Below are 72,089 nucleotides of genomic sequence, written 5' to 3'. Positions count from 1 at the left end.
AACAATTATGAAGCTTTGAATTCTTAAGTTATGCATCGCTAATTTTAAATAGAAGGGACAAGTTTCAGCCTAGATTAGTTTCGTGCATATTCATTGGTTATCCTTTTTCGTCAAAAGGAATACAGACTTTTAAGTCTACTTACCAAAAACATTATCATTTCAAGAGATGTTCAACATTTTAAACACATATTTCCGTTACATAACATTCAATCTAAAACCTCAACATCTACTATGCCGTTCGTCATTCAGTTTCTGCACATAATGAAGATTCTACCCTTTTGCTGGAAAACTTAGCTTCACCAACAACCAATTCTCATTCACATTCAAACAACAAAGCTCTTTCAATTCCAACAAGAAATAATCGTACTAGACAACCTCCTAGTTATTTTCAATATTATGTATGTCAAACTATTACATCTCATCATGACGCTGGTCATCATACTTTGACAAACTTATGTATTACTCATGATGATTCATCCAAATTATTGCAATAACCTTAATCATCCAGTAATTTTGTTTGTCATACTCAAACATTCAATTGAAAAGTTGCCTCTTATCATGAGAAAAAAAGGAATTATTGTTTCGGAGGACGCCATGGCTAAAAAACTTGAAGCTTTGGATGACAATCATACTAGAAATTTGGTCAAACTTCCAAATTGAAAGAAACCCATTACTTTTTGTTGGGTATACAAAGTGAAATACAAGTCAGATGGTTCACTTGAAAAATGCAAGGCTAGACTTGTAGCCAAAGGATTTAATCCAAAGGAAGGTGTTGATTATCATGAGACTTTTTTCCTTGTGCTAAAGTACAACTCAACACGATGTCTGGTCTCTCTTGTTGTTTAAAAGAAATGGAATATCCATTAACTTTCTGACAATAACGCCTTCTTACATGGTGACCTTCACAAAGAGGTGTATATGCATCTACTTCCTGGATATTCAAACTTTTAACCTTCTTCTAATTGCAGACATCAAAAGTCACTTTATGGCGTTAAGCAGGCAATCTTCACGCCATTGTTATGGAAATCCATCTCAAGCTCTCACAAACAAAGGATATCAACGGTTATCCGATGATTATTTTTTCTTTCTCAATAAATCCAACAACTAAATTGTTATAATTACTGTTTATATTAATGATATATTAGTAACAAGTGATGATCCTGATGAAGATGAACAAATTAAATAATTCTTACATGACTAACTTTAGATCAAGGACTTGGGTCATATACATTATTTTCTTGGGCATGAATTTGTGTCACGACCGAAAAATTCCAACCAATTTAAACTTTTCAAAAACACCCCGATTTCATTAAATTATTACATAAAGGTTTTCAATACAGTTAAATTAAAGTATTCCCTGAATCTCATCACGACATAACTATGAGGAGCGGTACGATCACGCCTTCGCCTTGCCACGGTCTCCTGAAGAACCTGAAAAACATTAAACCACAACTGTAAGCCCGAAAGCTTAGTGAGATATCCCCAAAATACCAACCACATATATCATACACGCATAACATGCCATAACATATCCGATCACAGAACAGCCATGCACTTCGGGTCTACTGTGTGACTGGCCCGCCGCACCGGCCAACAGTCCACCTGGTCCACCCTCCGAGTCTAGCCATATACATCGAGTCTGCAGTGTGATTGGTCCGCCCGCACCGGGCCTTCAATCCACCTGGTCCACTCTCTGAGTCTACAGTATGACTGGTCCGCCCGCACCGGGCCTTCAGTCGGCCTATTCCACTCTCCAAGCCTCGGCACGTCTGGTCTGCCCTCTTGGAGCCTACAGCCTACACGGACCGCTCGCTAGGCCTTCGGGACAACCGGTCCGCCCTGGGTATCTTGGCCTACAGCACAAAGCAGGACCCGCCTCAACCCAACTCCAGTCCAAACAACCATGTGCACATAAACATACAATCATATAACAATTCACATAACATATCATCATACTAACCAGGATACCGACCTAACCGGTTACTAGCATAGCATCACCCTACATCTCAGGATACCAATCTCAACCAGGTCTCTAACATATACCATCCTAGCTACCAGGATGCAACATATCAAAGCAATAACATACAACAAATACCCAGATCTCAATCCGATAAAGGGCCGACCTTGGTGCCTTAGACCCTGTTGATATAGTGAGGATACCTCACCTCGAAACTGCCGACTGAACAGATAACCCAAGCTGCTCCGATCACTGATACGATCTCCACCACCGGACAACCACCAAGGCACTACACTCAAAACAATATCCAACAATTACCAAAATGCCCCTGGAAATCACTGGTCAACCCTTGGTCAAAGTGAAAGTCAATCCCCTGACTGACTCTACTCATCGAGTCAACCCGATGACTCGCCGAGTCCCCATGCTCAGAATTTCCCCAATCCGCCACTTAACTCGCCGAGTCACCCCAAGACTCGCCGAGTCCAACAAGTCTGAGTCCACTCACACACAACTCACCGAGTCATCCCTTGACTCACTGATTCTCGGCTCAACCAGAAAAGATTGGGACTCTTCGACAAGACTCGCCGAGTCCAAGAACAGACTCGCCGAGTCTATGGCTATCTTCAACCTACTCGCTGAGTTGTTCTTACAACTCGCCGAGTTCCAGGCCATCTTCATCCAACTCGCCGAGTTGTTCTTCCAACTCGCCGAGTTTCAGCTTATCTTCAAGCAACTCGCCGAGTCAACCCATGTGACTCGCCGAGTACCACCGGGTCTGAATCCATACCGAGGCTTTCCAAGCCATGCAGATGATCAAAACCATAGATCTACCCTTCCTAAGGCCATCCATCACGTAAAGTGGCAAACTTTACATGAATCCAAGGAGATCTAGCCATTTTCACTCTAGGGTTTGGGTTTGGGACAAGATAGCTCCTTCAATCACTCACAAACAGGGACTTATATGCATTCTAACCCTTCTCCATTCCAGATCTGAGGTAGCAACCTCGGATCTACCCTCTAAACTCCAATACACCAAAGGATATGATCTCTAACACCTCCAAAAATGATGAATCTAGATAATAGCAGCTCAAACAATGAAATAATACCTCAAAAGGAAGCCCCAAGAGAAGATTAATCTGGATCCTTGCAAAGCCCTTTGATCCAAGTCTCTTCTCCTTTAAGATTCCTTCAACAACCACTTCTCCAAGCTCCAATTGCACTCTAATCCCTCACAATCACGTCTTAGGACTATTTGGACTTCAACAGAGGTTAAAGAGGCTGGGGAGAGGGTATAATGTTCTTTATATAGGGCTCATCCGCTGACTCGCCGAGTCGGCCACTTAAGACGCGACCAAAGTCGCGACCAAAGTCGCGACCCTACTCGCCGAGTCCACCCATGGACTCGCCGAGTTCCCCTTCCCAATTTACTCTTTTAGCCCTTCAACTTTACTCTTGATATTCCGGGATGTTACAATTCTCCCCCACTTAAATTAGGCTTCGCCCTCGACGCCTGCGACAACTCAACTCTAGAAATACTCCCGCAACGCGCCACCTGGCATTAACCAGACCAGGTTCCTCAAGGCACAACCATCGAAACTCGAACTCACTTTCTCCTTTCTTACGGTGTCCTGACCACCGTCTTAAGCCGGCCACCAGCTTTACCCTCTGATAACCCCACTTAACAACTGAGTACTACCCATGATGCATCACTGCTTCAAATTACAACAATTGCTCGACCAATATTAGCTAGAAATAACCACGAACCACCGGATTCCCGATCCGAGTCCGACTCTATTCATACCATGCCGACAAAATGACACATTCTTCAGAGCAACTCCCATGAGTTCTCCTCTTGCAATCACATACATATGCTGAACTAGCTCTAGCACACTTGGGTTGGGAAAACCCATCACACTGATGACACCTCCAAACATCCCCCAGGATGAATTACTACTACATACTCTATTCCTTGATCAAAATCAAACTGGGAATCCAAGACTCCATCCCTGCATCCTTTCCGAGCCTCTTGGCTCTACACCCTCAGAATTCCTTCCGTGACCTCAGCAGACATCCAATCCAGATGTGATTCCATTCCACTGTCACAAACACGCTGCTCAATGACCATACTTGGATTACTCCAATCATAACTCTGCACTGCTGCTTTCACTTCCATGAACTTACACTCCCTCTCGGAACTACATTCTTCCCTCTCCTTACCAAGGAAGACCACTTGGCTGTCTTGACACTACCACAAGTGCCACGACGCTCGCCCAATGCTACACCACTCCTTCATAGCGTAACCGCTATCCATCGAACACACATGCTCTGACTCTGTTCGCAGGGACTCTAAAGCTTATGCACTATCTCCACTAATCAAGATCAATACCCGGGGCCAGACCTTCTAATGCTAACACATCGCAACAAACAAAATCCCTTTCCTCGAACCGGTCTAACGATACCTGCAGAGTCTTCAGCATGACCGGACCGCCTTACCAGGCCTTCAGTCAATCTGGACCACTCTCAGAACCTTCAGCCAATCTGGACCGCCCTCCAGGGCCTTCAGCCTGGCTGGACCGTTCTCCGAGCCTTCAGCCTGACTGGTACGCCTACCGGTCTTCAGTTTATCCGGACCGCTCAACTAGCATTCATCATCCGACCTATCTGTCCGGGAAATCCTCTCATGCATACTGTTCTAGCCCTCTAGGGGTTCCGAACTCTATCTCCATCACACATAATCGATCCCGACCTGATCTTGGGCCCTCCACAATCAAATGCCCTAGGTATGTATCCCGCCCCGCATGCCCGACACTTACTCATACCAGTCTACACTCTGGGCTGACAGATCACTGCTGAATCCCAAACGGCTAAGCAACCTCACATGCTCATCGATCTTCTAGAGAATTTTCCAATTCTCCCCTACTTATAGCACTGATTATCAACCACCGGTCGCTATCACCGACCACCCAAAACAACCCTGCACAAAACCAACACTTACACGCGGACTGATTTCCACTAGCACTAACAACCTTCACAAAAATCACATTTTCACACAGATCATCCCGCTCGAAAGAAACTCAATTTGCAGCTAACCACTCCTCAAAAAGCAGATGCTACCCGGCCTTCAGACCAATGCCAGGTTTCCACTAACAACCCCTCATGAAAGATAACCAACGAAATTCCCATCACTAACCCATAACCATACCATAATTCTCAAAGAACAACAAATACCACACCGAAAACCACACAATGAGACTAGCAGATAAACAATACCCACAATAATCACAAGATAATCAAGACATCAAGAAAGATACATACCCGCAACTGTATCCGGCACTGCTCTGACCTCCTCTGCTGTAAGCTGATAAGCACGACCCTGAGCCCTTGGGGGCTCCGCTCCACCCTGACCTCCACCCGTGATCCTCAAAGTGGCCGGTGCTGGAGCCTGCACCGGTCCTGCAGCAAGCTGTGGACAGTTGACCCTCAAATTTCCAACCTGATGACAATGATAACAAATCCTCAAATCCCGAACCGACGCTGACTGCCGACAATCCGTCGCATAGTGCCCCTCCTTTCTACACTTACAGCATGCACCACCGGACCTATAAACTCTGGTGTGACTCCTCCCACACTTCCCATAAGTGTGGCTACTCAGATCCCCCACTCTAGAATCAACGGTCTTGGACCGTTTTGGCGCCGGATGCGACTGCACCGGAGCTTGCCTCAGCTTACGCAACTGCAACTCAATCTCTAACTCACGCCGCCTGGCGGCCTCCTGCAACTCCAACAAAGTCTCGCACCTCTACGTAGACACAAACTGTCTGATATCCCTCTTAATCATGCTCATATATCGGGACATCTGAGCCTGCTCCGAAGCGAACTCAGGGCAAAACATCGCCCTCTCAGTGAACATCCTGGTGATCTCAGTCACCGACTCCGAATCCCGCTTCAGCTCAAGGAACTCCTGAGCCAATCTCTCCCTCTCAACTCGTGGAACATAACAAGTGCTGAACATCTCTCTGAACTGATCCCATGAAATCGCGGCCCTCTGCGCATCCGAATATGACCCCGTGGTCAATCTCCACCAATCCTTCGCCCCGAGCCTCAACAGGTTCAGAGCATACCTCGCCCACTTATCAGCAGGGCATGAACACATGAAGAAACACCCCTCCACGTCCGACAACCATCTTATAGCAACAATCGGGTCTTGAACTCCATCGAAGGTGGGAGGCTTCGTATTATCGAAGTCCCGATACTAAAAACCCCGACCAGCTCCTCCCCCTGCCGCTGCTACAGCCGTTGTAGCCGCTGCGGCATCCGTCTCACTGAGAGCTGCATAGCGCTCATCAAAATAGTCAACCATGGTGGTCTTGATCGACACAAACAGTTCCGGCAACTCAGCCCGGAACAACGCAGCAATCTCATCACGCAGGATCTCACGAATCCTCGCATCCAACTCGCATGTGCTCATCTGACGAATAACATCGATGTAACATCCCGAAATAGCAAGGGTAAAGTTGAAGGGCTAAAAGAGTAAAATGGGAAGGAGCGACTCGGCAAGTCCACGAGTGAACTTGGCGAGTAGGGTCGCGACTCTAGTCGCGTGTTAAATGACCAACTCGACGAGTTGGTGCTGAGTGGAGAAAACCCTAAATCCGGAGGTTGAGCCCTATATAAAGAACATTATGTCTCCTCCCCAGCCTCCTTATCACCCCTTGAGTTCCAGAAGCCCTAATTTCGTGAGAAAACACCATTGTTGAGTGAATTAGAGCTTGGAGAAGGGTATTTGGTGCTTTAAGCTTGAAGATTGGAGGCTTGTATCAGGAAGCTTGGCGGAAACATCAATCTACAGCTGGTTGGGCTCATTCCAAGGGTAAGGAACCATTTCCTTAAGCTATTTCATTCATGGGTTCATGTGTGGTGGTTGGTATGGCATCTAAAGTGAGATAGAAGTTTGGATCTGAGGATGCTACTTCAGATCTGAGCTTGTGATGGTCCTATATGTCATAAAGTCCCAGTTGATGAGTGTTTGAAGGAGCTATTTTGTCCCAAACCCTAGCCCTAGAGTGCAAAGTGCCTAGATCTCCTTAAATTCGCGTAAAGTTTGCCACTCTACGTGATGGATGGCCTTAGGAAGGGTAGATCTATGGTTTGGATCATCTGGATGGCTTGGAAAGCCTCTGTATGGATTCAGACCCGGTGGTACTCGGCGAGTCACATGGGTGGAATCGGCGAGTTGCTTGAAGATAGGCTGGGACTCGACGAGTTGGAAGAACAACTCGACGAGTTGGATGAAGATGGCCTGGAACTCGACGAGTTGGAAGAACAACTCGGCGAGTAGGTTGAAGATAGCCTTAGACTCGACGAATCTATTCTTGGACTCGGCGAGTCTTGTCGAAGAGTCCCAATCTTTTCTGGTTGAACCGTGAATCGGTGATTCAAGGGGATGACTCGGTGAGTTGTGTGAGTGGACTCATAGTTGTTGAACTCGGCGAGTCTTGGTGTGGCTCGGCGAGTCTTGGGGTGGCTCGGCGAGTTGAGTCGCGGTTTCGGGAATTTCTGAGCATGGGGACTCGGCGATTCATCGGGTTGACTCGGCGAGTAGAGTCAGTCAGGGGTTGACTTTGACCAAGGGTTGACCAGTGGTTTCCAGGGGCATTTTGGTAATTGTTGGATATTGTTTTGAGTTCAGTGCTTTGGTGGTTGTCCACTAGTGGAGATCGTATCAATGATCGGAGCAGCTTGGGTTATCTGTTTAGTCGGCAGTTTCGAGGTGAGTTATCCTCACTATATCAACAGGGTCTAAGGCACCAAGGCCGGCCCTTATCGGATTGAGATCCGTGTATTTGTTGTTATGTTATTGCTTTGATATATTTGCATCCTGGTAGCTAGGATGGTATATGTTAGAGACCTGGTTGAGACAGGTATCCCGAGATGTAGGGTGATGCAATGCTAGTGACCGGTTAGGTCGGTATCCTGGTTAGGATGATGATATGTTATGTGATTTGTTTGATCGGCTTGTTGACTGTGAATTGCTATATGATTGTATGTTTATGTGCACATGGTTGTTTGGACTGGAGTTGGGTTGAGGCGGGTCCTGCTTTGTGCTGTAGGCCAAGATACCCAGGGCTGACCGCTTGTCCCGAAGGCCTAGCGAATGGTCCGGATAGGCTGTAGGCCCCAAGAGGGCGGACCAGACGTGCCGAGGCTCGGAGAGTGGACCAGGCCGACTGAAGGCCCGGTGCGGGCGGACCAGTCATACTGTAGACTCAGAGAGTGGACCAGGTGGATTGAAGGCCCGGTGCAGGCGGACCAATCACACTATAGACTCGAGGTATATGGCTAGACTCAGAGGGTGGACCAGGTGGACTGTTGGCCGGTGCGGCGGACCAGTCCCATAGTAGACCCGAAGTGCATGGCTGTTCTGTGATCGGATATGTTATGGCATGTTATGCGTGTATGGTATATGTGGTTGGTATTTTGGGGATATCTCACTAAGCTTTCGGGCTTACAGTTGTGCGTTAATGTTTTTTAGATTCTTCAGGAGACCGTGGCAAGGCGAAGGCGTGATCGTACCGCTCCTCGTGTTTATATTGTGATGAGATTCTGGGAATACTTAAAACAAATTGTATTGAAAACCTTTTTGTAATAACTTTAATGGAATCGGGTTGTTTTCGAAAATTTTGAATTGGTTGAAATTTTTGGTCCGCCCGCACCGGGCCTTCAGTCGGCCTGGTCCACTCTCCGAGCCTCGGCACGTCTGGTCCGCCCTCTTGGGGCCTATAGCCTATCCGGACCGCTCGTTGGGCCATCGGGACAACCGGTCCGCCCTGGGTATCTTGGCCTACAGTACAAAGCAGGACCCGCCTCAAGCTAACTCCAGTCCAACCAACCATGTGCACATAAACATACAATCATATAACAATTCCCATAACATATCATCATCCTAACCAGGATACCGACCTAACCGGTCACTAGCATAGCATCACCCTACATCTCAGGACACCGATCTCAACCAGGTCTCTAACATATACCATCCTAGCTACCAGGATGCAACATATCAAAGCAATAACATACAACAAATACCCGAATCTCAATCCGATAAAGGGCCGGCCTTGGTGCCTTAGACCCTGCTGATATAGTGAGGATAACTCACCTCGAAACTGCCGACTGAACAGATAACCCATGCTGCTCTGATCACTGATACGATCTCCACCACTGGACAACCACCAAGGCACTGCACTCAAAACAATATCCAACAATTACCAAAATGCCCCTGGAAATCACTGGTCAACCCTTGGTCAAAGTCAAAGTCAATCCCCTTACTGACTCTACTCACCGAGTGAACCCGATGACTCGCCAAGTCCCCATGCTCAGAATTTCCCCAATCCGCGACTCAACTCGCCGAGTCACCCCGAGACTCGCCGAGTCCAACAACTCTGAGTCCACTCACACACAATTCACCGAGTCATCCCTTGACTCACCGATTCTCGGCTCAACCAGAAAAGATTAGAACTCTTTGACAAGATTCGCCGAGTCCAAGAACAGACTCACCGAGTCTAAGGCTATCTTCAACCTACTCGCCGATTTGTTCTTACAACTCGCCGATTCCTTGCAAAGCCCATTGATCCAAGTCTCTTCTCCTGCAAGATTCCTTCAACAACCACTTCTCCAAGCTCCAATTGCACTCTAATCCCTCACAATCACGTCTTAGGGCTATTTGGACTTCAACAGAGGTTAAAGAGGCTGCGGAAAGGGTATGATGTTCTTTATATAGGGCTCATCCTCCGGATTTAGGGTTTTCTCCACTCAACGCCTACTCGCCGAGTCCATCCGCTGACTCGCCGAGTCAGCCACTTAGCAGCGACCAAAGTCGCGACCCTACTCGCCGAGTTCACCCATGGACTCGCCGAGTTCCCCTTCCCAATTTACTCTTTTAGCCCTTCAACTTTACTCTTGATATTCCAGGATGTTACAATTTGATACAGTTAACTCAAGGATGATTGTTCATCAATAGAAGTGTTGGCTTAGGTGTCTAAACTAATAACTAAATTGATACGTATTTGAATTAAAAGCAATGTCCTTTTGGGTTTCCCTCAAACCTAGCAATTGGCATAATTAATTTTTGGAGAGAGAAAGAGAGAGGTTGATTTGTTTGTTTATTATAAGATTAATAAATGGAAATGAATAATTTATTAATATATTATGAAGTAAATATATTAATTAGAAATAGTATTATTTAATTAATAATTAGTCAGAAATTAATTTGAATTTATGGATTAATTGGATTTATTAAAAGTATAGGGAATAAAGGTGACAATGTTCAAAAGTTCATCATTGAAGGATTCTAGAACCTTCCCACATAAGGGGGGACAATTTTGGAGGTTCCTAGGGCTTCTTAGAAGCCTTATGAAGCCATAAGGGGCAAGAAAAGGGGTGTGGGTTATCAAGGAAACCTAGCTTATCCTAGACTCCTTACTCACCTATATAAATTCCATATGGGTTCATTATTTTAATCTATCCCATCTCTAAGAGGCTTAGAGATAAAAATTACAAGTCTTCTCCTCTCTCCTTTCATGTCTTCTGTTGCAAAGTTTTTTGTAAAAACCATTAGAGGCACAAGATTTCTGGTTCTTGCTTTTCGAAGCTTGTTCATCAACGAAGTGTTTGATTATTTAATACAATAATCAAGAGGTATGTAAAATCTATAAATGGGTTGTTTCATTTAAAAATAGATCATTTAGTCAAGTGATAGGTCTTGTTTGTTTTTCTTCAAAAGTATTTTTTTAGCACTTTTCCCTTCTGAGGGGTAGATGTTTCGCAAGTGCACGTCTTCTTCTGCAAACTTGGAAAAGGACAAAAGACATTTAACCACTTCCAAAACAAACAACACCTAAGTAACAAAGGAAGAACAAAGTTGCCAGAGAGATCCCAAATCGTACACATCATAGTGTTCAAATTGGTTAAAAAAGTCCCAAGAAGTTTAAATATCCACATTCTCTTGTTAGAAAGACTAGATAAATGTATCCTTAGGTTTGCTTTCGAATAATATACCATTTTAAAATTTTCCTATTTGACATCACCATTTGGAAATTCTCTTTAAATGCGTAAAAGTTGTTGCAAAACATACTTATTCTTCAAAACTAAAATGTCAATTAGGTCCAAAAAAAATTAGGCAAAAAGGAGCAAATCATAACGGGTTTTAGTTTTTACCCCATATTACTCGAAAGCACCTTAAACATGTCTAATTTGGTATAGGGTAACCACCAAAGAAAAATAGTGGAGAAATAAACCAAAGCTACAGGAGCAAAGTAGAGCCAGGGGAAAAATCGTCCAACTAAGAAAAAAGCAATAAACATGGGATAAATCGACCCAAATGAAGAGTCGTAGCTAGATAAGCATAGCCAACACAAGAGCAAGACAGCCGAGAGAAACCCCAAACCAAACTGGATCAAAATGAAGTGGGGGCAGAACTATCAAAAAGGGGCAATTATGCCGAAATCTATATCAATACATGCTTACACATGTTGTAGCCATGTAGGCATAAGGAAAAAGGAGCTACTAAGTCATATTAGAGAAAGAGATACCTTGCATCAGAACCAAGGATAACCAAGTCCTTCCTTAAACATTTTTGTTTCAACCGGTTGGCCACCATATACCTTTACAGGAACACTTCTAAAGATTAATCCCTGAAGTTCTTCACATGATAATATAAAATTTTCAAATCTCACATAATGTAAAAATAAGAAAAATACATCATAACTACCAATATTTAAAATGCGCTCAGTTTACTTGTTTCCATCAATTTTAAAGAACATTGATAGCTTTAATCTCAAAAAATTGTCCAAATCTGAGACCCTGCTCAAATCCTTATTTTCAATAGCTTCTTTATGTAATAAAATTGAAAACATTTAAATACTTCAGATATAAAATAAAAGCAACAGTCGTATTACCTTGAAAGTGAAACTTATAATGAGAAAATAAATCAAACCCATATCTTGTAACTCACTGATTCTTAATAGAGATTCTTAATAGACTTGAAAGGAGAGAATGAGACAACCAAAGAACAATGCTACTGACAGTTTCACCAATAAATAACTAACTGAGGGTAAAGATGTAACATTATTTTGATCAATTTATTATGATTTTTTACCCTGGAGACGAGTTCAAGATGACTTTCTTTGACGTTTTGTTACAATAGCAATAAAAATCAAAACCCATATGAACCAAATCTAACATAGCAAAAGATAACGTCTTAATGTATTGTAGACAAAAACATATGGTTACGAAAAATAAATACTTAGATGCATTTGTACCACCATTGATGAAACTGAACTATATATAAAGAAGAACTATTATTGAAACCGGATAAGATCAAACAATATAAGTTTTGTGAAAAACATGTGTTTTTGAGGAAGTTTAACAAACCAATCAATGAAGAATTCGACGGGATGAACCATCCTTCCAAGCACCTGGTTAATACTTTGGAAATCCCATAAAATCAAGTGTCACCCTAAAAAATCAGAAGCATATTAGTGTTTCTTCATGTCAGTAAGTGCTAAATGGTGGTGGTGATGGTAGTGCATAGGGTTTTAGAGAGAGAGAGAGAGAGAGAGAGAGAGAGAGAGAGAGAGGAATCATGCATGATGTATACTACCAGAGTTCCGACAGTGGCTGATTTATGAGATTGATTCTAGGGTTCTGGTGGTGGCTGATAGCGGTGAAGAAGGTGGTGGCATTGACAAAACCGAAATCTATCCGTATTAACCAATTTCAGGAAACTTTTGTGAGTAAGGATTCGATTCAATTAGAAATGTCTTCCCTTGCATTGACAGAACCACAAAAAAAATCGCAGAGTATATCAAAATGATATTTTTATGTGATAACTAATATCATAGGTTGTTTTTGTTGAGATTGCAAATGGGAAAGAAGGAGGGGGTGGAATTTAATGTTGGTCGTTCGATTTTAGAGAGAGATGACCGGTACGATGATGGTGCGATGGGTGTAATTTTAATCCGGTGTGCTGATGATTGGTCTGGCGGTGGAGGGTGGTGACCATTCAATAGGGCCGCTGATGGATGAGATGGTGAGGACGGTGAGAAATGTTCGTGATAGTCAAATTTTGATTTTGGTTGGTGGTTTCAAGAGGTGATACAGATGAAGGGTTTATAGAGATAAGTGATGTTTCCAAAGCATATTGAAATTTCAATTTTTGTTACGAAATATCGGGAATAAATGATATATGCGGAAGAGATATGGTTGGTTACAGAATATCGGGAGTGGACGATTATTTTATTCATTTTATATTTGAAGGTTTAGTTTAAAAATGTGACTATTTGATTTATATGGTTGTACGACTTAACATTTAATATTATTATATTAATGGGTTGTTGTACCTTAAGCTTAAACATTTGAACGTCTTAAAAAATAATATTATTATATTCAATATATTTTTAGAAATAATTAGACTTCTTTTATAAGATAGTAAAGATATATATATATATATATATATATATATATATATATATATATATATATATATATTAAGCAAATGAAAGTTAGGAAGAGTAACGTTCCTAACCTTTTAAGAGAAATGGTCTCCTAATTATGGGTGATGTTGGATTTGTATCAATTTTCTTTTACCTTCCAATTTTGCCACAATACTTTGTGGCTTTGGTAGATTTCGTCCCTCTGTGTTTGGTCTTTTTTGAAAATTAAAAGTGGGAGGACTTAGGAATAGTAAAGTTTTGTCCTTCAAACTTTGGCCAGAAGTGTTTGTGATGTTAACACTTTTGGTCCCTTATTCTTTTATGTTACACCATTTGGTTACAATACTTTCTAGGACTTGGCAATTTTTGGCCATTATTTAATATTAATTACAGTAAGCAACAATATTTTTCTACAACTTGACAGTTTCGGTCCCTTCTTTAATATTAATTTTCGTTTTTCAACATCTAACCACCATAGTTTATATATTTTCTCAACTTTGGTGCCTTATGTATATTCTAAAAAAATTGTCCCATAAATAAACACGAACTATAAAATCTGAAACAAACAAGAAAACAATAAAGAAATTCCCGACCCGTAGAAATGCAAGGGCACACCCTCTAGTTTGAATATAATATAGATGAGAGAGAAGGTAGAGTTCAATGGCCATTCAACCGTTTAATAGAATTATAATGTAATTTTTTTGAGTTTTTTAAAAATTAAAGAATTCTCTCTCCTACTTGGCATTTCATACAACTTTCCATGGGTTTAATCCATTGGAGATGACCTTAGGGTGCATGAAAATGGATAAGGGTTACCCAAGGAAACCTGCCTTATCCTGGACTCCTTACTCACCTATATAAACCGTTTATGGGTTCATTATTTTCATCCATCCCTTCTCTAAGAGCCATAGAGTTGAAAATTACAACCTCTCTCCTCTCTCCTCTCAAGTCTTTTATTACTAGGGTTTTGGTTCAAACTATTTGAGACATAAGATTTTGTGGTGCTTGCTTTCTAATGGTTGTTCAATAAGGAAGTGTTTGATTATTTACTACAATAATGAAGGGGTATGTAAACTCTAAAACCATTTATGAATTTCGAAATTACTAGGGCAATCATAGGGTTCTTGATGTCAAATTTTTTGTTGCAATCAATATAGAAAACTTAGATCCAACAGGTTGCACGTGAACTTGGTTAAGTTTTTCCGCCACATGATTTTTTTAACCAATAAAATCCATCAAGAAGTTCATAAAAAAATTACTTAATGCATATTCCATGATGGATTGTAATTATTTTAATATGCCTCTTCCTTCCAGAATTCATTTAACTCCCACTACGGATAATATATTGCTTGATTCAATTGTTTATCGACAATTGATAGGAAAGTTGAACTTCTTGCTTTATACCCCACCCGATATTTCCTTTTTAGTCCAATATCTTGGTCACGTCAATTAAACACCTTCATAAGCCTACTATGATGATGCTTTCATTTTCTTCGATATCTTAAAGGGTCATTGACTAAAGGATTGCTTTTTAATAATAAATCATATTACAAGCTTGATGCTTTTTGTGATTTCAATTAGGTACCTGCCCATTAAAAAGACGATCAATCAGTGGATTTTTTATACGTTTTGGAGGGAATCCGATCTCATGGAAATAAAAAAAAAACAAGTAACCATGCCAATATCTTCTACTGAAGTCGAATCAGCCGAATACAAGTTAATGCGACGTCTTTGTGCTGAATTGACATGATTAAGTTGGTTAAGTTATTTATTCAGAGAACTTCAAGTAGATGATATTACTCCAATCCGGGTAAAGTGTGATAACATGGCTGCTATGTACATCGCAGTTAACCCGGTGTTTCAAGAAATGACAGAAGTATATTATAGAAATTGATGAAAACCGATAGATCTTTTGTTGACTTAATAAATACCTTTAAAGCTAATAAAACGTAAAGATAAGAATCTTAGCAAGAAAAATTAAAGATAAAGATAACTAAAGATAGAGATATGAATTCAAATAACATTTGAATTCCTTTACTCCCCCTCAAGCTGGAGCATGTAAGTTTCTAATGCCCAGCTTGCCCATTAACAATCATAGTCTTTCTCCTCCCAAAGCTTTAGTGAACAAATCTTCCACTTGAATTTGAGTGTCTACTCGAACCGGTAAAATTTCATTAGTTTCAACACGTTCAAGAACGAAATAACAGTCCATTTCGACGTGTTTCGTGCGTTCATGGAAAACGTGGTTATTAGCTATTTTTCAAGCCGCTTGATTGTCACAAAGGAGTGGAGTGACGTTCAATTGAGGCGCTTGTAAAACATCTAATAACCATCGAACCAACAACAACTCACTAACGGTGATTGCCATGGCTCGATACTCCACTTCAGCTGACGAGCGTGAGACCACCATCTGTTTCTTTGTTTTCAAAGAGATTGGTGCTCCACCCAAGACAAGTAAATATCCAGTTTTGGATCGCCGCATGTAGGCACAACCAAGCTAGTCAGAGTCACAATACGACTCAAGTTTTAGCCCCCTTCTCTAGGCAGAAGTATGCCTTGGCCAGGAGGAGTTTTGAGGTAGCGAAGAAGCCAGAGTGCACAATTCATGTGAGTATGTCTTGGGTCGGCCACAAACAGACTAAGCATATTAACAACATATGCGATGTCAGGTCGAGTTGCTTGAAGATAGAGGAGGCGCCCAATCAATCGACGATATTGAGCTACTTCTGCTTGTGGACTTTCTGTAGTTTGATCAAGTTGGAGTTTTTGCTCCATGGGAAAAGAATTGGGTCTACAGCCTTCCATCCCACAATCCTTTAGGATGTCCATGGTATACTTTCGTTGACTAAGCACAAGACCTTCGACTGTATTGGCTACTTTAATGCCCAAAAAATATTTGAGAGAACCCAGATCTTTGATACTGAAACGTTGATGAAGTTCAAATTTTGTGGCTTGTATTTTGGCGCAACTGTTATCGGCTATGATAACGTCATCGACATAGATTAAGACTGCAACAAAGACACTATCCTTCTTATAGGTAAGAAGCGAGGCATCGACATAAAACTGTTTAAAGTGCATTTGAGTTAAGGCCAAAGTGAATTTTTGGTACCAGTTACGTGATGCTTGGCGAAGTCTATATAGGGACTTTCATAACCTGCATACCCTATTATCACCTTCCTTTGCAAAACCTTCAGGGACCTTCATGTAAAATTCTTTTTGCAAGTCGCCATGCAAGAAAGAATTGTTCACATCTAGTTGGTTGAGAATCCAATTTTTCTTGGTTGCTCTGGCTAATAATGTTCTGACGGTAACGAGCTTGGCAACAGGGGCGAAAGTGTCATGAAAATCAATGCCCTCTGTTTGAGTATACCCTTTTTGCCACTAATTTGGCTTTGTAGCGTTCCACTTCTCTATTTGGTTTATATTTAACCTTGTATACCCATTTAGATCCAACAGCTTTCCAGGAGGTAGTTGTTCAAGAGTCCAAGTATCATTAGTTTCTAAAGCTTCAGTCTCTTTCTTCATTTCTTCTCTCCATTTGACATCTTTTGCTACTTGTTTGAAGCACAGCTAATGGAAGACATGAATGCTTTGTGGCTGTCAGAAAACCTATCATAAGAAACATAGTTAGCTAATGAATGTTCCGTTGATGAGGCTTGATCAGGTGTAGGAAGCATATTGTTGATTGAAGGTGGTAGATCAACTTGAAATCCCTCGTATCTTTTTGGTAGTGTCTTCGGTCTGGTTCCTCGCTGATGGAATGGAAGTTGTTGTTCATCACTATCATGGTGATTGTCAGCGGTGTCGTGGTTATCCATGCTTGCCGATGTCGGTGCTTGATCAACTTCTTGATGTTCGGTTGCACCAGTAATAGGAACATCAATTGCATGATGTCACTGAGGTGCAATATTCAGTTGTGGGTCATCGTATGTGGTGGCATCAAGTTCAAAAGATCTTGATCATTGGTTGTATCAGACTCGTGCTTTTCGTTGGCATAAGTGTAGTTTTCTTAAAAAAACTTGATATCTCTTGAGACGATAATTTTCTTGGTCTCTAACTCATAAACACCATATCCCTTTTGACCTCGAGGATATCCCACGAAAACCCCAGACCTCCCCCTAAGTTCAAATTTATCTCCTCACGTCTTTGTATTCCTAGTGTACACCAAGCAACCTAAAATTTTCATGTGGGTGTAATCGAGTTTTCTGCCAAATAAAATTTCAAAAGGTGTTTTGTGATCAATTACTTTGGATGGCAACCTATTGATGATGTAGGCTGCTGTCAAAACGCATTCCCCCTAGAATTTGGTGGGTAAGTTAGCTTCAAACTTCAAACATCTAGCAATTTCAAGCAGATGCCTGTGTTCTCTTTCTACTATTCCATTTTGTTGGGGGGGTTTGATGGGTTTTGAGTATTCTAACACTTCCTAAGTGTACATGCAACCCTAATAAACCTTGGATCTATGTTTGTCTAAGAATGGCAACCGGTGCTTCATAACTAAAGTTTACTTTGCTTTCAAGTAAATTTTGATCATCAACCATATGTTCGGTTGCACCTGTATCAAGAATCCAAGATTCACTTTCTATTGTCTTACCAGCCAAGTTTGCACTTGCACTTGCTTCATCACTGCTTTCTACCTTCTTTTCTATGGAGAGATACTTAATCAGTGTTTGATACTGTTCATTCAAGAGTCCAACAACAGGACTCAAATTAGTACTGGCCCAATAGGCTTTTGGATTTTCCTTTTCTTTCTTCACTTTTCCCTGCCACTACTCTGGATATCCGATCACCTTGAAACATCCAGTTTTATTGTGCCCATTTTTCCCACATACTATGCAGTGTTCACCCTCTCGTTTTCTTGTACTGAAGTTTGAAATGCCGCTGCATCATGGTATATCTTTCTCGTGGCTGAGATGGCATATTGTTGTTCATCTTCAGCAACGAGATGGTAAGCTTCTCCAAGTGTTGGTGTAGGCTTCGATATGAGGATTTGAGTCCTGACAGTCGAAAAAACATCATCCAGTCCCAAAAGAAATTCATACAATCTTTCTTTTTCATTAGACTCAGTCAATTTCTTTCCAATATTACATGTGCATTTTCCACATGTTCACAATGGCAGAGGGCACACTGATTGAATCTCGTCCCATACACTTCTCATCTTAGTGTAGTAAGCAGAAATAGAAGCTCCATCTTGGTGTGTGATGGTAAGTGTTCTCTTCGGTACATAAGCACGAGGGGCACTCTCGTTTCCAAAACGTTCCTTGAGATCTGATGCCATTCTCCATTGTTGTGGTGAGCCATCCTTTGATCATGGCATCACACCTCATCCACATCAAGTATTTAGCTGCGTTTTCTTCTAGTTTCTCGATGGTTTGATTCAAAAATTCCATCTTCTTCTTTGCATATAAGAAATTTGTCATCTCCTATGACCAATCGCTATAATTGCTATCGGTTAGTATGTCATTCACTTGCATTTGTCTGGGATAATCAGACGTATGCATGTTATAGGGTGAATTGGAGTCAATATTTGTGGATTCATTGTCTTTATTGCTGGAGCTTTCTGCACAACCGGTACCCATGGTAGGGTTTTTCATTTCGGTTGGGTCGATCGGCTCTATTACCATATAGAAATTGATGAAAAACGATAGATCTTTTATTGACTTATCAAAAGCCTTTAAATAAAATACAATTTTTGGTGAAGCTAATAAAACGTAAAGATAAGAATCTTAGCAACAGAAATTAAAGATAAAGATAACTAAAGATAGAGATATGAATTCAAATAACATTTGAATTCCTTTACATATAGAGATCCATTATAACTTTGTGCTTGAAATACTACAAGAAGGTCTCATTTCATTAAGTCATGTTTGAACACAAGATCAACTTGCAGACATTTTCATAAAAGTTCTTAATGGCCCTGGTCATCAAAATGCTATATCCAAACTTGGTTTATAGCCATTCGAAGTAATCACTACAAAAAAAACTAACCTTTAGCAGCGACAAAAATCGTCGCAATTGATCACGTCTGTCGTCGCTAATAGTATTAGCGACGACATGTCGTCACTAAAGCGACGCCGCCATTGGCTCGTAGCTAATAGCCCCTTGTTGTCTCTAATAATGTCGTCTCTAATATACGTCGTCCATAATACACCACTGTCGTCTCTAATAGTGTCGTCTCTATTAATATTCCGGCCACCGGCAGGAGTTTTTCCGGCAATACTCACCGGAGGTCCTCGTCGTCGCAATTGATCGTAGTCGTCTCTAAAGGCGTCGCTGCTAACGTTTTTTTTTTAAATTTTTTTGAGAAAAAACTTATTTTGTATAATATTAATTTATATATATATATATATATATATATATATATATATATATATATATTATAAAATGCAGTTTTGATAAAAATACATAAATAAATACATACCACATTATATAAAAACATCAATCATACCATATTCCATAAACTATTTTCCAAACAAACATCAAACATACCATATCTAATAAATCTCAAACAAACATCTAATATGTATCATATATAAACTATTTTCCAAATCCAAAATAACATCATCCATATCATAAAACAAGAAATACTAGTTGTCTTCGTCTTCCCCACTGTCCTCCCTATTGTTGTTTTCCTCGTTAACTTGGTTTTTAAACGAGCGAATAATGTCTCCAATGGCCATCACAAATTCCGGGTTTTGAAGAAAAGCATTCACATCAACATCCTACAATTAAGTCACAAACAAATTAAGTCATGAACAATTCAACAAACTATCAAACCATCAATGCACCAAATCAATTAAGTCTTTAACAATTTAACAAACTACCGAGCTACCAAAAATTACTACAAATACATTAAGTTCTTAACAATATAACAAAGCAACCAAATTCTTTAAGAATTTAACAAGTACTTGTGTTGGTTGCGATGCTTTTCACTGTGAATGCCATTGGGGTGGAGCACTTGTACCCGCAGCTGAAGATACTTTAGGCCCAATGCCTCTCACATGCCCCCTTCGAGTACTGTGACATCCCCATTTTCACGGCCAGAAAAGACCGATTGTGTTTATGCTTTATGAAAATCAGAGTACCTCTTTTAATAAAAAATATTGCGGAATTTGTTCCCAGAAAAACACGATAAATACGTTATCTAAGCATTTCCGAAGAAACGTATTTTATTCATTTTGAAACATTTGGGATTTCATCGTCAATACAGAAACATAAGCATAAACAGAACTTACATTGATTTACACTAGTGATCTATATCTCCTTAATCTCTTAGTGTAATGTAACTTCATATCGACACCTGTGATATAAATAAACTGAGTGGGTCAGGTTGGGAAACCTGGTGAGTACATAGGGTTTTCAACCCACAATAATATAATTATTATGTTTAAACAATCAAACAATCAACCCAATTACCCACCCACATTATCTTCTTTAGTCTTAAGGATCTACCCTAAGAATCAGCTATTCCTTGTTCATTCATTGCTAAAGATCATCCTAAGGAAGAGGCACAAAGTCCATCGTTGCCATGGTTTACACAACGGGCACTAAGTCTGCATAGTCGTAAGGTTTAGGCATCAAGTCTGCATGATCACCAAGGTTTAGATATCAAGTCTGCATGATCACCAGGGTTTAGGCATCAAGTATGCATGATCACCAGGGTTTAGGTATCAAGTCTGCATGATCACCAGGGTTTAGGTATCAAGTCTGCATGATCACCAGGGTTTAGGTATCAAGTCTGCATGATCACCAGGGTTTAGGCAGCAAGTCTGCATGATCACAACACCTACAGGTTGCGAGCCTGCTAGTGTTCCACTGGACTGTCTAGAATAGTCCGTGGTTGTCATCCATACTCTGCTGAATGACGGGGCCATCGTTTGGGAAAAGGCTTCTCACATCATCCACCTCTCACCCTCACCTCCTAGTATATAACACCTCTCAACTCATCATCCACTCATATTCCATCTATTACATCTACCCATGTTTTACGCCAACATTATCGTAGATATAAAATACATATACAGTTTAAATCATTTTAAACATGTATAAAATCGTTCATCCAGCATAGACATCAAATATTCATATAATATGCACACATAGCATGTAATTTATTTAAAATACTTCATATCTATGTGTAAGATGAAAGTAACTACACACTCACTTGATACGATGGTGACTCGGTACACGGACAGCACTTCGTTACTCTTAAAACAATTTTCCTCGACAAAACCTAGTATCAATACCACTAGGGTTTAGTTTTTAACGTTAACCGCGACTAATTAATAGTCTAACTATTATTAATATTATATAAGCGTTAAATAACACTCAATATAACTCATAATAATAGCCCAAATAATTATTTTTAGGTCCTACTAATGTTACTATAATTAAATAAAAGCTATATTGAATATAGTATAGGCGTAGCTCACTTACAGCGGGTATTTATTAAAAACTGGGCTTCGCTAGAGCCGCGTTTTGAAGCCGAAAGCTTTTCTTCTCGGAGCCGTCGGGCACTCCGGGGCTTTCTTCTCGTGCTAGGGAGGTTCCCTAGATTTGGGAAGGGGTTTAGGGAGGCTAAAGAGAAGTTAGAGAGAGAAAGAAAGGCTTATGGTGTTAAGAAAATATGAGGAGTTCACCCTTGTATTTATAGGAGTTTTATAGTAAAGTAGTCTCCAAGTTTCGTCCGTAACTTTGCATTTTTGTCTGTCTTTTTACCGTTGAGTTACTATTAATGAGATCTTCAACTCTCATTTAGACCTCGTTGGCTAATTCTCATTCTATCTCGGATTTACAAAACTGTATCGAATTCGTCGCGCTCGAAAAGTAGGGACTAAGCTTCGTCCATAACTTTCGCATACGAGCTCTATTATTGACGTTCTTTATATCCACGCGTTGGTATTTACAAGTACTACAACTTTCATTTAGATCCTGTCGGCTAATTCTCACTCTATCTCAGATTTACAAAACTGTATCGAATTCGCAACGCTTTAAGAGTAGGGACTAAGCTTCGTCCATATCTTTGGCATACGAGCTCCGTTTTTTACTGTCATTTTATCGTTTAACTCCTATTAACGATATCTTTATTTATCGTTTAGATTATTTTGTCTGAAAATCGACCGATCTAAAATTCGAATTTCGGGCTGTACACAGCTAATCTGAAACTTCGAAAAGTCATAACTTCTTCATACGTAGTCAGATTTGGGCATTCTTTATATCGATGTTCAGAGTTTAACATACTCTACGATTTTCATTTATATCACTAAGGCTAAAACTCGCTCTATCGTAAATTCACTATTTACGCTTCCCGGTGTCATGCCGGTTCCGTCGCGAAACTTCGACAGGTCATAACTTCTTCGTTATAACTCGGATTTCGGCGTTCTTTATATGTATGGAAACCTTGTGACATATACTACAACTTGGTTACAATTATCTCCCGCTTAGGATGATTACGTCCCGGAATCATCAACGAAACAGGGATCACATGATGACTCCATACGTTATCTCTTCATCCTAAGTTATAACCGTAACTTTGATGTTTCTTCGAACGAGTATCTAACTCTAAGACTTCCTGACTACAGGCGGTGCTCGATCTTGCACTTGTTCCCTATCTCACGTTAGACTCCAAACTATGACCTTTAAGTCACAATCTCGATCCTCACTGGATACGAACTTAAGATAAGTTCTTTTATTACTATCATGGATCGATGTGTCTTAGAGTCAAATTCCAGAATGGAATATACCTTCCTTCATGCTCTAATGTGATAGAATTACATTTTAACATGTAGCATTTCTAGCTACTAACTTCTTTAACAACGAGCGTGATACTTCTATTAATCGCTTTGATTATCTCACACTTCAATGTTCTGGCTTAAGTCAGATGCTACATCGAACTTGGTTCTCTGAACGACGTAACATACTCATCGTAGTCGGACTCAATTTGATATGACCACTAGGGTCTGAATAACAACAATCTTCTTAGTCATTACCGAAACAATGGTAACGACATGCTTGAATAAAAAGGACTTAATTATTGGCTTCTTGGTAACCTTGTGACTTTCCCTGATCCAAGCGTGAGTCTTGTGCTTCCGGTAGTATATGCATCTACTACCTTTCACACCTACTCATACTCGTCCCAAGTATTGTCTCGCAGTCCCCAAGTCACCATATAGGAAAATCACATAACAGTTTAACACATCAGATAACAAAACGAAGGCTTTATTATTTCTTGAAACTATTACATAGGTTTTCAAGTTCACCCTAGACTATGTCTCTAATAGGCTACATCATATGGTTCCATCTCTTTGGCTACCTCATAGATTGATCTTCGGGTATGAATTCCTCATCCTTGGTTCCTCGAATTGTTTTCTGCTTCGACGAGGATCATGTGGAATGCCCTTGGCCTTGGTGGCATGTTTGGCCTTGCTGCCTCGTTTTTTTTTGGGCAGTCCCTAGAAATATGACCTCTTTGTTACATCCATAGCATACCTTCTTGTTGGACGCACACTTGCTGGCGTAATGCCCTGTCTTTCCATATTTGTAGCAAGTCACCTCCTCGCTACATTTCCCGAAGTGCTTCTTTTTACACTTCTCGCACCACTTGGTTTCACCACCTCCTCCTCCTTCAGTTTTTGAGAATTTCCTTTCTTTGTTGTATTTTGAAGATCCTTCATGCTTCCTTTTTTCGCCAACTTCCGCTCTCTCCATACCCTTTTCCCTAATCTGGGTTTCAACATTCCTGGCTGCCCAAATGGCTCCTTTCAAAGTGTTTGCTTGCTTGACCATTGGTCCAAAGTCTGTTGGTAATCCATGGGCAAACTTGTTGACCTTGGAGAGCTCAGTTGGAACTAGGTAAGGAACAAGCTTCATTTTCTCCGTAAAACTTGCAGCATACTCGATGACACTCATCCTTCCCTTCTGTAGATTCTGGAACTCATTGTTGATCTACAGAAGATCCTGCTCAGAGCAGTACTACATCTTTAACTGCATCAGAAAATCTTCTCATGACATCTTGCTCGCTTCTGCTTTGGGCATCGAATCGGCTAGTAGCTTCCACCAGCTTAGTACTCCAGATTTCAATAGAGGAACCGCGAGAGCGGTCTTCTGCCTGTTTCTACACTCGCAACTCTCAAACATCGTCTCCATCTCGGAGATCCAGTTCATGACTTCCACCGGCGTCGGGCTTCCGGATAGAATCGGTGGTTTGGATGCCATGAAATCCTTGTATTTGCATCCACGACCGTCATTTCCTCCATCCTGGTGGTTTTGCCTAACTATCGGTGGGTTGGCTAGGCCAACAGTCCCACTGTAGTTTCCCTCCTCAATCTGCCCTTCGTTCAACCCGGTCTGTTCGATTTCTATGGTCGCTTCCTCTCGATTTTACTGGAGCAAACGTCTGGTTTCCTCCATTTGACGATCCAACATCGCCTGGATTATCGCTTGCACTCCGGCCATTGTTATTGACTCAGCAGCGGCTACCACAACCAGTATTTGCTCAATCACTGGGGGTTGGTTTCGGTTCCCATTTGCATTCACGTTTCCGCTACGGGTCCTTGCCATCTTGATCTATATACCGAATAAGGTGAATCTAGATATTTATTTAGGAATGACGTTTAAATCGTCCTTATCACTCCGAAACGTTTATATGCTAGTTCTAATATCGTAGTTAAACGCTTAGAATCCTAAACACATAAGTTTACCAGATCCGGTCGGCAATAAACCATAGATCCGAACAAATAACACCATATCATGCACAAAGCATTTAGCACATAAAAGCATTTTAGGCACAATCCCTAAAATAATCTAGTGCTCACACATCACAATCATCGTTTAGCATTTTAAGTTTAAGTCTAGAAATAAATCCATATTCCTAGTTCGCTTAAACTAAAGCTCTGATACCAACTGTGACATCCCCATTTTCACGGCCAGAAAAGACCGATTGTGTTTATGCTTTATGAAAATCAGAGTACCTTTTTTAATAAAAATATTGTGGAATTTGTTCCCAGAAAAACATGATAAATACGTTATCAAAGAATTTCCGAAGAAACGTATTTTATTCATTTTAAAACATTTGGGATGTCATCGTCAATACAGAAACATAAGCATAAACAGAACTTACATTGATTTACACTAGTGATCTATATCTCCTTAATCTCTCAGTATAATTTAACTTCATATCAACACCTGTGATATAAATAAACTGAGTGAGTCAGGTTGGGAAACCTGGTGAGTACATAGGGTTTTCAACCCACAATAATATAATTATTATGTTTAAACAATCAAACAATCAACCCAATTACCCACCCACATTATCTTCTTTAGTCTTATGGATCTACCCTAAGAATTAGCTATTCCTCGTTCATTCATTCCTAAGGATCATCCTAAGGAATCGGCACAAAGTCCATCGTTGCCATGGTTTACACAACGGGCACTAAGTCTACATAGTCGCCAGGGTTTAGGCATCAAGTCTGCATGATCACCAGGGTTTAGGCATCAAGTATGCATGATCACCAGGGTTTAGGTATCAAGTCTGCATGATCACCAGGGTTTAGGAATCAAGTCTGCATGATCACCAGGGTTTAGGCATCAAGTCTGCATGATCACCAGGGTTTAGGCATCAAGTCTACATGATCACCTAGGTTTAGAGTACACCGGTTGAACACATCGTTCACAACACCTACAGGTTGCGAGCCTGCTAGTGTTCCACTGGACTGTCTAGAATAGTCCGTGGTTGTCATCCATACTCTGCTGAATGATGGGGCCATCGTTTGGGAAAATGCTTCTCACATCGTCCACCTCTCACCCTCACCTCGTGGTCTATAACACCTCTCAACTCATCATCCACTCATATTCCATCTGTTACATCTACCCATGTTTTACCCCAACATTATCGTAGATATAAAATACATATACAGTTTAAATCATTTAAAACATGTATAAAATCGTTCATCCAACATAGACAACAAGTATTCAGATAATATGCACACATAGCACGTAATTTATATAAAATACTTCATATATATGTGTAAGATGAAAGTAACTACGCACTCACTTGATACTGTAGTGACTTGGTACTCGGATATCACTTCGTTACTCTTAAAAAAAAATTCCTCGACAAAACCTAGTATCAATACCACTATGGTTTAGTTTTTAACGTTAACCGCGACTAATTAATAGTATAACTATTATTACTATTATATAAGTGTTAAATAACACTCAATATAACTCATAATAAAAGCCCAAATAATTATTTTTTGGTCCTAATAATTTTACTATAATTAAATAAAAGCTATATTGAATATAGTATAGGCGTAGCTCACTTACAGTGGGTTTTTATTAAAAACTGGGCATCGTTGGAGCCGCGTTTTCAAGCCGAAAGCTTTTCTTCTCGGAGCCGTCGGGCGCTCCGAGGCTTTCTTCTCGTGCTAGGGAGGTTCCCTAGACTTGGGAGGGGTTTAGGGAGGCTAGAGAGAAGTTAGAGAGAGAAAGAAAGGCTTATGGTATGAAGAAAATATGAGGAGTTCACCCTTGTATTTATAGGAGTTTTATAGTAAACTAGTCTCCAAGCTTCGTCCGTAACTTTTGCATATGAGCTCCGTTTTTTTCTGTCTTTTTACCGTTGAGTTCCTATTAATGAGATCTTCAACTCTCATTTAGATCTCGTTGGCTAATTCTCATTCTATCTCGGATTTACAAAACTGTATCGAATTCGCCGCGCTCGAAAAGTAGGGACTAAGCTTCGTCTATAACTTTCGCATACGAGCTCTATTGTCGACGTTCTTTATATCCACGCGTTGGTATTTACGAGTACTACAACTGTCATTTAGATCCCGTCGGCTAATTCTCACTCTATCTCAGATTTACAAAACTGTATCGAATTCGCAACGCTCGAAGAGTAGGGACTAAGCTTCGTCCATATCTTTCGCATACGAGCTCCGTTTTTTACTGTCTTTTTATCGTTTAACTCCTATTAACGATATATTCATTTCTCGTTTAGATTATTTTGGCTGAAAATCGACCGATCTAAAATTCGAATTTCGGGCTGTACACAGCTAATCCGAAACTTCGAAAAATCATAACTTCTTCATACGAAGTCAGATTTGGGCGTTCTTTTTATCGATGTTCTTAGTTCAACATACTCTACGATTTTCATTTATATCACTAAGGCTAAAACTCGCTCTATCGTAAATTCACTATATACGCTTCCCGGTGTCATGCCGGTTCCGTCACGAAACTTCGACAGGTCATAACTTCTTTGTTATAACTCGGATTTCGGCGTTCTTTATATGTATGGAAACCTTGTGACATATACTACAAATTGGTTCAAATTATTTATTCTAGATAATCTTTTTTCGAAAAGTCGTTTTCGACCCCTATTATCTCTAAATTGACTAGCCCGGATCTACGGGCGTTACAAGTACGCAACACCTTCTCAAATATTGCGATCCAATCAATGGTGTCTGGATCAACACCATAGTCGGCTATGTGACGAGTCTGTAGAGCAACCTCAGCAACTAAGGCATTCTGTATTTCACAAAGATTGTTAATATACGTTAAAACTAAAAAACAAAATTCAACAATCTACTTCATTTTTAAGTAATAATAACTTACATATTGCTGTTCAACCAAATGATCAATAAATTCCCCTCTTTTATTTACATGCGCACGATGAAATACTTCAAGTTTATTCAAATTATGTTTAACATTACAAAATATGTTATATTTGAATAAACATTTAAAAATATTTTATAACTGAATAAACATTATTGTAACTTAATTTCTTGAAACAAGCACTACCGTAGTTGCACGTCCCTCCACGATTCTTCACTACTTGCTTCTTCCGGCATTCTTTGTTTCCAACGGATCGTTTTTTATGTTTTTTGTTAAGAAATGGTCAATAGCAACATTCCAATGCTGCCGATCCATACCCCTAGGGGCTTGAGCCCTTGCTGCCTCCACATTCCCTACAAAATCATCAAAATGGTTTTTGCAATATTTTTGTGGCCTCTATACTGCGGACATATCCGATTGTTCAGTGATGCCCAATAAGTTGAAGCCATGAAATGATTTGTAATCATGTCAAAATCAAACCATCTCTACAAAAAAAATAGAGAAATTAAAAATAAATCAAAATTAAGAAATATATTATATTAAATATATAACTTTATAAATAATTTACTAAAAGATACTGCAACATTCCAACCCTTTCGGCTTCAGAAACCTCTGTCCATGTGTCTTTATCAAAACCGATGTCCCGCCATATATAGCTCCCAACCTCCCGAATGAAACATTCGTACACCTCCCCAATCGGCATGTTAGTATTTACGTCGAATACTATCTTAAGAGGCCGTTCACCGTTAGCTTTATAGAGTTTGTGCATTTTTTATTTACCGTCATGCCTCTTCGTTTCGGAGGCACCACTGCATAAACAAATATTAGTCAGAATAATTTTTTATATACATACAATGTGAAATACAATGAATTATCTTAATTACCATCGTTTTGGTGATCACCAAAACCTCCACTGAACGAATGTGGTGGCTCGTCACCATCGTCGCCTCCATGACCCATCACAGCAGCCATGAGATGGAGCAATGCAATCCAAAAAAATGACATCCTGAAAAATTATAAGAATATATATATATATATATATATATATATATATATATATATATATATATAATGATTACATCATATACAAACCTTATTTTAATAATTAAATGTAAAAATATTTTTTTAATCATTCTCGCCCCAAGACACTTCAGTGTCTGCCGATACAACACTATCATAATCAGAATCTTCCTCATCATAATTAGTCTCGCAATAAGACACATTATTGATGATACTCGTCGGTGGGTCAACTTCAATATCGTAAAACCTTATGAGCCACCTTCTTACCCTTTGTATTTTCATCAACCCACCGACTTTCATTACAAACTGAACATTTTTGCAACAACTCGTGTTCTTTCCAGAAAAGAAAGCAGTTATTTTTAAATACGTGTATTGACTCATGACCAAAGCCGATCTTTTTAAGTGTCTTTTTTGCTTCGTAATGTGATGGGGGGACCCTGTTTCCTTCAGGAAACGCAGTTTGCAACAAATCAAGAAGCTGATCGAATGAACTATCAGTCCATTTGTTGATCACCTTGACATGCATCAGCTTTGCTAAAAAGTCAAGGGACGAAAACGAACATCCAGGATATAATTTGAATTGGACTTCCTCTAACAGCTTTTGAAATCCATCATCAACACCGCTACCGTCTATATCTGGGTTCCCTTCGTTGCGGTTGGTATCATTTTTAATCACACCCCCCATAACATCATCAATAACATCGACCATCTCGTTAATACGCGGTATGTCTTCGACAACCGGGTGAGTTGTATTTTCGTCGTGATACTTCCATATAATATAATGTGGACTAAAACCATGTTGAAGTATATGGAATTTCATTATGGCTAGTAGTTTAAATTTATTGGCATTACATTTGTTACACGGGCATTAAATTTGACCTTTGTTATCGACATGTGGTTTGGACCTCTCAAGAAAAGATTCGAGTCCTTGTTGTAACAAGGTAGAGTTATGGTTTTCAATAGTAGTCCACGTTTTATCAATAGGCATGTTGCAACTGAAACATAAGTTAGGTTTTAGTGTTTACTCTACAAGAAGTAAAATTTGGATTGAATATTTATAAGGATAGAGTAATCGCTCAATCAAATTGAATAGAAAACCACACAATAGGAGAGTATTCACAAGGGTAGGCTTCTAAACCAACTTTTTGAATACCTTACCTCATATGCAAATGTGTATTACATTATTAATCGTTTAAGAAAAATTCGGCAGCATTTCCCCTTAGCTCCTAAGTATATATAAAATTGTATACCTAGGAGCAAAGAGAAAATAACAACCGAATATTTCTTAAACAATCAATCATGTAATACACATATGCATCCTAAATGAGATAAGGTATTCAAAAAGCAGTACCAAAACGGGGACAATCCGAAATTAATTTCTAAATCAATTTCAAGCAGGTATTTCTAGGCTTTTGATGATTTAAAAAGAAGAGGCTTAAACTAAAAAAAATATTTTTTTTATTATAGCTTGATACTTTAAACGATACTATATATATTTGTTATTTATATCATCTTTTTTTTCATATTTTGATTTATCAACTTAATTTTGTTTTGATTTTTCTATTTTGAGTAATTATAACTTAGTAGATTTAGTGTTTTAATTTTTAATTTTCTTTATAATAACACTTTACTTTAAACGATATTATATATTTGTTATTTATTTAATTGGTTTAGTATGGTTTATTATTTTTCTTCTTCTTTTTCTTTTTAAAACATTTTTGACCAATTTGATTTATCAACTTATTTTTGTTTTTATTTTTCTATTTTGAGTAATTATAACTTAGCAGATTTTCTTTCAAACCTTTTTGAGTACTTTAAACAATTTTTTTTTATTTTTTTTATTTTGAGTAATTATAATTTTGATTTATGAATTCTGATTTATTTTTCTATTTTGAGTACTTTAAACAATTTTATTTTATTTTATTTTTTTATTTTTAAAACTTTTCTGACCAATTTTGATTTTCTTTTTAAAACAATTTTATATATTGGTTATTTATTTAATTAGTTTATTATGGTTTATTATTTTTCTTTTTCTTTTAAAAACATTTTTGACCAATATTTCTTTACTACCTTATAGAAAAAAAATTATCTATTATGATGTATTTATTTTATTTTTTTAATATAAAATAAAATATATTTCTAATAATTATATAGACATTCTTAAATTTTACATATAAATTCACGCTAAACATACAATAGTTTCACATATATATACATCAACTTCACATATAAATTCATCAACTCATACATGATCATACATGATTAGCAAGTGAAACATATCAATTTGCATATAAATTCATCAATTCTTACATTATCAACAAATGAAACATATCAAACTAATCAAACTACCATGTTCCTACATACAATAGTTTCCATACATTCAAACATATCAATTTTACATATACATTCAAACAAAGTTAACAGTTTCAATCAATTTTATATATACATTCAAACAAGTTAAACATATAACATACATTCAAACAAGTGAAACAAATCAAATAACCAAAGTCAAAATCAAAATCATATACATTTAATTTAACAGTTTCATGTCATACAGTTTCCATCAATTTTACATACAATTTCCATGAATTAACAAAGTTAACAAGTTTCAATCACATACATTCAATCAATATTACATATACATTCAATTTAACAGTTACATTTCATAGAGTTTCCATGAATTATGAATTTCATACGTTCCAAATTTCAAAGTCAAAATCAATTTCACAGTATCCAAATTTCACAGTTTCATGAATTATTAATATCCACATACAATCAATATAAAGGACGGAAACAGATGAAACTAACCTCTTCTTGCCTGGAAAAACGAAGGTAAATGCGGTGGTGAAGTTGCAGTCGTCGGTGTCTCCGATTGGAACGAGAAAAAAAAACACTTGAAATAGGAATCGGTGGTTTTTATGTGTGTTAACAGAAGAATTGAAAGAGAAATTGGTCTTGAAAGCAAACCTTACCGGAGATATGAACAGGAAATCGAAGTTCCAGTTGGAAATTTGGCGGCAGTCGGCTGAGGAGGTGGTGGGACTCGGCTTTGGAGGCAAATCGGGGGTGGGAGTCGAGTTTGGAGCCCAATCAGCGGTGAAAATTAGTGGTCGTCGCCCGGAGATAATTACGATCACCGTGGAGTGCAATCAAACAAATGGGAGCAGACGGAGTCTGGGGAAGACGAACTGGAACTAAAAGGGACCATTAGTGGCAACAAGCTGGAGGGAAATCATATGCGCGCTTTCTGGCGATTCCCAACCGTTGGATTAGGTAAACATCGTAGGGCCAGTATTTGGTCTAAGGTTGGTCAACGGATCGACACCTTTGCGGCGACATGTCGCCGCTAAAAGAGTCGTCTCTAATGCCTTATCACAGGAACAAACCCTATCCGTTGGATTATTTGCCGAACCAAGGGTGAGGATTGAAAGTAGCGTGTCTCCGACGGATAGCCAGTGATTATATTTAGCGACGACGTTATTAGCGACGACAACTATGTTTTAGCGGCGACACCAAACGCGTCTACTCTCGTGTGAATTGATATAGCAGCCCAAGGGATTAGTTATACTCCGTTCGTGATTACTTATCTGATTAGTCAGCAATATATATATATATATATATATATATATATATATATATATATATATATATATATATATATATATATATATATATATATATATATATATATATATATATATATATATATATATATAAAGTGTTTTCACCTTATGATTTTCACGCAAATGAGAAATGATGGAAATGTTTCTCTCTATCTAAACTCCAACCGCAACAAGATTCTATCATTATTTGAGATACACCAAGGGCTAGCTTTAAATTCGATTTTGATACGTGTTCTCTTCTTGATAAGTGTGATGGTACAGTTTAATTAATATATTTAATAAAAACAAATCGTCGCCAACAAAAGTACCCATCTGATATTTGTTGACTTATTCTTTGTTCAAATCAGAGTTAATATCTGCCATGCAAATATATGTTATTAATTATAAAAAATATACAAGGATAGTAGCCACTTAGTGGCATGTATTTGAATATATTTTGATATCTTTGTATCGTCAAATTCAAAATTCTATCTTGTGGTAGAAAACATGGAGTTCTCTCTCTCGTTTTCAACAAGTATAGCAACCCTTTTTTTTGTTGCTTTACTAACATTCCTACTGAAAATCTTGATACCAAAAGGTGGAAAGAAAGGAGAGAACAGAGGCCCACCTCAAGCAAAGGGCAAATGGCCTGTAATCGGACACCTACACCTTTTAGGTTCATCCGGATTACCTCACAGGGTGTTAGCGAAATTATCAGAAACATATGGCCCTATCTTCACCATCAAGCTCGGTGTTCACAATGCTTTGGTAGTGAGTAGCAGCGAGATAGCAAAAGAGTGTTTTACAATAAATGATAAGGCCTTTTCAAGTCGACCCAAGTTGATGGCAGTGGAACTCATGGGCTATAACTATGCCATCTTTGCTCTTGCTCCTTATGGGGACTACTGGCGACAAGTGCGCAAGATCATCATGCTCCAGGTTCTCTCTCCAAAACGAGTTGAGATGCTTGCACCTATTCGAGTTTCAGAGCTTAGAGAATCCACAGCAGAGATATATGCGGCTTGGTTAAAGAATAAAGAGACTACAGGATCAGACATGGTAAAGCTGGATATGCAACAATGGTTTGGGACCTTGATATTGAATGGTCTTTTACGGGTTGTTGCTGGAAAAAGGCTTTCGCTCAATGATGAAGAAGGGATTCGATTTCAGAAAGTGGCAAGGAAATTCTTTCAGTTATTGGGCGCATTTGTGGTGTCTGATTTTATTCCATCTCTGAAGCGTTTCGACATAGGAGGATATGAGAGAGAGATGAGGATCACTGGAAAAGAGATGGACGAGATCTTTGATGGATGGTTAGAGGAGCATAAAAGAAAGAGAAAGTCGAAGCAACAAGATGAAGGCAACCAAGTCCTTATGGATGTGCTCATTTCCATTGTTGAAGGTGCTTCCGAAGAGGAATTCCCCGGTCATGACCATGATACTATAGTCAAGGCTACATGTTTGGTAAGCTTCAACTTCATCTATTACTTTTACTTCATTTCATTATTTCTTTATTTAATTTATACATCTTCAAAGTTTATAAGGATATATTTTGACTAGATGATATTAACATCACTACCGCTTAGAGATTTTCTAGGTTCATGTCATTATTTTAAAGATACAACATTTTACAAGTTGGATTTGTTTTAATATTTTCAAAACATGCAGACCATGCTAATTGCTGGATTGGACACAACAGCTGTGACCTTAACATGGTCTTTGTGTTTGTTGCTTAACAACCCAACAACTATAAAAGTTGCCCAAGATGAAATTGATGAGCATGTTGGAAGGAATAGGCCAGTAGAAGAATCAGACCTAAAGAACCTAGTCTACATTGATGCAATCTTCAAAGAAACATTGCGTTTATACGCACCTGGACCTCTTGGGCTTCCTCATGAAACCATGGAGGATTGTGTTGTTCAGGGCTACAAAATCCCCAGTGGAACACGTTTGCTGTTAAACCTTTGGAAAATTCATCGTGATCCTAAGATATGGCCAAATCCGGAAGAGTTTAAGCCTGAAAGATTCCTGACAACTCATAAAGATATTGATCTCAAGGGAAACCATTTTGAATTGCTTCCTTTTGGTACTGGAAGAAGAGTGTGCCCTGGTATTTTATTTGCTCAGCACGCTTCACGTTTAGCGTTAGCTACTTTAATACAACAGTTTGAGATGAAAACCCCAGGAAATGAACCCGTTGATATGGAAGAGATCTTCGGAGCGACTTGCAGCAAAGCAACCACACTTGACGTCCTCCTTTCCCCTCGTTTGTCACATGATATGTACCCTATTGGTGCATGATATGTTACTATTTTAGTTTCCTATTGGAGTTATTGTTGGTAATAATGGTTTATGTTGTGTTGTTTTCTATATGTGTAGTAGCTGTATTTGTTTATTTATCTTTGATTTGCTTCGTAACTTGACGTGGCAATAGGAGATGTGGGTGCGTGTGCACCACATTTGAAAGTAGGTGATACGATTAAATATTTCAACAAAAAAATTGTTAAAAAATCAGAACGTGTCCCTCAATTATATGACTTACGGACCCACTTCAGATCTTTTTTAGCGTTTAATGTATTTGTACTAAACGGTTTTCCAATGGATTTTTTTGTCACCAAATGCAGCAAATGCCTCGTAGAGTCGTAGGTAGTTATTTATGAATTTTCCTTTGGAAAAACAATGAAGGTTTAACACCACTTAGATAGATTTGACCAAATGTTCCAATAAATTCCCGAAAAAATCGTTTGACTTGTTTAGTAACATACAATGACGAATCCAAAATAAAAATATCATGTGATTCTTTATATAAATGAAACCGAAAAAATGAAAGAGTACAAAATAGTACTGCCTGGTCCGGTCGCTATAGAACATTTATACACAACTTCAATAGTTATATTAAACTTATCACGGTTATAGACATTTCAATTATTTTATCCAAATCAAAAATCACAGCTGATTGAGGTATTCATTTGTTATTTTCTTCATTTGTTATGTATTGGGCTATTCCCAATTGATTAAATTTTACGTAGATTGAGATATTTAACCATTTTGATTGAGGCAATCTTTCACAAAAAAATGATATATTTTTTTCATTTGTTATGTATTGGGCTATTACCTATTTATTAAATTTTACGTGGATTGAGGTATTTGACTATTTTAAGATCACATATTTTTACACATTTTTTTGCCAAAACTTTTAAGTAGATCCTTCAATAATTTTAAGGTACCTCCCTAATTTTTTTGATATATAGCATATATATTTCATTTACTTTTATTAGGTGGGTCCTAGGATCCACCTTCAATTTACTAGCCTTCAGTACAGGCTACGAAAGTGTCAAGTATGTTACTGTCACAACTAGAAATTTTTGTGTCTTTTAACTACAACACTTATGCCAATTATGAATCAAAAACATGAAAGCATGTATGATGTTTACTCTATGACAACAAAATTTCATTCAAACACTTCATACAAGCATTGCAAATAGTCAACAAGCAATTAGAAACCTTAGAAATCCTTGTTTAAGTCCATTATGGATTAGGATTTCCTTATTGGGCCCAATAGACCAATAAGCTTCCAATTGGACTATCTTGGGCTTAGAACTCTTGAATGGGCTCTAATTGGACCCACTTCCATTTATTTCAATATTTTGGGCCATATTGGGCCTAGAATGAAGTAAATTATTTAAATGAACCATATTGGGCCATAATTAACCTAATTTAGCCCTAATAGGTCATAAAAATCACATTTATATTTATTTGGACCAAAAACGACTCAACATAACCATGAAAATTGGGCTTAAGCATTTAAGGCCCAAAACTCTATTCTCTTTTCTCCATTCTCGGCCCAAGCCCAATCCATGGGGAACAGTTGACTTAGGCCTTGCCACCTCATTTTTACATGGAGGTTATCCATGCAAATAACCCAAGTATCCATGCACTATCTCATCAATCTTCTCTCTCCCTCTCCCTCTTTTTCCTTCAGCCGAAAGAAAGAGAATGAACACACACACCTCACAAAACTCTCTCTAAATCACTCAAGAATCATCCACTCCTCTTCATCCAAAATCTCGAAAATTTTGCTTGAAGTCTAAGGATCTTCATCAAGTAATTCATCATCTAAGGTAAGTTAATGGCTAACTTATGATCTAAATCCCTTCATTTCATCAAAATCTCTTCTAAATCCATTCAATCTTGTGATCTAGCACCTTAGAAGCTCTTTAAATTCGAGATCTTCCAAGAAAGGTTGGTAGGGCCGAAAATAACAACAAACTCTTATCTTTTCTTCTTCAAAACCGATCCACAACTTAAGGTGAGTTTCATACCCCCTTCTTTTCGGTTTTTATGAGTTTTTATGGGGGAGAATACAAGTAAATGTGTAGATCTATGTGTAAATGTATGCTATGTGTGATTTGATGCATGTAGGTGTGTGATATCATGTGTTTGTGATGAATATATTATCCAAAAAGTTTGTAAAAATCGACATCTAAAACATGGGGAAAGAAATAAACATAACTTAAACTATTTTACACTATTCAATTCAAGAAAAATAGTTTATATGGTTAGAATGATCATACATGAACATAAAACTCATTTTTGGGCTTAAATTGTCAAAAATACAAAGATTTGGGTCCAAACCGACAAATTATAATTTTTGGAGGGTCAAAAGGGTCCAAACAGTTTCTAAAATAATTTTTCTGAACATCAACATTTTTGAGGGGCTTAAAATGTAAATTTTGAATTTAATGGGCTAAATTTGGGCTTTTCGGCCCAATAAGCTTCAAAGTGTGACATTTCTAAATTTGAGGGGCTGGAAATGCAAATTTCTGTAAAATAGGGGATTTGAAGTGAAAAAAACAATTCCGATGGTCAAAAATGCTTTTCAAATTCAAAAAGGATCAAAAATGTAAAAAATTTCTATTTTAGGCCAAAACTGTCAAAGTTGCGAAATTGAGGGTTTAACGGAGAAAACATTATTCTGGAAGGACTAAAACTGGTTACAAAACAAAAATTGGGGTGCAAATGTCTTTTCTACAAGTTTATGACACAAAAGTGTCAAAATAATGGTTTAACGACTAAAATGAAATTCTTTTATATAAAGGACTAAAAGTGCTATTTTTATAAAAGAAAGGTTGTAAAAAAGTAAAAATCTTAGACCATCCGTTATACCCACCACATACCACATATGTGGTGGGTGCCACATCAGTACCACATTCCACTCCCACTAACATGGGATACTTACCACTAAACACACCACTCGACCTCATTTTTTTATTTAAATTTAATTCAAGAATACATTAAAAACATTTTTTTAATGCTATTTTTTCCATTAAATTAAAATACCAAAATTACATTAAATAAAAACTAAATTAATTGAAACTAAAAAATAAAATAAAAATAACAATCAAAGTAAAAATTACATTAGTTATATTTAAAAAAAAATTAAAAAAAAAACATTAAAAAAAACTAAACAATCCAACCATAAATAAAATAAACTACCCCCTACGCCTACATCGGGCTCGAATCGACTCTTTCATTGCTTGGAAAAGTTCCAAGTCTTCGCCCTCAAGGTCGTCCACTTCATTTTCAAGATTTCCATATCGGTTTTTGTTTGGAGTGTCTCTTGTGCCTCTTGAAATGATGTTTGTGCTTCGATCATTTTTCGTTCCATCCGAGTCATTACCTCGGCCTTCGTTTCTTGAAGTTGCACATATCAATCAAATTTATCGCCAAACATATCCTTAACACTAGAATTCGAAGATGTTGACGCCGCTTTTTTTGCTTTATTTCTTCCAACGAGCCGACGAAGAGGTTGGTCGTTTTCAAGATCTATCGGATCGTCGTTGACGTTGATGTGTGTTCGGCCGTCCGATTGTTGAGAAGTTCCATCGGGGTTTCTCCAACGCTTTGAACCGGAAGATTGGGAACTTCCTTCCGTTTGCTCTTTCCATTTTGGGGCGTCTTTCAATTTTAGCCACGGTTTCATATACGGAAAAGCTTTGCGTGTTGGCGTTGTTTTTTCAAATTGGTCCATGGCCGCCTTGAAAACATCAAAATCGTTCGAGCCGCTTTTGCGTATGTTTAGGAGGTTGTTGTAGATTCCTCCAAACTCGGTGCATTTTAGTCGAATATCTCGCCATTTCGACGTAATTTGATCTGCATTTCGAGTTTCACTTTCCATTAACTCGTAAAAAATGGCTCAGACTTTTTCCCAAAAACTTCTGTAAGGCTAGCTATCTCCTATAATTGGATCTTCGGAAGCCGCCACCCATGCCTCTGCTAACTTTTCTTCTTCTTCTTTTGTCCATGGGACCCTTTCTTGGGTGGTAGTGGGTCGGGCCGGTTTTTTTTCCTTTTTTCTTTTTTGGTTGAGGTGGTGGTGAAGGTTGCGTTTCCGGAACAAAATCCGGCGAAAGTGGTGGTTGTGAGCTTGGTGGTTGTGAAATTGGTGGTTGTTGTTGTTGTGACGATTGTTGTTGGAGTTGTTGTAGTTGTTGGAATTGTTGAAATTGTTGGTATTGTTGTTGCATTTGTTGTTGTTGGAAAGCCGGAAAAGGTTGATATTGTTGTCGGAAAAGTGGTGTTTGTTGGATAGGGGAACCACTTTGAAGTAGATTGATAAAACTGCCTTGAGGTGACTCCATAGTCGAAAATTGTCGAAGTGTTGTATCTAACGCAAAAGCGTTATCGGGTTTGCAATTTCGGTAGTTTGGAGGGGTATTTTTGTTGGGATCCATGATTTTTGGTTGTGAATATGTAGTGTGTAGTTTGTGTATAGAGAAAGAAAAGAATGGTGTAAAAAATAAGGAGTAAAAATGTGGTATTTATAGGTAAATAAATTGCTCATTTATTTATTTATTTATTTATTTATTTTCTTACAAAACTAGCCGTTCAACGACTAGACAACGGTCAAATTTTTGCATCTTAATCTCATTGGCCGTGCGACTTCGTTGCCCCGATAACGAGCCACCATGAAAACGAGCCACCACGAGACAACGGGGTGGTGTGCACGCCCGTTGTTCATGGCCAGCTCGACCACGAAACTCTTCGTCGAACATATACCGTTTGGACTTACTTTTAAACGAATTAATTCATTAAGACAAAATACAAGATCCACGACTACTGACTAAGCATAAGAACAAATACACTCTCAACACCCAATATCGTTACAAAACGAATTGATTCGGTCTCGAATCAATAACAAAAAAAAATCAATAATTCATAGGATTTCAATAAACACGCAATAACTACGATGAGTCAACATTCAATCTTTGGGCTTGACAGTTTCCAATCGTGCTTGTTTGGCCTTGTGTCACAACTAGAAATTTTGTGTCATGTAATCTCTACACTCAAGTAAAATGTAGAATCAAAAACTTAAAGGGCATGTAAGATGCTTACTCTATGACATCTAATTTTCAAACAAATACACCATACAAGTACTACAAATAGTCAACAAGCAATTGGAAACCCTAGAAGTTCTTGTTAGGTCCATTTTGGACTAAGACTTCCTTATTGGACTCATTGGGCCAATAAGCCTCCAATTTGACTATCATGGTATTAGAACCTTTAAATGGGCACTAATTGGACCCACATCCATTTATTTCAACATTTTGGGCCATATTGGGCCTAGAATGAAATAAATTAAAAACTATGAACCATGATTAACCCAAACTAGCCCAACAAAGTGTAAAAATCATATTATATTTTTTTTGGGGCCAAAAATCATCCAACTTAACTTCTATATGGGCTTAAGAGCAATAAAGCCCAAAAACCTTTCTTCCTTTCCAAATTCTCGGCCCAAAGCCCAAATCCAAGAAGAAAGGGGTTGACTTCTTCCATGCCACCTCACTAATGTCCCACATATTTCCATGCATGGACCAACATGCATCTAGGAATGTCAACTCAACCCTTCTCTTCTCTCCCTTCTTGCCTCGGCCGATTCCAACACACACACACACACATTTTCATCACTTTTCACATATCAAACACTCTAAAAAAAAAAACACCTTCACCTCTCTTCACAAAATTTCGAAGATTCAAGGGCAATCAAGGAGATTTTCCACAAGAATCACCATCCAAGGTAAGGTTATAATTAAAACTATGACCTAGGTTCTTTTATCTATCAAACATCTCCTCTTAACTCATAAGAAATCACGATCTTGCATCCTAGAACCACCTCAAGGCCGAGATCTTCATTAAAGTGTGCTAGGGCCGAAAATCACCTCATTTTTCTTCCATCCTTTCTCCAAAACCGAAACCACACCCAAGGTGAGCTTCATATCCCCTTATTTTCGGTTTTTATAAGTTTTGTGGGGGGAGAATACAAGCAGATGTGTAGATCTATGATTATGTGTATGCTTTGTATGATTTGTATGTTTATTTACATATTCTTATGTGTTCATGGTGTTGAAACTAGTCAAAAAGACCTTAAAATCGAGATTTGCATTATGATGTATGAAACAAATGCTAAACATATCATTACACATAAGTCACTACTAGAAAAATAACCAAGTTGGTTAAGATGAACTCCTTGGGCTAAAAATCTCATTTTTGGACTCAAAATGCTAAAAATATGAAATTTAAGGGCCCAAAATGTAAAAATACAAATTCTGAGGGTTAATATGTGTCAAAACAGTTTCATCAAGGGATTTTCCAGAAAAAGTACACTTTCGAATGATTAAAATGTAAATTTTTAAGCTTAATGGGCTAAAAATGAACTTTTCGGCCCAATAAGGCCCAATATGCGAGATTTGCAAAGTTGAGGGGCTGAAAATGTATTTTTCTGTAAAACAGGGGACTACTAGTGCCCCAAGTCCATTTCAAAGGTTAAAAATGCTTTTCATATTCAAAAGGGACCAAAGATGCAAAAATTTTCTATTTTGGGCCAAAAGTGTAAAAATTGCGAAAACATGGGTTTCAGCTGAAAAAGTTTCATTTGGAGGGACTAAAACAGTTTTTCAAAAAGCTTGGAGCTGAAAAATACCTTTTCCACAAGTTTTGATACTAAAGTGTCAAGAAAAACGTTAGAGGACTAAAATATAAATTCTTTTATATAAGGGGTCCAAAAGTGTAAATTCATCCAAAAGAAAGGGGCTGGAAAATGTAAAATACTAATGTCTTAAATAATGAACCCGACACGATGAAATACTAGCACCTCGACTATCGGCGAAATTCAATACACCTTCAACACCAAAATCGTTATCAAATGAATTGATTCGGTCTCGAATCAATAACAATCCGAAACTACTAACACGACGATATTTCAATACACACATGGAAATCTCGGGAACTCAATACACACGCGGGAATACACCAGATGTCGATACACCGTCCTTGGGCCCAAAAGTTTCAAATCATGCTTGTTGGGCCTAGCTAGCCCGATGGCATGATCTTTAGGCCCGAAGGAAACTCGCTTACATGTAGTTGGGTCTTATATGACCTAATTTCGTGTAAAAGGACTTTTACAGGCTTTGTGTTGTTGGACCCCAAGGGCCTTCTGGTGCTGCTAGTAAAGTCGAGAATTCACCAAATGCGAGTCGGGCTAAGGGTCCTTCACATTCACGATAGCCTTGAACGACGTAGGGAAATACCAGGGTTTCGCACCCTCTTTTTCCCCTCGATTGTGCGGCTACATGAGTCCGGGTGGTTGGGTTAACTGAATAGTGCGAGTGACGCCTAAGGGATCGTTTGTACGGTTGTCAACTAGTCATTTTCATTAATGTCGGTTTACAACAATTCACAATCCACAATTAATCCAACGACACCGGAGCTCAACGAATACACCTGTCGTAACGAAAAAAAAAACAAAACATAAATTATTTAATGCAAAGTATTAGGAAAACATCGGGTTTTCCTAGGGTTTTCAATTAATACACCTACGAATTACATACCGAGTTTTACAAATCGTACTCTTACATTTATAGAAACAAACAAGCATACTTACGGATCTTCACACCTTTTTATAATAAGTTCTTTTAAGAAAATATCGGATTTTCTGGTGATTTTCAAAACAATACAAACCACTATATTTCAAACATTACTTATGAAGTCACCAACATTTCATATGTTGACGTTTTTCAAAATACTTGTATTCTCAGGTAACAGGTAAACCGAAGGGAAAAATGTACTCAGTGATGTCTTATTGTTTGTTTAACTAGTATTGAACAATCTACTTTTGGGAATGTAATATTTGAAACAATGTACTGAATGTAAACGCTACCAGTTGTAATATTCCAATGCTTGGTGTTGTATGATGTTATGTTTCATGTATATTCATTGTGATGGTATTCAATTGAGTCACAACAGCCCCCGGACGTTTCAACCGTCTGGTTCGGGGGTGTGACAGGTTGGTATCAGAGCACTGTTTATAGTGAACTAGCATATCGAACCATACATTGATATGCAAGTATAAACCAAAAGAGGGACTAACTTAACTCTGAACAAAACAAGTAAAAATACAACAATAAAACACCTTTTCTTACATTAGGAACAAGGGACATAACGCCGAACCAAACAAAATAATGCTAGTATCTCGGTTAATTCAGGATTGTTCTTAGTAGTACCAAGGAGTGGATGTATCTCGGTTAATTCAGGATTGTTCTTAGTAGTACCAAGGAGTGGATGTACTAACATACGTTCTGATGAGATCGTGATAGCTAGGGAACCTAAAACTATACCCCTTTATCACCAAAAAGAGAACGTTTGTTTAGTATATATCATAGACATGGGAGTGACGATAGTTTATACTTTCCCCCAGTCGTCATGGAGGGAGATCAGCCGGGTATCCAGTTCCATCAAGTCCTCGTGGCTCACGGGATGCTTGAAGATGAACCAGAAGGGAATCCAGAAGGAGCACACGACGTCCGACCTGACGAATACATGGACACCGACTACGAATTTGGAGAGACCGACGATGACGCCGAGGAAGGGTAAGACCGGGACAAGGATCACATCTCGTCGTGTGAGAACGAGGCGCAACCAGACCACCCCGCTCCACCAATGAACCTCCCAAGGGAGACCCGTTCCCACGAAGCTGAGATCGCCGCACTGCGACAATAGTTGTATGCTATGGAGGCTCGGGCAGTGCGAGCTGAGCATGAGAGGGATAAGGTTATTGGAGACATGACGGAGATGGCTCAGTTACTGGCGCAACATTTCGGTATATGACCCCGCCACTACGTAGGACGCAGATCGTCGTGGTTAGGGATAGACTTATATTAGTAGGTCGTTAGGAACTATGCTATGTACCCCCGACTCTATGTTTAAGTGACTACACTACTCATAGAGCCGTTATGTTGTCGAACTAGTGTCACTCATGTATGCTCTTACGAACAAAAATTTCATATATCAAATGCGGATAATATTAGCAAACTTTTATGTGCTTTGTTATGATATTACAAATTGCTATGTGTGAGAATCTATGATTGTATGTTGAATGGTAGGAATGTTTTAGTACGTACATTGCACCTAGTCAGTAGGGTCACAACCTTCCAGAAACCCCAAACACTCAACATCTTTCCGTTTCATGACAGAAAGATGCCTCGCCGACCTACTCGCGGAAACCCTGGACCAACCCCACCCGAAGTTGACTCCACTACATTCCAGGCAGCCGTGTCTGCTGCGGTCACCGCAGCTATGGCACAACTCCACCAAGGGAATAACGGAGGAGGCAACGGGCAAGGGGCAGGGAGTTCGAACAACGGGATGAATCAAGGACCTGTTAAAACATGTACCTACAAGGACTTTACAAATGCCAAACCACGAACTTTTAACAGCACTGGAGGAGTGATCACTCTGAAGCGATGGATCGAGAAGGTGGAATCGGTATTCGAGATATGCGATTGTCCTGAGCAGATGAAAGTGAAGTTCGCGGCCTGCACTTTTGTCGATCAAGTGCTCACCTGGTGGAACGGACATGTGGAAGCCATGACACTTCCTGTAGCCAACTCTATGCCGTGGGCGGAGATGAAAGAAATGCTGATGGCTGAATACTGCCCACGAGGTGAGATTCAGAAAATGGAGCAAGAGTTGTGGAACCTCACTGTGCAGAATGCGAATATCGATGCCTACATATCGAGATTTAGTGAACTGTCTTTGTTGTGCCCGGGTATGATCTCCTCGGAAGGAAAGAAGATTGAGCGATTCATCTGGGGACTAACATCACCAATTCAAGGAAATGTGATAGCTGCAAACCCCGAAACATTTGACAGTGCAAAAAGATTGGCAAAGAAGTTGTATGACCATAACAACAAGAAGGGGAAGAAGGGGAAGAACAATAAGAGGCTGAAGGAAAGAATGATGGTGATGGCAAGAAGGGGAAGAACAATAAGAGGAAGGGGCGTCAGGGCCCCGAGACCTCTAAAAAGCAGCAGACAGTGGCAGTTAACGCTGTCACCGCACCGGTTCCAGCCACACCACATGCTCCAGCCTCAGCTACTTCATATGCTTCAAGACCTTATTCCGGTAACCTTCCCAAGTGCAACAAGTGCGGTTTCCATCACAATGGAGAATGCAAGGAGTTACAGTGCACCAGTTGCAACCGAAGGGGACACACGGCAAAGTACTGCAGGACCTACCCTCCCCAGAACCAACAACAGGGAAACAACAACCACAACAACAATCGCAACAACAACAACGTCACCACCGGCGGCAACAATGCAGGGCCTAGCCACACCTGCTATGGGTGTGGGAGGACTGGGCATTTCCGCCGAGACTGCCCTAACAACAACAATCCAGGAAACGGAGGAACAGGAAGGATGCTGACCATGGGTCAGGGAGAGGCGATTCAGGACCCCGCTGTTGTTACCGATACGTTTCCCCTAAATCACACTTATGCATGCATCCTATTTGACACCGGAGCGGAGCGAAGTTTCGTAAGCAATAAGTTTAAACATTTATTAAATCAACAGCCCCAGAAGCTAAATGAAACCTTTACGGTGGAAATGGCCAATGGGAAAACCGAATCTACCGGGTAAATCTACATCGGATGTACCCTAACCCTCAATCAACACGTCTTTCGAATAGACTTGATGCCTGTATCAATTAGGAGTTTCGATGTGATTATTGGCATGGACTGGTTAAGTTTCCACCATGCTGAAATCATGTGTCACGAGAAGGCCGTTCGCCTTCGCCTTCCCAATCACGAAACCCTAGTAATTTACGGAGACAAACCTAGCATGAACCTCCGCCTCATCTCGTGCATCAAGGCACAAAAACATCTACGAAAGAACAACTTGGCGTTCGTGGCTCACATAGTTGATAAAACCAAGGAAGAGGTTAACGTTCAAGACATTCCCGTAGCATGTGAGTTCCCAGATGTGTTTCCTGAAGATCTTCCAGGAGTGCCCCCAGAGAGACAAGTGGAGTTTCGAATTGACCTCGTTCCAGGAGCAACTCCTCTCGCTAAATCACCCTATCGGCTAGCTCCTGCTAAGATGTAGGAATTGTCCAGCCAACTCAGTGAACTCTTGGACAAGGGATTCATTTGCCCTAGTTACTCGCCATGGGGAGCTCTAGTCCTTTTTGTCAAAAAGAAGGACGGATCTTTTAGAATGTGCATCGATTATAGAGAGTTAAATAAACTCACTGTTAAAAATCGCTACCCACTCCCGCGAATCGATGATCTATTTGACCAGCTCCAAGGAGCTAGTTATTTTTCTAAAATAGATCTACGGCCCGGATACCATCAACTCAAAGTCCGGGAAGAGGATATTCCAAAAACCGCATTCCGAACTCGCTACAGACATTACGAATTTGTCGTAATGCCCTTCGGTCTAACAAATGCCCCTTCCGCATTTATGGACCTGATGAATCGGATCTATCGACCATTCCTCGACAACTTTGTCATTGTTTTCATCGATGACATCCTCGTCTATTCCCGAAGCAAAGAAGAGCATGGCCAACATCTTCGACAAATCCTAGAAACTCTGCGATCGGAAAAGCTATACGCAAAACTCGCCAAGTGTGAGTTCTGGCTCCGGAGTGTGAACTTCCTAGGTCATGTAGTCAGCCAAGATGGAATTCATGTGGATCCCTCAAAAGTCAAAGCTGTTGAAGGATGGGCAATTCCGACAACACCTACGGAAATCCGTCAGTTCTTGGGTCTAGCAGGCTACTATAGGAGATTCATTCAAAACTTCTCTAAGATCGCCAAGCCACTTACCTCGCTTACACAAAAGGGCGTACCATTCAAATGGACGGACAAACAAGAAGTCGCATTCCGAACCCTGAAACAAGCTCTCTGTAGTGCCCCGGTACTGTCGCTACCGGAGGGAACGAAAGATTTCGTGATCTACTATGACGTGTCAAATCAGGGCTTAGGTTGTTGTGAAAACCCTATATTTTCCAAAAGCATTGTAACGCTCAAAAGTAAAATACAATGAAATTAACCTCAAAAATAAAGGCATTCATTTATCTAAGTTGTGTTGCATCAAATATTAGATATCATGCCAAGGTTTCCAAAAACATAGAGAACGCTCAAAACCGGGTTATATTGAAGAAATTATAACCACTCGTATATTTACGACACGTCGTTAAAACATTAATTGACGTAAGAAGTAAAATCTCAATAAAATGCATTTTAGCCTTAAGTATCTAAACAAAAGTCGTAGATCTCGTTTAAAGGTGAGCGTGCATAAAAAGATCGCCCAAATTGGACTTCGTATGAAGAAGTTACGAATTTCCTAAGTTTCGTAACAGTAGTAGAGGGCTAAAAACTCAAATTGAAGATTGAGTGTTATTTAGCTATCGCCACCTAAACGGAAGTTTAAGATCTCCACAGTAGTAATAAAACGATAAAAAGACAAACGAAAACCGACGTCAAATAAAGAACCTATGAATTTTTAACGGACTTTAGGAGGCCCAGCCTATTTAAAATTATATCATTAAAAATAAATTCAAAACTAGCCGACAGAGTCTAAATGAAAGTTGTAGAGCATAATCTCACCTACGCGTGGATATAAAGAACACGAAAAACAGAGCTCGTACGCGAAAGTTACGGAATTTAGAAGAGGACAGGCCGGATTACGCCCCGTGTTCTCTGGGAGTACGCCCCACGTACTAGACCCAGAGTCGAGTCCCATCGGCCCGCCCCCTCTACGCTTAGCTTGCCCGGAGTCGTAAGCCATGACGTATTCTTACGCCCAGCGTAACGAGGTACGCGCTGCGTACGTGAGTACGCCCCGCGTACTCCAAAATTACGCCCCGCGTACTCACCCCTCCAGCACTATAAATAGATGGCATAAGCTGCAAGTTTTAGGCACACTTTCTCAAATCTCCAATTACTCTCACACACTTCCAAGCACCAGAAGCTGTCCCGACGACCTCGATTTCCGCACTCGAGCCCCCGACAAAAGATCTACGCTGCAGAGATCCCCGAAGAGCCCGAAGACACAACTTTCCGTGGTCGAAGTTCTGCTCAACCCTAGCCTCTCTCTTCAAATTTAACGGGTGAGTTCATACCCCTACTTTTCAATTCTTTTCACGTTTTAGGGGGGAAATACAAGTACATTACAAATCAAAGTATCGTTTTATAAACATAATTATAATACCTTTCTTATAGGGTTTTGATACAAATATCTTTATGTTTAAAGGGCTATTATATCACCAAGTTGTTCTTACAAAATGGAAACATACTTTTTGAGAAACTATAATGGATATAGTTATAGTGTTATTCATACACTATACATATACATCTTGACAAACGAAATACTTTCAAAAGAAGTAAAGTGTTTATTATTGTAAATCTGCTTATACCAAGTAATGTGAGACATTCAAACTTCAACGTACTCGTATGTATGCATTTCAAGTCCTGTATTATATACCATAATCTCTTGGAGGGAGAGCGTGATACTTGTGTATAGATCTATACGGGATTGACAACCCCGCACCTAAAGTATTAGCTATAGTTAGACCGGCAGGTCTGGGGTGACAAATATCATAACACTACAACACCTGAAGAATGTTGTTACAGGCCGTCAGTGTCAATAGTATGGTTATAAAACTCACATAAAAGTATAAAAACAAGTTTGATTTACGAGATTCATATATGCATTCAGTTTTCTACATCATTTTGGCTCAAAGTTATCATTATTATTCTAGTATGGAACATACTAACACACACCAACTCTGGAAACTATTCAAACCATTTATAGAAAATATTGGATTTTCTAAAAACCTCGTTCATCGATTTACTACCAAAAAGGACATACGTTTCAATGCAAAAGAATTTATGAACTCACCAACTTAATTGTTGACACTTTTTCAAAACCACTTGTATTTCTCAGGGAATCAGTAATACAGGTAACTACCAGCTTTTGGAGAAGGAACACTAAGGGTGTTTTTATTATTGAACATTTATCATCATATTGTAATATTCTTTTGATAATATGTATAACGCAACAATATACGTTTTCATTATATATATGATGGTTGTGTTACTTTCTTTACAATATTCAATTGTTGTGATACTACGTGAAGTCATCCACCCCCGAATGTTTCCGCCATTCTGGTTTGGGGGTGTGACAGTTGTGTCTCATGCAGCGTGGAAGGGTGATAGCTTACGCATCCCGTCAACTAAAGACGCACGAAGTAAATTATACGACTCATGAACTAGAATTGGGAGCCGTGGTCTTCGCCCTGAAAAGTTGGAGGCATTACCTGTACGGTACGAAGTGCACCATCTTCACGGACCACAAGAGTCTCCAGCACATCTTGAACCATAAAGAGTTGAACATGAGGCAACGAAGATGGGTTGAATTATTAAACGATTACGAGTGTGATATCAAGTACCACCCGGGCAAGGCCAACGTGGTAGCCGACGCATTAAGTCGGAAGGAGTACTCAAATCATCGTACGAAAACTCTCTCTATAACCATTCAATCTCACCTAGTCACTCAAATAGCGGTAGCCCAGTTGGAGGCCATGAAAACGGAAAATAGGGCAAGCGAAGCATTGCGCGGAATGGAGGAGAACCTAGAGGCAAAGAAGAATGGAGTATACTATTTCATGAACCGTATTTGGGTCCCTAAACTCGGAGGATTTAGGGAGGTAGTTATGAAGGAAGCCCACAAGACGCGATACTCCATTCATCCCGGCTCAGACAAGATGTATTTGGATATTAAACAACATTACTGGTGGCCTAACATGAAGGCAAAAATTGCTACCTATGTTAGTAAGTGCCTTACGTGTGCCAAGGTAAAGGTGGAGTACCAGAAGCCCTCAGGGTTATTACAACAACCGGTAATTCCTGAGTGGAAATGGGAGGGGATTTCTATGGATTTTGTGACCAAGCTACCCAAAACGTCAGATGGACTAGACACCATATGGGTAATAATCGACCGACTGACGAAATCTGCCCATTTCCTGCCAATAAAAGAATCCTACAAGATGGAGGGATTGACACGTTTATATATTCGAGAAATCGTGAGACTCCACGGAGTACCAGTGTCTATTATCTCGGATAGGGACAGTAGGTTCACTTCACGTTTTTGGCAATCACTCCATAAGGCATTAGGAACTCATCTCGACATGAGCACCGCTTATCATCCACAAACGGATGGTCAAAGCGAACGAACCATTCAAACGCTCGAAGACATGCTCTGCGCATGCGTGATAGACTTTGGGAAGTCTTGGGATACCCACTTACCTTTAGTCGAATTCTCGTATAACAATAGTTATCATTCGAGCATCAAGGTCGCTCCTTTCGAAGCACTGTACGGGCGTAAGTGTAGATCACCGTTATGTTGGGCTGAGGTGGGCGATACCCAACTAGCAAAAACACATACGTCGGACAAGGCGCTAACGGGACCGGAGATCATTCGTGAAACCACGGAAAAGATCGTCCAAATCAGAGCTCGATTACAAGCATCGCGCGACCGAAAAAAGAGCTACGCCGATAAACGGCGAAAAGCCTTATAATTTCAGGTCGGGGATCGAGTACTGTTGAAAGTCTCACCTTGGAAAGGATTTATTCGTTTCGGAAAACGGGGAAAATTGAACCCACGATATATTGGACCTTTCGAGATCGTCGCCCGAATAGGTCCAGTGGTGTATAAGCTGTAGCTACCCGCAGAGCTAAACAGTGTTCACCCTGTGTTCCATGTCTCTAATCTAAAGAAGTGTCTATCGGATGAAACACTCGTCATTCCCCTTGACGAAATCGAAATCAACGAGAATCTCCTGTTCGTGGAAGAATCGGTTGAAATCATGGACAGGCAGGTGAAGCGTATTAAGCAAAGCCCCATCCCGATCGTGAAAGTACGGTGGAACGCGAAGCGTGGGCCAGAATTCACATGGGAGCGCGAAGACCAAATGAAGCAGAAGTACCCTCACCTATTCTAGCATTCTCAAATCTAGCTTTCAAACAGAATTTTTGGATGAAATTCCCTCTAATGGGGGGATGATGTCACAACTAGAAATTTTGTGTCATGTAATCTCTACACTCAAGTAAAATGTAGAATCAAAAACTTAAAGGGCATGTAAGATGCTTACTCTATGACATCTAATTTTCAAACAAATACACCGTACAAGTACTACAAATAGTCAACAAGCAATTGGAAACCCTAGAAGTTCTTGTTAGGTCCATTTTGAACTAAGACTTCCTTATTGGACTCATTGGGCCACTAAGCCTCCAATTTGACTATCATGGGATTAGAACCTTTAAATGGGCTCTAATTGGACCCACATCCATTTATTTAAACATTTTGGGCCATATTGGGCCTAGAATGAAATAAATTAAAAACTACGAACCATGATTAACCCAAACTAGCCCAACAAAGTGTAAAAATCGTATTATATTTTTTTTGGGGCCAAAAATCATCCAACTTAACTTCTATATGGGCTTAGGGGCAATAAAGCTCAAAAACCTTTCTTCCTTTCCAAATTCTCGGCCCAAAGCCCAAATCCAAGAAGAAAGGGGTTGACTTCTTCCATGCCACCTCACTAATGTCCCACATATTTCCATGTATGGACCAACATGCATCTAGGAATGTCAACTCAACCCTTCTCTTCTCTCCCTTCTTGCCTCGGCCGATTCTAACACACACACACACACACACACATTTTCATCACTTTTCACATATCAAACACTCTAAAAAAAAAACACCTTCACCTCTCTTCACAAAATTTCGAAGATTCAAGGGCAATCAAGGAGATTTTCCACAAGAATCACCATCCAAGGTAAGGTTATAATTAAAACTATGACCTAGGTTCTTTTATCTATCAAACATCTCCTCTTAACTCATAAGAAATCACGATCTTGCATCCTAGAACCACCTCAAGGCCGAGATCTTCATTAAAGTGTGCTAGGGCCGAAAATCACCTCATTTTTCTTCCATCCTTTCTCCAAAACCGAAACCACACCCAAGGTGAGCTTCATATCCCCTTATTTTCGGTTTTTATAAGTTTTGTGGGGGGAGAATACAAGCAGATGTGTAGATCTATGATTATGTGTATGCTTTGTATGATTTGTATGTTTATTTACATATTCTTATGTGTTCATGGTGTTGAAACTAGTCAAAAAGACCTTAAAATCGAGATTTGCATTATGATGTATGAAACAAATGCTAAACATATCATTACACATAAGTCACTACTAGAAAAATAACCAAGTTGGTTAAGATGAACTCCTTGGGCTAAAAATCTCATTTTTGGACTCAAAATGCTAAAAATATGAAATTTAAGGGCCCAAAATGTAAAAATACAAATTCTGAGGGTTAATATGTGTCAAAACAGTTTCATCAAGGGATTTTCCAGAAAAAGTACACTTTCGAATGATTAAAATGTAAATTTTTAAGCTTAATGGGCTAAAAATGAACTTTTCGGCCCAATAAGGCCCAATATGCGAGATTTGCAAAGTTGAGGGGCTGAAAATGTATTTTTCTGTAAAACAGGGGACTACTAGTGCCCCAAGTCCATTTCAAAGGTTAAAAATGCTTTTCATATTCAAAAGGGACCAAAGATGCAAAAATTTTCTATTTTGGGCCAAAAGTGTAAAAATTGCGAAAACATGGGTTTCAGCTGAAAAAGTTTCATTTGGAGGGACTAAAACAGTTTTTCAAAAAGCTTGGAGCTGAAAAATACCTTTTCCACAAGTTTTGATACTAAAGTGTCAAGAAAAACGTTAGAGGACTAAAATATAAATTCTTTTATATAAGGGGTCCAAAAGTGTAAATTCATCCAAAAGAAAGGGGCTGGAAAATGTAAAATACTAATGTCTTAAATAATGAACCCGACACGATGAAATACTAGCACCTCGACTATCGGCGAAATTCAATACACCTTCAACACCAAAATCGTTATCAAATGAATTGATTCGGTCTCGAATCAATAACAATCCGAAACTACTAACACGACGATATTTCAATACACACATGGAAATCTCGGGAACTCAATACACACGCGGGAATACACCAGATGTCGATACACCGTCCTTGGGCCCAAAAGTTTCAAATCATGCTTGTTGGGCCTAGCTAGCCCGATGGCATGATCTTTAGGCCCGAAGGAAACTCGCTTACATGTAGTTGGGTCTTATATGACCTAATTTCGTGTAAAAGGACTTTTACAGGCTTTGTGTTGTTGGACCCCAAGGGCCTTCTGGTGCTGCTAGTAAAGTCGAGAATTCACCAAATGCGAGTCGGGCTAAGGGTCCTTCACATTCACGATAGCCTTGAACGACGTAGGGAAATACCAGGGTTTCGCACCCTCTTTTTCCCCTCGATTGTGCGGCTACATGAGTCCGGGTGGTTGGGTTAACTGAATAGTGCGAGTGACGCCTAAGGGATCGTTTGTACGGTTGTCAACTAGTCATTTTCATTAATGTCGGTTTACAACAATTCACAATCCACAATTAATCCAACGACACCGGAGCTCAACGAATACACCTGTCGTAACGAAAAAAAAAACAAAACATAAATTATTTAATGCAAAGTATTAGGAAAACATCGGGTTTTCCTAGGGTTTTCAATTAATACACCTACGAATTACATACCGAGTTTTACAAATCGTACTCTTACATTTATAGAAACAAACAAGCATACTTACGGATCTTCACACCTTTTTATAATAAGTTCTTTTCAGAAAATATCGGATTTTCTGGTGATTTTCAAAACAATACAAACCACTATATTTCAAACATTACTTATGAAGTCACCAACATTTCATATGTTGACGTTTTTCAAAATACTTGTATTCTCAGGTAACAGGTAAACCGAAGGGAAAGATGTACTCAGTGATGTCTTATTGTTTGTTTAACTAGTATTGAACAATCTACTTTTGGGAATGTAATATTTTGAAACAATGTACTGAATGTAAACGCAACCAGTTGTAATATTCCAATGCTTGGTGTTGTATGATGTTATGTTTCATGTATATTCATTGTGATGGTATTCAATTGAGTCACAACAGCCCCCGGACGTTTCCACCGTCTGGTTTGGGGGCGTGACACCTTGCTAGCCCAATAACATGATCTCTGGGCCCGAAGGGAACACGGTTACATGTTAATGGGCCTTCTATGACCTAGTTTCATGTAAAAGGACTTTCAATAGCTCTATTGTGCTATTGGGCCCTAATGGCCCATTAGTACTGCTAGTGAGGTTGAGTAGTCAAATGCGATTCGGGCCAAGTGACTAACGCATAGCCGATAGCCTTGAATATCTTATGGAAATAAAAGGGGGCTTCGTACCCTCCTTTCTCCTCGGTTGTTGGGCTTACGAGAGTTCGAGTAAGCAGATTCGTGACATTAAACAAGAGAAGTCAGGGTGGTTGGATTACGTGAGTAGTATGGACGACGCCTCAAGGATCGTTCGTAATTTGTAGTTATAAACTAGTGATTTTCATTAATGCGTGATTGTAACAACTCACAAATTTTAAATAATCCAATGTCACCTGGGTAATCAAAAACAATCGTCGTATCGGTAATAACAATAAACAAGTCATGTAATTTACGTATTGGAAAAACATCGGGTTTTCCCAGGAAGTTCAACATTTTCACCTATGTGATGTATACAAAGTTCAACAATTATACATGTTTTCAAAATCGACAAGCATATTTACGGATCTTCACACTTTTTATAAACAAGTGCTCTTTTCAGAAAATATCAGTTTTTCTGGGTTTTTCAAACATAACAAAAATCATTTTTCCATAACATTACTTATGAACTCACCAACATTTCATATGTTGATGTTTTCCAAAATAACTTGTATTCTCAGGTACCAGGTAAGCCGAAGAATATGTATCAAGTTATCTCATGGTGTTTTGCTTAGATTATTTATCGAACGGTTTATGTTATGAAATTGTAATGTTTAAAACAATGTACTGAATGTGAACAATATCAGTTGTAATATTTCAATGCATGGTGATGAATGATGTTATGATACATGCATAATCATTGTGATGGTATTCAATTTAAGTCACAAGAGCCCTCGGACGTTTCCGCTATCCGGTTCGAGGGTGTGACAATTACTGAGTGTTTAAAAAATTACAATAAACATCGTTTTCCAAAAATAAAAATAACTAACTGTCTCAAACGTTACAATAAACATGGTCTAATACATTCTAAGTGTCAAATACATTACTAAGTGTTTAAAACATAAATCTAAAGATTAATGTAACATCCCAAAAATACAAATAAAAATTTTGTTTTTAAATTCATTCCATTCATAAGAAATTGATACCAAAGTATTCAAAAGAGTCACAGTGTAACATAATATCATAGTCTAAATCCCAAAATCTCTAACTGTGGAAAAACATGGAGTGATGCGGTGTGATCAAGTCGGACAATTTCGCTTCGAACTGGAAGTACCAGAAATAGAAACTAAAAACTGTAAGCACAAAGCTTAGTGAGTTCCCCAACAAACCACATACTAAACACACATATTAAACGAACATAGTGGAAAGCATATATGGGTGGTGGCGTACCCCTTCAATCTATTTAAATCGGATACTGCCAAGCATATTTGGATGATGGCCTATCCCCGTCGGTCTATCTCAATCAGATACTACCAAGCATGTCTGGGTGCTGGCCTAACCCTTTGGTTTATTACAACTGGATACCTGGTTTATTTCACCACTAATACTACCACATACTATCATAACAGTAAGCACCGAGTCATCAAAAAAATACAGACATGACTGACAATTATCACAATGACAATCATCATGCTATAACATTACAAGTGGACCGGCCTTGGTGCCTTCGACCCATACCTACTACGAAGGACGACTCACCTTAGACTGTGGGTATCAAATCGCACTCAGCGGATGACTCGTGAAGTCCTCTCCCTATCACACAAGCATAAAACCCTAATTAGAAGTTAAGTCACAATCTAACCCGATGGTCCAAAATCCTAGTCCTTGACTTAAAGCAAGAAGGCTCCCTTACCTTTGCCTTATTAGGCCTCCTTCTCTCGAAGGCCCAAAACCTCAAAACCCGAAAAGGCATTCAAGCCCACCATAGGGCCTTTAAGGTTGACTATGGACCAAGGAACCTAAACTTAGCCTTAGGCCTAAAAAGCACTTGTTACAATCAGATGGTCCCGACGCCCAACTTTCTCAAGTTTAAAGCCCAACACCAAATGAGCCCCAAATCTTCAAGCACATAGATCGCGTTCGCACGACGTACTTGGCATATACGCCCAACATATGTTGGTGCTGGCCAAGTTCGAGGCGCTTACCCAATACGCACAACGTACACTTAAATATGCACGACATACTGGTTTGCCAAGCCATACTTAGGCCTAGGCCTTAATCCCTTAAGACCTTAAGTCCAGAACATAGATCCAAACCCCTAAAAATTACCTAAGCCATAAAGTTGCAAACTTTATGCTTTTGCATTAATGGATAGGGTTCAATACATGAATCAAGTCCATAAGCATACTTGGTTGCTCCCTAACACTTTCAAGGTTGAGGCTTAACCATCAAGATCTATTTTTTATGACTCAGAACCCTTCGATGAGCTCAAAAGGACAACTTATATGGTATTAAGTTCCTTAACTGCAAGAATCCTAACTATAGGACCAAAAGATGACATTTTCCACTTTAAAACTAGATCTAGGCATGCATTGGTCATGGTTTGAGATTTATACCTTCAATGGGTCAGAAATAGTGCCGAACTTCTTGATCTACAAGCTCCTCACACGTCCTTGCTTCTTCGAAATCTTCGTTCATCTTCAAAGGCTCTAAAGAATACCAAAAACACTCAAGAAGCTCACAAATGCACTAAGATGGCTTAGGGTTCGAGATATGCACTTCAAGGGAAATGGAGGCTGAAAATGTAAGGGAATGTGGGGATTTAATGTCCTTAAATAAGGTACAAACCCTAAAAACTAGGGTTTCTTTATACATGAGTATGCCATGCATACACCACGTATGCCCAACGTATGTGGTTAATGATCTGCGACCAAGCGGCTACTACGCTAAGTGTACTCAATGAGTACACCCTGTGTACTAACTAGAGGACTAATATGAAAGGTACTTTATATTAGAAACTTAAAGGGAAATTACCAAATACTTGGATGTTAGAATTCTCCCTCAATTGAATCAGACTTTGTCCTCGAAGTCTGTCGCTCCAAATAACTCCAGGTAGTGCTCCCACATCTCATCCTCCAGCTCCTACGTCCACTCCGAACCCTTACGGTGCTGCCATTACACCTTAACCAGATTGAAAACCTTATTATGTAATGTTTTCAACTTCCTGTTAAGGATCACTACAGGTCTCTCAATGTAGTCTAGGTGGTCATACACCTAATTGTCCTCCAAGGGAACTACTACATAATCACCAGTCAAACATTTTTGCTGCTGCTAGACATGAAAAGTATTGTGAATCTGATTAAGATCTTCTGCAAGGTCCAGTCGATACACCACTCTACCCACCCAAACAATAACCCTAGAAGGGCCGATATACATGGGGCCCAACATGCCCCTTGTTGAATCGCATGACACCCTTCCAAGGTGACACATTCAGGGGAACCATATCCCCAACCTAAAACTCCAAGGCTAATCGGCGCTTTTTCAGAGTAATTTTTCTGCAGAATCTGAGCTGTTTGAAACCTATTACGAGCCTGCTAAATCATCTTGGTCGTCTTGAGTACCAATTCGGTAATCCCCATAACTCACTAACCGACCTCGCCCCAACATATCGGGGTCCTACATTTCCTCCCATACAACATCTCAAAAAGAGGTTGATCGATACTGGCATGGTAGCTATTGTTATATGAGAATTCTGCTAATGGAAGATATGTATCCCATCCACCACCAAAATCAAAAATGCACGCCTGCAACATATCCTCCATTATTTGGATGGTCCGCTCACTCTGACCCTCCGTACGCGGGTGAAAGGCCATGCTGTAATGCAGCAAGTACCCAACTCGTTGTGATATCTCTTCCAAAATCTTGAAGTCAACCGAACATCCCTTTCATAAAAATAGTAACCGTGATAACACCTCCCTGATGTATACCTCAGCCAAATTCTCTGCAGAGATACTTTCTTGGATTGGGATAAAATATGTGATCTTGGTCAATAGATCCATGATGAACCAAATCAAATCCACACCATGCATAGTGTGCGCAACGTCGTAATGAAATCCACTGTAATCTCTTCCCATTTTCAAACAGGAATATCCAACGGCCGCACCTTGCCATGGGGTCGCTGATGCTCGACCTTGACTTTCCTGCAAGTTAGGTACCTCTCCACGTACCATGCTTCATCATGTTTCATGCAGGGCCACCAATAATCAGGCGGAAGATTGTAACACCCGAAAGCCTGAAGAGAAATCGTTATGAATAAGCTTTGTTTGAGTTGAACTTAACGTGTTGGAGGGGCCCACTCGGTGAGTTTATGATGGAAGATTCGTGGGATTAAATGAGCTAACTGGACGAGTTGAGGTGCCTCAACTCGGTGAGTTGGTGGCTGGGAAGGAAACCTTAATTTTAGGGTGTTGCACCCTACTTAAATGCCTTAAGCTCTTTTGGCTAGCCTCCTTATCATCTTCCATTGTTGTCAAAATCCTAAATCGAGTTGTAGCCTCCAGTGTAAAACATTTGTGCCTTGGATGAAGTTTGGTGGTCATTTTGGGGATTATGAAGGAGTTAGAAGATCTAGAAGTTGTAAGGTTGTAGAAAGGAAGTCTTGGATCCAGAATATGTACCTATTTTGCAAGGAGTTTGAGGTATCAAGTTCTTCTCATGTTGGCTACATGCTTAGATCTCTCTTTTGGGTTAATTTGTTTTGCTTAAGCCATGGGTTGGATGAATTTTTGGATTTGGACGTCCCAAAGCATTATTCTTTCAGATATGGGCTTATCATGGGCTCTTATGGCATAAAGGTGCTAACTTTATGGATTTAAGGACTTCTTGTGTGCATTAAGTCCCATATTAAGCCCTTCTAGAGCGTTTGAGTTTCTCGTAGGCATGCATAAATGTAAAGTTGGCAACTTTACATGGTTTTCCATCTCTAGGGTGTCAGATCTTCAATTTGGGACCTTCTCTTTGGAGATTAAGTACTTAATGGTTAAGCCCTCACTCTTTTAAGTCTATGGTTTAGGTTTGAATCCATTTCGGTGGTTCCGAAGGGTAAAGTTCTAGACCTCATTTTGGTCGAGATCTGAGCTTTAGAGCTCGTGGATTAGATAAAGGTAGCTTAATGTATTAAGTTGTTGCGTCTTAGGGGAACTCGGCGAGTTGTTTTGATTTTCCCCGTTTCTGGGATGATGTAGAACTTGGCGAGTTGACTAAACAACTCGATGAGTTGGGTCTATATGAATAATGGCTCTTGTCCCTTTCTAGCTTGTGTCTTTGACCAAGTTTGTCCCAAGGGGTGCTTGAGGTAATCTGAATTGTATCAATGGAAAATATGGGCTTAAGATAAGCCCCATATGGGATTGTGCCTAATTTAGAAAATTGGGCCATTAGTGGGCCTTTATGGATACTTTGGTTTTGGGCTTGACAGTTTGAGTTATTAATAGGTCATCAGAAGACAAAGTGTTGGACTAGATAGAATGGTTGGGTCTCAAGGCAAAGCTATGTAAGGAGTTTGGGCCAAATTTGAAAATTTTGGCTACTAGTTGATTTATGGGCCTTTGGGCCTTCCATAATATAGTTGGGTGATAAATTTGGGCAAGGTTAGGTTGGGGTAAAATGGTCCTTTTACCCCAGGAATGGCGTTGTGGTTTAGATTGGAATTCAATTATTAATTGGGTGTCGTTTTGTTACTAATAGTTTGGGATTAGTCAGCCTGCAGCCAGGAGTTCTCTGTAAGTTTCAGTTGTGCGAGGTGAGTCTCCTCACTATATCCATGGGTCGAAGGTACCAATTCCGCCCATTATGTGTTATGTGGTATGACAGTTGTCTCTATAATACTTGGATGGAAGACCTCGGGGGGAGCCCATGGCAATCAGATGTCATACCATGAGGGGAAAGCCCATGGCATTCCAGGTATAGACCATGGGGGGAGGCCATGGCATAAAAGATAAAGACCATGGGGGAGCCCATGACACCTATATGTATGTGTGTGATAGTCTGTAATTGTTTGTAGTTTGGTATTTTGTGGAACTCTCTAACATTTGTGCTTACGGTTTTCAGTTTATGTTTCAGGTACTTCGGTTTTTAAATGGAAGAGCTCGGGATGATTGCAGAGCACACACCACATTCTTCCGCATATTATGAATGTGAATTACTCTAGTTAATTGATATTTTGGTAAATATTGTTTACTATGGTTTTATGAAAACAATCTTTATTAGTAATTTATTTATTTTTAAAAAAATTTGTGTCGTGATTTTGGGTCGATCCAAGTTGGTATCAGATCCTTGGTTTGAGGGTTTTTGATATACTCTCGGATCTGTCTGAACTCAAACTAAGGAATTGGTAATGTTTTCAAAAGAAAAGTATTTTATGAAAACAGTTTTATAAGATAAGAAAAGGGTGTGGTGCATGCATTCAGCCGAGCTTAAGTAAGTTTTCCCAAAATACCGATAGACGTTATCTGTTATGATTTGAATAACGAGTTCGTGAATCGCATGCTAATTAGGGCTAAGGATCTACTCATTTCTAGCATGATAGAATGCTAGGAGTGATGCCTTTGTATGTATATTGTGTGAGCTGGTAGACTTGCATGCTAGTGTTTAATAGTTAGTGGTAGTTTGATCTGATATGTGATACCTTGTTGTATTGGGCGCATTGGATATTATGCTGAGATGGGAATAGCTATTGGAATTCGTAATTCCTAAGTGTATGGTTTAAAAATTGTATACGGTTAGGATCTGTATATTTAGAATAATGGATTTGGCCTTATTTCCTATTCATTGTCTGGTTGTGGTCCTAGGGTATAGTCTCTTATTCGACAGTCTATTTGATTATGTTATGTGTATAATTTGCAAGCATAAGACAACCATCAATAAGGGTAGAATTTATTGCATCAGTGATATTGTGTGGGAGGAATGTTCTATGATAGTTCTATGGAATGGAGCGTTACTGCATGAATGATGCTTGGTTTTTCTTTTTGGAACTCTTGGATGATGGTAGTGATCTACTAACTGAATATGACGGTATTCATGAGGTGGATGATTGGCATTATGAGGAATCCTTTAGCAGTTGAGGGCAGAGTGAGGTCAGGAACCTAGCTGGAGCCTAGGAGGTGCTTCAGTGGGTTTTATGCTGTTGCGTATTTAGTGCATCAGCGGAATAGGCGACTTAGAGGATTTTAGATGATCCTTGAGGAAACTATGGATAGGTGGGGAAGGTAGTATCGGGCCCGTACTACTGAAAGCACATGATCCATAATTGATTCGAGGAAAGTCTTGGAGGATCTAAGAAGCTTGGGAAGAGGATTATTGAGTATGTTTTGATCTTCTTCATGATTGTGTTTCACATTGGTGATGAGCTTTCAGGAATGAGGTTTAGGTTTTGGTTCCGGCTCAAGTAAGGGTACTGAGCCGATTAGCAAGTAGATGTGGGGGGAAATTCATCACATCGGAGACTATGTGACAACCTGAAATTTCTATTATGTGCAACCATTCACTTCAATAGAAGTCAGAACAGTTTCTGCTAACTTTTGAACCGTGTAGAGTCAGTTTGAGTGTTCCAAAGCCTAGTACTATAACAGATAACTGGGGAGAGGATGCCCTAGGGTTTATTGTGCAAAACTAAAGTCTCAAAACTCCAAGAGCTTGGAGTTTACGACCTAAACATGGAGTTTACGGCCGTAAACTCCAAAGAGTATATGATGAGATTAAAACTTTAATCTTTGAAGATCGATTAGATCTTAAACAGGTAAGTAAATATAAAACAGCAAGAACACGAAAATAAGAACAAGGCAAGAGTGAATCAAACGTGTCGAATGATTAAAACAAAATCCTCAGAAGAGCTCGATTAAGAACATCAACTGTAGAGGATCGGTTGGTTTACAAGAAGGATCAAAGAAATCTGTAAATACTATCGTTATGCTCTAGATCAATCCTTAACCTAATATGCATGCAAGCATATACTTATATAGTAAACATAATGGGCTCTCGGTTGGACAGGCCCAAACCGGAATACAAATTAAATAAACAAATAGCTGAGCCCAAAGACGCAACCCTTGAACAAATCTTCAACCCAACAATCTCCCCCTTTGCGTCAATTGGAGCGAGATCTTCACTTGTTACTTGGGCCAGCAGCGGAGGCAGGTACCTTCTTCTTCACGGTGTTAAACAGACGAGAGATAAGAGCCAGAATCGTCTGCCTAAACCTGATGTACCACTGGATCATGTCATTGAAGTACTTAACATCATTCGCTGTATTCTCTTTACACCTTTGGATGATCGACAACACGTGCTCTAGACAAGCAGTGGTGTAAAGATGTTTGTCAGCTAAAGCAAAGAGACATTTCTGTCCTTCTGCTCTAGTGAGCATAACCGAATTGCGTCTCGGGTCGATCTTGCCCATTTTCATCTGATTGAGATCACTTGCCGATCCCACAGGAGCTATCTTCGGTTTCTTCTTGAAGACAGTGGCTACCTCCTGATCCATAAGGGCTACCTCCATGATATAACAGACAATCATCCTCTTGAGATGGTCTATGATCGGACCATATTCAGCTTCATTTGTCAAGAGGATGTTATGCAAAACAATCCAATCATGAGGATTTAAGTTCGGTAGATCTGTCAGGGAGATATGATGTGCAGTTCTTGTAGATCCTCGAATCACCTTGAACCGAACATTAATGAATCTACCTTCGGTGTAAGGCTTCAGTACCCGGACGTTCACTATCTTCTGGGCGCCCCAAGTTAGATACTGAGGACGAGCAGCCTTCAGATAGAAGTCGATGAGCTCCCTATCAACCTCAGGGTTCGGATGAGGGACTTCATAAATATTTGAGAAGGCGTGGAAGATAAACGCCTTTCGAGTCAACGGCATGTCGAACTGCGAATCGACAGAATTATTGCAGTCTAACGAAATCACTAGCTCGAGCCGTAAGATGCTGGGAGTGTCTATGGCCTCTTTGATCATTCGCTCCCGAGTCCAGGCAGGGAAGAGAGTCTTCCTGCTCTCGAGTAGATCGTTGGCTTCCTTCTGCTTGCGTTCGGCTTCTTCAGCCTCTCGCGCCACACCATTAACATCTTCATCAGCATTGCGACTGTTCCTTCGTTTCAACATGTCAACAATGGTTTCTTTATCTTCATCTTCATCTTCTTCCTCAGCTATGTTTTTCCCTTTGTCTTTCACACCCGAACCCGAAGCTTGACCAGTCGGAGGTAGTTCGGTTGTGTGAGTAGCTTTGGAGGAAGGAGGTGGTTTCGATCCAGTCTTCTTCTCTTCTCCCCCTTGTTTTGGATTGGACACGAAACTAGGTAAGCCTTCGATTTTGCTGAGAAGGTCCATGGCAGGAGAAAGCTTTTCAGCAAGGGTTCGCCTCACCGAATGGTTTAGAATTGGATCGTGTGCTTCTAGGATGTTTGATAAGGCAGCGTGTACATCCGAAACACATGTCTTGATGACCTCCCTTTCGGATCGAAGAGCTTCAAGCTGTTGCTGAGAGTTTGATAGCTGAGTGCTCTTGACCTTTAGGGTGGTGGTTTTGCTTGCCAGAACGTCCATCAATGAGTTCTCAGCTACGAGATCCTCCTGAAGCTTAGCTAGGCGCTCATCAATGGAGGCACGAAGGGCCGAGTTGTAGTCGCATATTGATTGGCGAAGCTTGGCGAACGAGGTCAACTCCGTTGAGACGAACTTTGCCAATTGCTGAACAATCGGTTCCAAAGTTGTCTTGGTAGAATCCGTACTCTCCTGTAAGGACTTAAACATGGATGAGGCTTCGTTGAATAGTTTATCGACTTTTGCGGTCGCAGCCTCACAGGCTTTGGTAGAGGCGTCGATGGCGGCAATGGTTGAGGCTACCGAATCATGCTGAGCCCTGGAGAAGGCATCAACAATCTTTTGAAGTGCAACTTCAGATAGAGAGGACTGTTGGTTGGAAGATGAGGCGAGAAGTAAGTCAACCTTCTCGTTGAGCTCCTTAAGATGCTTCTTTGTCACTGGAGCATCATCCTCTTCATCACTCTGAACCTGAAACAGACTAAAATAGACCGAATTGAAGGTCATGTTATCACCGCCAAGGAACGGGTTATCTCCATCAGAGGCGTGATCTGGAGATGGTTGGGGTGGTGAAGCTGGGGGTGTTGTGGGTTTTGTGGATTCAGGTTGAGTGTGGGGTGGGGTATTTTCGGGTGGTGGTTGAGTGTGGGTACGTTCGGTTGTATGGGTTTCGGTTTGAGGTGGTTTGGTTACGGGTGGGGTTTCGGTTACAGGTGGTGTTTCGGTTGCAGTTGTGAAAATGGGTGGTGGTATAGGGAAAGAGGTTGGAGGAATAGTGGTAGTGGGGTTTATGGTGGGAATGGAAGTAGGAATGGTTTGAGTGGGTGAAGGAATGGGTGAGTTGTGGATTTCCATATCTGGGGTAGGAGATCGGGGTGGGGTGTTGCCTCCTGGAGGGGTTTCGCCTCTTTGAGAGCCGTCCGAGTCCGAACTCTCGCCTTCAGAGTCACTCGAAGAAGAGGGAATAACAAGCTTGCGCTTCGGTTGAGTCTTCCTCCTCTTCGGCTGTGGGGACTGTGCAGATTTTGTCTGTTTCCTTTTCTTGGGAGAAGGACCCTTAGGAGCTTTGGTCGCTTGCTTCCCTTTGTCTGCCTTTTTGCCCCTGGGCACCGGTTTGTCAGCATCATGGATGGACTTTAGCATTTCCGGTGTAAGTTCCCTAGGACCAGATGCCTTGAACTCTTTGATCGTCCGGATGATCCTGCTGTCGGATGGGACGTCGCCATACATTGTCTCCGGAATAGAGCCAATGAAAGAGAACCTGGATGCATCAGAAACGATTATCTTGGTGGTATGAAAAGTACCGACCGAAGACATCACCGCACCAGCAGCAGTAGGTATATCCAGCTTATCCATCGCCCATTTGGTGATAAGAATCCAGAACCGGACAAGCGACACCTCAGAATGTCGTGATGAAGAAGAAAGGCTCTGGATGAGCTGTTGCCAGAGGACCAACCCAAAGTCGAGGTTGACGCCGTTGTAAACTGCGTACATAATCGACAAGAACAGTCGACTAGCACCATCAGATCCTGAGCTCCGTTCAGACAAGCCCTTGAAGAGAACTGTGAACATGCCATTCCACTGCGGCGGCAAGCAGGACTTCTTGAACTTTGCGACGGAGACGAGCGCCTCCGTGTACCCCATGTTATAGAACATGTTGTAAAGATGCCCAGTCGGAATCGTCTTCGGATTAATTCGCGATGGGTCAGCAGCCAAACCAATCAAAGTGCCAAATCGCTGTCAAGAAATAGAGGTTTTGTGATCAGCAACCTTGAAGAACACCCGCTCGACTGCTTTGTCGTAATAGGCAGTCGCATACACCTGCGAGAGAACCACCATTGGCACAGACTCAATCCTGGAGAGAGCTGGAGCGATTTGGGAGTACTTCAGGCCCTCGATGATCGGCGACATGTAAGAGTCGTACGCCAGAGGGTTTAGGTCGATCACCAGGCATTGTTGTGGACGAATATGAAGGATTTGTGAGGTACCATGGACGGAAGATGATTCTGCCATTGTTGAAGGTAGGAAGAAGAAGATGAACAGTGAAGCTTTTTCGAGTTTTGGCTCTCTTGTAAATTTTGAAGCAGTAAAGAGGTAAATCGTGGTGAAGACTGCCTTTTATAGTGGGTAAAAGGAGAGAGAAAAATCGTTTCAAATCTTCTATGGAAATACGAAAAGGTTTCCTGAATGACAGATGCGTGACAGTTGAGGCGTGCGATGATCACGTAGGAAAGAGAGTGTCAGATTCCTAGGATCACGCCGCCCAACAAGCACCGTTTCAGAAGAAAACCGTTTCGAATCCTCACGCGCCTTTAAGTGCCAGAGGGATGTCGCTTGGATTTCGCACACGCGTCCACTTTGTCAGTAAAAGAGTGGACGTTTCAAATTCACACGCGCCCCTTTTTACCACCGGTTGAAATTCAATCCTTTTAATTTCCCACCTGAGTCAGCAACCCTTCGTCTTATCGTTTTGAATGGCATCTTTTGAATAAACTGCCCATGTGGAGGATTGTTGACCACGTCTTAATTATTAACCACCAATGCAACAAATCAGCCTGATATTAATTAGTAACGGAAGTTTGGAAAATCAAAGATTTTCGTGCAAAGAGTGTAAAAAGAAAAGAAATAAATCAACTCTTTTTAGGATTTACTGTGATGTCAATAATGACACGAAACTGATGATCCCGGGCACGAATCTCTTCCTTCAAGGTCAAGAGAGACCTTAAAGTGTTAATGTGGATTCCCGTTGAATTACGATCAATCACTTTTTAAGAAATGTTGAAAGGCTTCTTTTAATTAGGCTACTTTAGGGTGGCTTTCGCTTTGATGCATCAATTCTAATCTTGAAATAAGAAAGAAAGTGATCAAAGTACTTGTGAGACCGGTGTAGTCTGTTGAACAAGTAGGAGGGAATTAATATTAAATTGGCTTGGAAAATATAAAATCTCAATAAAAATTTTAAAATTAAAAACTGGATCCCAAGGGAAGAAATGTTATGGTGTTTAACAATTTTATAGGAATCACACAAAATAAAATATGAGATTTCATGAAGGTACATCCGTCAATTCTTTGGTGAAAACTTGAGCAAATTGATTGATCACCGTCAATTCAGATTTGGTGTCGAATTTTGGGTTTCACTCAGCTCGTAGTGATACGAGACTAAGATCATTAACACAGATGTTGTGTAACCATAAACCTCAGTGGTAATTGCTGAGAGTCTCAAGGGTTACGTTGATGAAACGAATGTAATGAAGAAGTGTAATGGAGAGGGTGTAAGAAGATAAAGTACCTCTGCTGCGAAAATAAGGACCAAGCAGAAAAACTCTTAACTCATGTGAGAAAAGAGTGAGATAGCTCATGATGAGAATAAATGTGGTAGCCTTATTGGGAAGACAAGGTTTGTTTATACCAGGTCATGAAGGCTATTATTCAAAATCTTATGAGTCTTGGGACACATACAACAGCATGCTTCTAGGGACACTTAATTAATCCAACATTTATACCCCCATAAACGAACGAACATACAACAAGAAAAATAAAAAAGAAAAATATTTTTGGAGTTTTTGAGATTTATTAAAGAAGAAAAAAATAAATAAAAATAAAAGAAAATAAGAAAAAATAAAAAAATAAGTAAGAAAAAAAATAAGACTTAAAAAAAAAACTTTGAAAAAATATGAAAAACCGAACCCGAACGTTCGGTTGGTTTCGGTTTGGAAAAGATTGAAAAACCGAACCCGAGCGTTCGGTTGGTTTCGGTTCTAGAAAATTTTGAAAAACCGAACCCGAGCGTTCGGTTGGTTTCGGTTCAACAAGATTTTGAAAAACCGAACCCGAACCTTCGGTAGGTTTTGGTTTTGGAAAATTTTGAGAAACCGAACCCGAACCTTCGGTAGGTTTCGGTTTTGGAAAATTTTAAGAAACCGAGGAATTTAGACATGCAATTGGAAAATACTTTCAACACTAAAAAAAAAATTTGTACAAGAAATATACAACCAAGAAAAACTACCTTTGAAGTGATGAGCGAGTCAGATGGTTTAACCAAACCCGAACGTTCGGTTGGTTTCGCTTCTTACGTTGGAGGTTGAGAGGTAGTGTGAGGTACTGACTCTGATTCCATCATACCTAGCCCTTGCAATATTCTGTTGAATGATGCTTCAGGAAGAGCTTTGGTAAAGACGTCAGCCAGTTGATCAGTGGTTCTTACGAAGTGAACTTCGACGTTTCCATCTTCCACGTGATCTTTGATGAAGTGATACCTCAGTGCTATGTGTTTGGTTTTAGAGTGTTGCACTGGGTTATGACAGATCCTAATTGCACTTTCAGAGTCACAATATAGTGGGATCTTCTTCATATTGAGTCCATAGTCTCGAAGTTGACTCTGGATCCAAATCACTTGTGAGGTGCAGGAAGCAGCAGCTATGTATTCCGCTTCGGCAGTAGACAACGACACACACGTTTGTTTCTTGGATTGCCAGCTGACCAACTTCCCGTCAAGGAATTGACAGCCACCAGTAGTGCTTTTTCTGTCGAGTCCACATCCTCCAAGGTCAGCATCAGAATAGGCTTGAACGAAGAAGCCTGAGTTGGAAGGATACCATAGACCTAAGGAGGTGGTTCGCTTGAGATAGCGTAAAATGTTCTTCACTGCAAGCATGTGAGGTTCGCGTGGGTTTGCCTGAAATCGAGCACAATAACACACAGAAAACATGATGTCAGGCCTGCTAGCAGTAAGATACATTAGTGAGCCTATCATTTGACGATAGAGCGTGATATCGACAGCCGGTTTGTCTAGGGATGGAGTTAGCTTGGTGCCGAATGCCATTGGGACTTTGACTTTGGAGTCTCCCATCATACCAAATTTTTCTAGGAGAGTCTTCGTGTAAGCTTCCTGATTGATAAAGATGCCTTCGGGTCCCTGTCTAATATTTAAACCAAGGAAAAAGTTAATAGGACCCATTGAGCTCATTTCAAATTTAGTCTCCATCAACTTTCTGAATTCAGCTGTTAAGCTGGGATTCGTAGAGCCAAAGATAATGTCATCGACATAAATTTGAACTATCATAAGGTGGTTACCTTCCTTTTTGCGAAAGAAGGTTGGGTCAACCGAACCTTGTTTGAATTTAGACATCTTTAAGAATTTAGTTAGCGCTTCATACCAGGCTCTCGGAGCTTGTTTAAGGCCATACACAGCTTTATCCAGAATATAGCAATGGTTTGGATACTTTTCGTTCACGAACCCAGGAGGTTGCTCCACATACACGGTTTCTTCGAGTTCTCCATTAAGAAATGCACACTTGACGTCCATTTGGAAAACTTCAAAGTTTTTGTGGGCAGCATAAGCAAGAAATATTCTTACAGATTCCAGCCTAGCTACAGGAGCGAAAGTCTCTTCATAATCAATCCCTTCCTCCTGACAGTATCCCTTTACTACCAGACGAGCTTTGTTCCTTATAACATTCCCTTCCTTGTCCAATTTGTTCCTAAAGACCCATTTGAGACCAACAACCAAAGCATCTGGAGGAGTTGGAATGAGGCGCCAGACTTTGTTCCTTTCAAATTCGTTCAGTTCGTCTTGCATTGCTTGAACCCAATCAGAGTGATCAAGGGCAGTGTTTACTGTCTTCGGTTCAACTTTTGATACGAATGAGTTAAACATACAAAACTCAACCTTTGAAAATAAGGATGTTTGTTTTGCCTTCAGTTGTGATTGGGTCAGATCCTTTTCAGAGATATCACCAACCACTTGAGAGATAGGATGATCTCTGGTCCATTTGGTAAGAGGAGGATAATTTGGATCAAAGGTTGGGTCTAGTTCAGCATTGATCATTTCTTCTGGCTCGGACTGGCTATCGTAGTCAAGCGTCATATCATCATGCTCCCCCTCGATTGATGAGCTTTGAGAAACTTGAGGTTCAGAGGTTTCTTGTGATGCTGGACTTGCAGGCGTTGATGCACCTTCAGTTGGAGAAGCACTCTCGGTTGGAGAAGCACTTTCAGTTGGAGAAGCACTTTCGGTTGCAGTTGTAGAGCTTGGCTCCCCCTCGACATGTGAGCTTGGCTCCCCCTCGACTTGTGAGCTTGGCTCCCCCTTGACTGAAGCATCGTTGGATGGAGGTTCATCAGAAGTCGATCCTCCTTCATTAATTCTCCTGGCAGCTTCTTCGACAATTTGCTTCATGCGGTCTACCTTGTTGTCTGCTGCACCTGCTTCTGAGAGAGAAGCTTTCTCTGGTTCGTCAACGAGCTCTAGAAATTTCTCGTATAGATTAGCGATCGAGACTGTGACTTGGCCAGTTTGAGGAAAGATTTCCCCAGCGGTGTCTTCTTTGGCTTGTAGCTTTTTGACATAGCTATCGTCAAAGGTCACGTAATATGTCTCTTCAATTTTTCTCGAACGCTTGTTTAGGACTCTGTATGCTTTGGATGTGAGAGAGTAGCCCAGAAAGATTACCTCGTCGGCTTTGACATCGAACTTGTTGCGGTGTTCTTTAGAGTTAAAGATGAAACACCGTGAGCCGAATACATGGAAAAATTTCACATTGGGCTTTCTGTTGTTTAGTATTTCATAAGGTGTGAGCGTGAATCGCTTGTTGAGATAGGACCTGTTCTGTGTAAAACAAGCCGCAAAAATAGCATCAACCCAAAAATAAAGAGGTAAGGAAGCGAAACTTAGCATAGTTCGGGCAGCTTTACACAAAGATCGGTTTCGTCTTTCGACTATTCCGTTCTGTTGAGGTGTGTAAGGAGCTGAGAAGTTGTGACTTATTCCCTTTTCTGCTAGAAATTCTTCAAATTCCCTATTTTTGAATTCCAGGCCATTGTCGCTCCTGATGTTGCGAACGACCTTCTTGAGCTGTACTTCAATTTGCTTGATAAACATTTTCAGCTTATGAGTCGCTTCAGATTTGAGCTTTAGAAAGAACACCCATGTAAATCGTGAAAAGTCATCAACAATAACAAGAATATACTTGCTACCACCGATGCTTTCGATAGATGAAGGACCACACAAATCAATATGAAGTAATTCGAGTGGTTCAACAACTTTTGTGTTAATTACAGATGGATGACTTTGACGACTCTACTTCCCCATTTCGCATGCAGCACACAAATGATATCTATCGAACTTGAGCAATGGAAGACCCCTAACATGACCTCCAGTGACAAGTCGGTTGATATCTTTAAAGTTGAGATGAGAGAGTCTTCGGTGCCACAACCAGCTTTCGTCAGATTGAGCTTTTGATAACAAGCATATAGCTGGGTTTCCTTTGATGGGTTTAAGGTTTAGAGGAAACATTTCACCCTTTCGCTCCGACTTGAGAATTACTTTCTTTGTCTTTTTCTCAATAATTTCAGAACCTTCATCATCGAATGAGACTTTGAGACCTGTACCTCCAACAAGCTGAGATACACTGATGAGGTTGTGTTGGAGTCCTTCCACATAAGCCACCTTCCTTATAGTGAAATCACCATTAGTTATCATTCCGTATCCCTTTATGGTGCCGAAAGAATTGTTTCCAAACTTGACATTGCCACCATTTGTAAGAGATCTGTATTCCCTGAGCTCCTCTTTCCTCCCTGTCATGTGACGTGAGCAGCCACTATCGATGTACCATTCTTCGTCAAACTGCTCGTCACTTATAACTTGCAAAAATTAAGCAGATTTAGGAACCCAAAGTTTCTTGGGTCCACGTGAGCTTTTCATGGGAACAGGAACAGTAAGAGAGATGTCAACAAGATATGTTCGTTTTATAAGTGTTGTTTCATCTTTCTTTTTAATGGTAAAAACTTTTATTTTATTAGGATTGGGTGCGGTCGGTTTAGACTCTGGTGTGGATGTAGAAACCTTCTGTTTGCCCTTTTGTTCAGCCGATGAATGAGATTTTTGAGAATGAACAGAATGAGCTTTAGAGAAAAATGGAGATGAATTGGTGGAAGTAGAAGAATTAGATGAACTAGAAGGAGTGGTTTTCGATTGAGAGGACTTCTTGGCTGGAGACTCTAGGTGACCCTTTTGCTTTTGATCATTGGAGGGACTGACCTTAGAGTTTTGATCTCTTTTGACTTCAGAACCGAACCTTTGCTTTCGGTTGGAATCGTTCTTTGAACCGAACCTTTTCTTTCGGTTGAAGTCATACTCAGAACCGAACCTTTGCTTTCGGTTGTTGTGTCTCTCAGGCTTTCCGACAGGATTGTTTTCATACTTCAGATTCTTGTCTTGATGTGAGAAGTATGCATTCTGGGATTGCCAGAATTGCCTCCTTTCAGAGAGATTCTTCCTGTATCTTTGGTTCCTTTCACGTTTCTTATTCCTCATCTGCTTCGGTTGATGATGGATATTAGCTTTCATTTTCGGTTT

At 39.9% G+C, this 72,089-nt stretch overlaps 2 protein-coding genes across 2 annotated transcripts; one reads left to right on the top strand and one right to left on the bottom strand.

Annotated features, from left to right (window-relative positions):
* Window positions 1-33,114: 33,114 nt before the first annotated feature.
* Window positions 33,115-35,071, top strand: LOC111897678 (cytochrome P450 CYP82D47). Its single transcript, XM_023893628.3, has 2 exons — window positions 33,115-34,136; window positions 34,341-35,071. The coding sequence occupies exons 1-2, from the start codon at window positions 33,180-33,182 to the stop codon at window positions 34,971-34,973; spliced, it is 1,590 nt and encodes a 529-aa protein (XP_023749396.1). The 5' UTR covers window positions 33,115-33,179; the 3' UTR covers window positions 34,974-35,071.
* A 3,311-nt stretch (window positions 35,072-38,382) lies between these two features.
* Window positions 38,383-38,850, bottom strand: LOC111897670 (glutathione S-transferase T2-like). The gene has a single exon (XM_023893621.1). The coding sequence runs from the start codon at window positions 38,848-38,850 to the stop codon at window positions 38,383-38,385; it is 468 nt and encodes a 155-aa protein (XP_023749389.1).
* Window positions 38,851-72,089: the final 33,239 nt, after the last annotated feature.

This window comes from Lactuca sativa, chromosome 4 (genome assembly GCF_002870075.4).
Source record: "Lactuca sativa cultivar Salinas chromosome 4, Lsat_Salinas_v11, whole genome shotgun sequence".
NCBI lineage: Eukaryota > Viridiplantae > Streptophyta > Magnoliopsida > Asterales > Asteraceae > Lactuca > Lactuca sativa.
The sequence above is the reverse complement of the archived record's forward strand: the minus strand, read 5'-3'. Positions and strand labels throughout refer to the sequence as shown.

Coding starts and splice junctions, on each gene's coding strand:
- LOC111897670 (XM_023893621.1), bottom strand. CDS start 38,850: ATGGAAAGTGAAACTCGAAATGCAGATCAAATTACGTCGAAATGGCGA.
- LOC111897678 (XM_023893628.3), top strand. CDS start 33,180: ATGGAGTTCTCTCTCTCGTTTTCAACAAGTATAGCAACCCTTTTTTTT. Junction 34,137..34,340: donor TAGTCAAGGCTACATGTTTG/GTAAGCTTCAAC, acceptor CAAAACATGCAG/ACCATGCTAATTGCTGGATT.